We start from the raw sequence: 71,541 nt of genomic DNA, 5'->3' as shown, positions 1-71,541 counted from the left end.
GCCACCCTGCTATCCGCTCCTCTCCGCCAGCCACCCTGCTATCCGCTCCTCTCCGCCAGCCACCCTGCTATCCGCTCCTCTCCGCCAGCCACCCTGCTATCCGCTCCTCTCTGCCAGGCATCCTGCTAGCCGCTCCTCTGTGTCACCCACTCTGCTATCTGCTCCTCTGTGTCACCCACTCTGCTATCCGCTCCTCTCCAACAGGCATTGTGCTATCCGCTCCTCTGTGTCATCCACTCTGCTATCCGCTCCTCTGTGTCACCCACTCTGCTATCCGCTCCTGTGAGTCACCCACTCTGCTATCCGCTCCTCTCCGCCAGCCACTCTGCTATCCGCTCCTCTCCGCCAGCCACCCTGCTATCCGCTCCTCTCCGCCAGCCACCCTGCTATCCGCTCCTCTCCGCCAGCCACCCTGCTATCCGCTCCTCTCCGCCAGCCACCCTGCTATCCGCTCCTCTCCGCCAGCCACCCTGCTATCCGCTCCTCTCCGCCAACCACTCTGCTATCCTCTCCCCTCCGCCAGCCACTCTTCTATCCGCTCCCCTCCGCCAGCCACCCTGCTCTCCGCTCCTCTCCGCCAGCCACTCTGCTATCCGCTCCTCTCCGCCAGCCACCCTGCTATCCGCTCCTCTCCGGCAGCCACCCTGCTATCCGCTATCCTCCGCCAGCCACCCTGCTATCCGCTCCTCTCCGCCAGCCACTCTGCTATCCGCTCCTCTCCGCCAGCCACCCTGCTATCCGCTCCTCTCCGGCAGCCACCCTGCTATCCGCTCCTCTCCGCCAGCCACCCTGCTATCCGCTCCTCTCCGTCACCCACTCTGCTATCCGCTCCTCTCCGCCAGCCACCCTGCTATCCGCTCCTCTCCGTCAGCCACTCTGCTATCCGCTCCTCTCCGTCAGCCACCCTGCTATCCGCTCCTCTCCGCCAGCCACCCTGCTATCCGCTCCTCTCCGCCAGCCACCCTGCTATCCGCTCCTCTCCGCCAGCCACCCTGCTATCCGCTCCTCTCCGCCAGCCACCCTGCTATCCGCTCCTCTCCGCCAGCCACCCTGCTATCCGCTCCTCTCCGCCAGCCACCCTGCTATCCGCTCCTCTCCGCCAGCCACCCTGCTATCCGCTCCTCTCCGCCAGCCACTCTGCTATCCGCTCCTCTCCGCCAGCCACCCTGCTATCCGCTCCTCTCCGCCAGCCACCCTGCTATCCGCTCCTCTCCGCCAGCCACCCTGCTATCCGCTCCTCTCCGCCAGCCACCCTGCTATCCGCTCCTCTCCGCCAGCCACTCTGCTATCCGCTCCTCTCCGCCAGCCACCCTGCTATCCGCTCCTCTCCGCCAGCCACTCTGCTATCCGCTCCTCTCCGCCAGCCACCCTGCTATCCGCTCCTCTCCGCCAGCCACCCTGCTATCCGCTCCTCTCTGCCAGCCACCCTGCTATCCGCTCCTCTGTGTCACCCACTCTGCTATCCGCTCCTCTGTGTCACCCACCCTGCTATCCGCTCCTCTGTGTCACCCACCCTGCTATCCGCTCCTCTGTGTCACCCACTCTGCTATCCGCTCCTCTGTGTCACCCACTCTGCTATCCGCTCCTCTGTGTCACCCACTCTGCTATCCGCTCCTCTGCGTCACCCACTCTGCTATCCGCTCCTCTCCGCCAGCCACTCTGCTATCCGCTCCTCTCCGCCAGCCACCCTGCTATCCGCTCCTCTCCGCCAGCCACCCTGCTATCCGCTCCTCTCCGCCAGCCACCCTGCTATCCGCTCCTCTCTCCCAGCCACCCTGCTATCCGCTCCTCTCCGCCAGCCACCCTGCTATCCGCTCCTCTCCGCCAGCCACCCTGCTATCCGCTCCTCTCCGCCAGCCACTCTGCTATCCGCTCCTCTCCGCCAGCCACTCTGCTATCCGCTCCTCTCTGCCAGCCACTCTTCTATCCGCTCCTCTCCGCCAGCCACCCTGCTATCCGCTCCTCTCCGCCAGCCACTCTGCTATCCGCTCCTCTCCGCCAGCCACCCTGCTATCCGCTCCTCTCCGCCAGCCACCCTGCTATCCGCTCCTCTCCGCCAGCCACCCTGCTATCCGCTCCTCTCCGCCAGCCACCCTGCTATCCGCTCCTCTCCGCCAGCCACTCTGCTATCCGCTCCTCTCCGCCAGCCACCCTGCTATCCGCTCCTCTGTGTCACCCACCCTGCTATCCGCTCCTCTCCGCCAGCCACTCTGCTATCCGCTCCTCTCTGCCAGCCACTCTGCTATCCGCTCCTCTCCGCCAGCCACCCTGCTATCCGCTCCTCTGTGTCACCCACTCTGCTATCCGCTCCTCTCCGCCAGCCACCCTGCTATCCGCTCCTCTCCGCCAGCCACCCTGCTATCCGCTCCTCTCCGCCAGCCACCCTGCTATCCGCACCTATCCGCCAGACACCCTGCTATCCGCTCCTCTCCGCCAGCCACCCTGCTATCCGCTCCTCCGCCAGCCACCCTGCTATCCGCTCCTCTCTGTCAGCCACCCTGCTATCCGCTCCTCTCCGCCAGCCACCCTGCTATCCGCTCCTCTCCGCCAGCCACCCTGCTATCCGCTCCTCTCCGTCAGCCACCCTGCTATCCGCTCCTCTCCGTCAGCCACCCTGCTATCCGCTCCTCTCCGCCAGCCACCCTGCTATCCGCTCCTCCGCCAGCCACCCTGCTATCCGCTCCTCTCCGCCAGCCACCCTGCTATCCGCTCCTCTCCGCCAGCCACCCTGCTATCCGCTTCTCTCCGCCAGCCACTCTGCTATCCGCTCCTCTCCGCCAGCCACCCTGCTATCCGCTCCTCTCCGCCAGCCACCCTGCTATCCGCTCCTCTCCGCCAGCCACCCTGCTATCCGCTCCTCTCCGCCAGCCACTCTGCTATCCGCTCCCCTCCGCCAGCCACCCTGCTATCCGCTCCCCTCCGCCAGCCACTCTGCTATCCGCTCCTCTCCGCCAGCCACCCTGCTATCCGCTCCTCTCCGCCAGCCACCCTGCTATCCGCTCCTCTATGCCACCCACCCTGCTATCCGCTCCTCTCTCCAGCCACCTGCTATCGCTCCTCTCCGCCAGCCACTCTGCTATCCGCCCCTCCGCTAGCCACCCTACTATCCACTCCTGTGCGTCAGCCACCCTGCTATCCTCTCCGTGTCAGCCACCCTGCTATCCGCTCCTCTCTGCCAGCCACCCTGCTATCCGCTCCTCTCCGCCAGCCACCCTGCTATCCGCTCCTCTCCGCCAGCCACCCTGCTATCCGCTCCTCTCCGACACCCACCCTGCTATCCGCTCCTCTCAGCCAGCCACCCTGCTATCCGCTCCTCTCCGCCAGCCACCCTGCTATCCGCTCCTCTCCGCCAGCCACCCTGCTATCCGCTCCTAACCGACAGCCACTCTGCTATCCGCTCCTCTCCGCATGCCACCCTGCTATCCGCTCCTCTCCGCCAGCCACCCTGCTATCCGCTCCTCTCCGCCAGCCACTCTGCTATCCGCTCTCCGCCAGCCACTCTGCTATCCGCTCCTCTCCGCCAGCCACTCTGCTATCCGCTCCTCTCCGCCAGCCACCCTGCTATCCGCTCCTCTCCGCCAGCCACCCTGCTATCCGCTCCTCTCCGCCAGCCACCCTGCTATCCGCTCCTCTCCGCCAGCCACCCTGCTATCCGCTCCTCTCCGCCAGCCACCCTGCTATCCGCTCCTCTGTGTCACCCACTCTGCTATCCTCTCCTCTCCGCCAGCCACTCTGCTATCCGCTCCTCTCCGCCAGCCACCCTGCTATCCGCTCCTCTCCGCCAGCCACCCTGCTATCCGCTCCTCTGTGTCACCCACTCTGCTATCCGCTCCTCTGTGTCACCCACTCTGCTATCCGCTCCTCTCCGCCAGCCACCCTGCTATCCGCTCCTCTCCACCAGCCACCCTGCTATCCGCTCCTCTCCGCCAGCCACCCTGCTATCCGCTCCTCTCCGTCAGCCACCCTGCTATCCGCTCCTCTCTGCCAGCCATTCTTCTATCCGCTCCTCTGTGTCAGCCACCCTGCTATCCGCTCCTCTGCCAGCCCACCCTGCTATCCGCTCCTCTCTGCCAGGCATCCTGCTATCCGCTCCTCTGTGTCACCCACTCTGCTATCCGCTCCTCTCCGCCAGCCACTCTGTTATCCGCTCGTCTCTGCCAGCTACTCTCCTATCCGCTCCTCTCCGTCACCCACGCTGCTATCCTGTCCTCTCCTTCACCCACTCTGCTATCCGCTCCTCTCCGCCAGCCACTCTGCTATCCGCTCCTCTCCGCCAGCCACCCTGCTATCCGCTCCTCTCCCCCAGCCACCCTGCTATCTGCTGCTCTCCGTCACCCACTCTGCTATCCGCTCCTCTCCGTCAGCCACCCTGTTATCAGCTCGTCTCCGCCAGCCACCCTGCTATCCGCTCCTCTCCGCCAGCCACTGTTCTATCCGCTCCTCTCCGCCAGCCACCCTGCTATCCGCTCCTCTCCTCCAGCCACCCTGCTATCCGCTCCTCTCCGCCAGCCACTCTGGTGTCCGCTCCTCTCCGCCAGCCACCCTGCAATCAGGTCCTCTCCGCCAGCCACCCTGCTATCCGCTCCTCTCCGCCAGCCACCCTGCTGTCCGCTCCTCTCCGCCAGCCACCCTGCTGTCCGCTCCTCTCTGCCAGCCACCCTGCTATCCGCTCCTCTCCGCCAGCCACCCTGCTATCCGCTCCTCTGTGTCACCCACTCTGCTATCCGCTCCTCTGTGTCACCCACCCTGCTATCCGCTCCTCTCCGCCAGCCACCCTGCTATCCGCTCCTCTCCGCCAGCCACTCTGCTATCCGCTCCTCTCCGCCAGCCACCCTGCTATCCGCTCCTCTCCGCCAGCCACCCTGCTATCCGCTCCTCTCCGCCAGCCACCCTGCTATCCGCTCCTCTCCGCCAGCCACTCTGCTATCAGCTCCTCTCCGCCAGCCACTCTGCTATCCGCTCCTCTCCGCCAGCCACCCTGCTATCCGCTCTTCTCCGCCAGCCACCCTGCTATCCGCTCCTCTCCGCCAGCCACCCTCTATCCTCTCCTCTCCGCCAGCCACTCTGCTCTCTCCTCCTCTCCTCCAGCCACTCTGCTATCCGCTCCACTCCACCACCCACCCTGCTATCCGCTCCTCTCCGCCAGCCACCCTGCTATCCGCTCCTCTCTGCCAGCCACCCTGCTATTTTTTCCTCTCCGTCAGCCACCCTGCTATCCCCTCCTCTCCGCCAGCCACTCTGCTATCCGCTCCTCTCCGCCAGCCACCCTGCTATCCGCTCCTCTCCGCCAGCCACCCTGCTATCCGCTCCTCGCTGCCAGCCGCCCTGCTATCCGCTCCTCCGCCAGCCACCCTGCTATCCGCTCCTCCGCCAGCCATTCGATCCTCCGCCAGCCACCTGCTGTCCGCTCCTCTCCGCCAGCCACCTGCTGTCCGCTCTCCGCCAGCCACCCTGCTGTCCGCTCCTCTCCGCCAGCCACCCTGCTGTCCGCTCCTCTCCGCCAGCCACCCTGCTATCCGCTCCTCTCCGCCAGCCACCTTGCTGTCCGCTCCTCTCTGCAAGCCGCTCTGCAGTCAGGTCCTCTCCGCCACCCACCCTGCTATCCGCTCCTCTCCGCCAGCCACCCTGCTATCCGCTCCTCTCCGCCAGCCACCCTGCTATCCGCTCCTCTCTGCCAGCCACCCTGCTATCCGCTCCTCTCCGCCAGCCACCCTGCTATCCGCTCCTGTCTGTCAGCCACCCTGCTATCCGCTCCAATCCGCTAGGCACCCTGCTATCCGCTCCTCTGAGTCAGCCACCCTGCTATCCGCTCCTCTCCGCCAGCCACCCTGCTATCCGCTCCTCTCCGCCAGCCACCCTGCTATCCGCTCCTCTCCGCCAGCCACCCTGCTATCCGCTCTGTTGTTGATGTCATGACTTCCTTTCCCAGTGGGGAGCAGCCTCAGGGTCCCGGCGCCCCTATCTCCCTCCCAGCCTCCGTGTAGCGGAATGGGAGTTGAGTATCTGTTCTCTAGGGATGCTGCCACCCTGTACTCATTGGCCGGCTTGAAATTCACAAGGAAAACAAGCAAACCTGGGGATTTTTACCAGGTCTTCAGTCTCCCTGCTCTACAGTCCAGTGGACATTTCGGGTGGCTCTCAGTAGCCTGACCACGAATCAGCCTCTGGTTGCTGGTCTCTGTGGCTGACACACATGGCCCAGTGGCCACCAATACGGTTCAAAGTCTCCCTTTGTATAAGCATGGGAAGGTCAATGGGCACCTCCAAGGCTGTGATGTGTCTCCCTCCACTCCACCAACAGCCAACAACTGAATGTAAACCAACCCCTTTGTCTCTGAGCTCTGCCTTCTGATTGGTTCTGGTGGTAGCCAAACATCTAACCACACCAGCGTGTTCCACCTCCGCCCTCCATTCCAGGCATTCTGGGAAGCGGGATCCTGAGCCTCTGCAGTCATCGCTGCTGTAGCCCAGGGGTAAGTCCCCTCCAGGCTTAATGCAATGTCTAGGGAACCACCAGCGGCAGAGACGGTTCTAGGCCAGACTCCTAGTCTAGCCAATAGAGGATAAATACCACCAAAGACAGGGCTAGATCCCAGGGCCCCTGACTCCCCGCACCCTGCTGTAATCACTGCACCCCCCGGCTTCACAAGTTGCACAAAATCCTCCATCTTCCCACCAGATCATCCTTCCTAGGCTGGAATCATAGAATATCAGGGTTGGAATGGACCTCAGGAGGTCATCTAGTCCAACCCCCTGCTCAAACCAGGACCAAACCCAACTAAATCATCCCAGCCAGGGCTTTGTCAAGCCTGACCTTAAAAACCTCTAAGGAAGGAGATTCCACTACCTCCCTAGGTAACCCATTCCAGTGCTTCACCACCCTACTAGTGAAAAAGTTTTTCCTAATGTCCAACCTAAACCTCCCCCTCTGCAACTTGAGACCATTACTCCTTGTTCTGTCATCTTCTACCACTGAAAACATTCTAGATCCATCCTCTTTGGAACCCCCTTTCAGGTAGTTGAAAGCAGCTATCAAATCCCCCCTCATTCTTCTCTTCTGCAGACTAAACAATCCCAGTTCCCTCAGCCTCTCCTCATAAGTCATGTGCTCCAGCCCCCTAATCATTTTTGTTGCCCTCCCCTGGACTCTCTCCAATTTATCCACATCCTTCTTGTAGTGTGGGGCCCAAAACTGGACACAGTACTCCAGATGAGGCCTCACCAGTGCTGAGTAGAGGGGAATGATCACATCCCTTAATCTGCTGGAAATGCCCCTACTTATACAACCCAAAATGCCATTAGCCTTCTTGGCAACAAGGGCACACTGTTGACTCATATTCGGCTTTTTGTCCACCGTAACCCCTAGGTCCTTTTCTGCAGAACTACTGCCCAGCCATTCGGTCTCTAGTCTGTAGCAGTGCATGGGATTCTTCCGTCCTAAGTGCAGGACTCTGCACTTGTCCTTGTTGAACCTCATCATATTTCTTTTGACCCAATCCTCTAATTTGTCTAGGTCCCTCTGTATCCTATCCCTACCCTCCAGCGTATCAACCACTCCTCCCAGTTTAGTGTCATCTGCACTAAAGGCATCATTTACTGCTGTTCTTTGCAGAGTGAGTTCCAAAGGCTGCACAGACACTTGAATGGATCCTCACAGCTGCCCCACCCAGTGAGAGAGGTAGGGGAAGACTAATGTCCCCCATTTCTTGATGGAGAAACTATGGCAGAGGAAGGTGAAGCGACTTCTCTAATGTCAAATGGGCAGGCAGTGGCAGAGTCCTGCCTTTCCTTGGGAGACTTTCCCCAGGCTCTAGGAGGAATGGGACCCAGGAGTCCTGACTTCCAAACTTACTGACTGCTCAAATTTCAAACACCAAATGCTCACAATAAAGTGCTCTCAATGAGCTACACGAATTGTACATTGAAAATATGCAGCAAGTAATTTGGAAGAACTAACATACTCAAGACAATCAGACTCCTCCCAGACATTACTGGAGTGAAGGTGGTAAAACATCAACAAACATCTTTGTTATGAATTGTTGCTCAGTTTTCAAAGTGAAGAACTAGAGGGTGGAACACTTGGTTGCTACCAGAGGCTGAGCTGGCAGGGAGTGGAAGGGACAGGAACACAGTCTTTACCCCTGAGCCTGTAGCAATTCTTGTCTGAGTGAAGTGAGGCTACCATGCAACTCAGTGGCAGTGAGAGAGATGGTAATTTCCTGCGATATCCTTTTTCTTCTTCTTTTTCTTATGGCTGATGTAACAGTAGAGCAACAACTATAATTTTACATGGTCTGTTCTGAGGGAGCAGTCGCATGATGGAGTCTTTAATTTGGATTTGTTCAGTAAGTATCCACATCTACCATGGTTTGTGTGGACACGGCTTAGGATTGCCCATGAGCTTCGTGGGAGATCAAAGCCAGGGATCTGCTGCATCAGGTCTTTCATGAGGTGTTTGTTTGTGACTTCTTGTGAACGCCACGTGGCTCTCCAAGCTTCATCAGGGTTGAAGTTCCATTGTTGAAGGTTCAATGCGTGAGTTCAAAAGGGCTTACGCGACTTCAAGCGGTATATCAATGCAATAGCCTGAGTGATCCCTGCTGAATGATGTTAAACCTGATTGAACTAAGGTTCAGTGTTTTAGGAGATCATTGTATTGAAAAGGCAAACGTTTCTGTATTATGGTGGGTAAAAGAGAGACTCACAGATTCCTGGGTGTACTTGTTCTGGGCCATGGTGGTTATGGTGAACTAGTAACCACAGAAACCCACCTGGGAGGGGTTTGAAGGCCTGGTCACAGGCCAGAGCCTTTGCTGGAGTGGGGTGATCTCTGGGAGGCTTAGCAGTGCGTGTGTAGGTTCCTCATACAAAGGAAGCTGTTTTGGGGTACCCGCTCCAGGATAATGTACATGTGGCAGCTTCCACATTCAGTCATCTTCGTTGTCTCACTCCCACTGCAGCCTCTGTATCTGTCATAGCCCTTCCAAAAAAACAACCTAACCAACCAAACACCGTCCACTCCCTCCCCCCAGCTCCCCTTACCAACTCCCACACAACCCCCGCTGTATTCAGCTGCTTGCTAGCTCCTCTACTGAGACTTTTATACTTAATCATGTAACGCAGACGAGAGTACAATCATACAAAACAATGAATACTAACCCAGGTCCCTGCCTCAGTTTCCTCATCACTCCAGGGAATTATCTGTGCTGGGTCCAAGACCCTGGGTTAGTCAGAGTCCTGGTCTGGGCTCAGGACAGTAGGCAGCTCCTCCCCTCCACACTCCTCATGAGGCTTCTACATGTTAGGTGACCTCTCTCCTGGACCCTTCATCCAGCTTCTGTGACCTTGTTCTCTCTCCCACTCCCCACCCTCACTTCCTCTTCCTGTCTGGCCCCTGGTCCTGTGTGTGTCTTTATTTTAAACCCCTCATTCTCACCTGGTCCCTTTTGTTCTTCTCCTTATAAGGTTCCACTTTTCCTGCTTTCCCTCCTCCCTTCAGGAGCCTTCTATACTTGTTTTCTAAGGATGCAGCTTACCCATTGTCCCAGATGTTTGCACCTCAATAGGGTCATTCTGTCCTAAGCACCTTGTAGCTGTTTGGTGCATGGTGCTACAGGGCTTGTCAGCACTGGGGGCTCCACAGACTTACAGGCTCTCCTGAAATAGCAGATTTTCATAGCACAACTCCAGAAAAAGAACCACAGTCCATCACTTGTATTGCCATAGCCCCAAACCATACAGATGTGGTGGGAAAACGGCAGCAAAAAGAGAAATAGAACCACTCGTGGCCTGACACTGATTAACTGACTTCAGTTCTGGGCGATGGAGGGAATGAACTGAACTGACTGAAACACAAATACACACCCAGCGCTATAACGGTACAATAGTATCACCTACCAGCAGTGCAGACAAATCACTGAGGCCGAACAGGCAGTGTCAGTGCCTCAAATGGCTTCCTGCTTCTCCTCTCTTTGTATTTCTCCTTCTTCCCCTCCACCAGAGAGGCCTGAGACACAGGACTCTGGGGAGTCAATACAGCCAAGCAAAAAGTAGGTTTAGCCTGAACTGGGAAGTTCCTTGTTCACCGGGAGATAGGAAGCTGGGGCATTGGAGCAGGGGGAAGGGGAAAGCAATGGACATTACTCATCAGCTCCTAAGCACATTGAAACTCTGGAGGGGGCACAGCTAGGGCGTGTTACTAGACGTAATTCAGAGCAATGGGAGAAGTTAATTATAAAGCAAAGGTGAGTGTGTGTAGAACACAGTTTGTTCTCAGGGGCCTGGGAGGGGAAGGAAATCTGCTAATTTCTTCCTGTTCATTCCGTTTGCTTTGCTTGTTCTCCTCTCTTATCCTAAAGACTCTCAGGGTGGAAGTGGTGAGACTTCTCCCCTGAGAGAATGGCTTTGAGTCACTTTCCTTTGCTTCTTCCCACCTTTACCAGGGCAGCTGGCAGGAAGATGATCCTGACTGATGGCTATTTTCATTATTTTCTTTCTAAGTGTTTTGCTCTGTAACTGGCCTTCCTAGATGGTTAATATCTAGTGAAAGCAGCAAAGAATCCTGTGGCACCTTATAGACTAACAGAAGTTTTGCAGCATGAGCTTTCATGGGTGAATGCCCACTTCGTCGGCATCCGACGCTCATGCTGCAAAACTTCTGTTAGTCTATAAGGTGCCACAGGATTCTTTGCTGCTTTTACAGAACCAGACTAACACGGCTACCTCTCTGATAATATCTAGTGGGCAGTCAGGGGAAAAAACTTCTTCAATGCAGAGTTAAGGTTGCCTGGTGAGATGTCGTCATCTTGCAGAACCTTAACTTCACCAGAACTCAAACCTCTGAACACCAGGAAATGCCCACACACCCTTAACTCTGCCCTCTTTCGGCAATGTGCCAATATGCTGCTTTAACACACATACATTTTGCTCTGCCAACACCATAGTGGCTGAAATGTGCGTGTTTTTCACCTCCATTTACAGCCCTTCCAAACAAACCCACACACTCAGTTGGGCCTGACACAGCACAACCCCTGGGCAAGCCAGATGGGGGTGCAGGCTGGACCTGACCATGAGAGTGACTGCAGAGCCAGCCACCCCCCACTCAGAGGAATACCCCCACCTCACTGACCCCTGCTCACTCACCCACAGTGCCCCCCGCCAGTCGGCCAGCCTGGGGGGGGAAGCGTATTTTCTCTTGTGAGGCGCTGAGCCCCTGGGATGCAGCTGGATCTGAGAATGATGCCCCTCAGCTGTTCCCCTGGGGAAACCAAAGGGTTAATTTTGAGATTAACTGATTAGGCTCCAGGCTGGACCAGATGATCTCCACCTACGCTCTCTATGGTCCTGGCCTATGTTGCTTATTGAAAGAACCATGATCCCTTTTATACAGTTTATTAAAATGAACCTTTGGTTTGACCCAGTATGGCCGTTCTTATGAACAAATCAAGACCACATATCACTAAGGCTAAATTACTGTAAACACTATACAACTAAGGGTTAAACAATACATTTATACAGTAGCGGCCAAATCAGTGAATTAACAATGATACTGCATTGGAATAAAGTGTCATCAATTTGGTGAAATCATCATCATAACACAGCAGAACATCAGCCCTTATAAACCCTAAAACAGGAATCCAAGGAAGTGGTTATGTATTGAGTTATAAACCCCACTCAGAGACCTTCACCCAGGCAGGGCAATCCAGAGCTAGCCAGATAGTTCAACACTGAAACCAAATTATTCCTTTATTTAAGGCTCAATCTCAAAGCCAGTTAAAGCTTCCTCTTTACCTTTCACCATTGTATAGCTAATCCTTCTCCTTGCCCTCCCTTCCCCACACCAGCACAGACACAGACCTTACTGAGACTTTCGTAAGGAGGAGTTTAAATAGCTCTCATTGAATAATTTATATCCAACAGCATAGTTTGTTTGAACACTAGCACAGATGAGCAACATGCATTCAGTGACTTCATAGGCTAGAGTTTAGGGCTATTTAGATGTGATGAACTATTGTGTCTAGCATCTTCCCTGGGTGGATTTCAGAGATGCCTCAAACAGGCACACACACTGAGCCACACGGTCAAACCCTAACATAACAGAAAGGCGGAGATGTGCCCCATTGAGTAAAGACAAATGAGAAAAGAAGGACCAATAAGTTACTAACAGGGCAAGGGGTTGAACCTCTGCAGCTCTCATGCTTTGGATTCATATGGAGGAGGAGCTGAAGCTGCAGTTGAAGAACAAGGCGATGATGTAGCTGGTCCAGCCCTTCAGGCTAGTGAGGCTCTTCAGATACAGGGAGACTAGTCAAGGCGGGTGTAGTCTGTTGTTGATGTCATGACTTCCTTTCCCAGTGGGGAGCAGTCTCAGGGTCCCGGCGCATCACTCTCTCTTAGACGGCCTGATGACCTGAAAGGCAAGGGGCTTCCACCTTTACCTAGATCTTTGTGGTTGTCAAGTCCAGCTTACCTCACCACACTGCTCCTCCACCAAGCTCACCAGGCAAATCGGGTGTGAAGTACTCCTCAGATACAGACATCGTGTCCCACCTCCCGATTCAGCTGAAGTGATGCTGGCTTTGGGCCAATGTCCGTTTGGAAAATGCTCACTTAACCCAGCAGTCTTCTCAAAGTTTCCATTGTTGCACACCACATGCAGTGTGAATGTGTGAACCCAAAGACATCAACAAAGTCAAGAAAGAAAGACAAGGCCATATTTTAGGAGGTTTCTATACTTGGCCTGGAGAGTTAACAGCTGTGTTCTAACATCTGGCCTCCTCAAAAGCAAAAGGAGACTCTGCACCCATAAAAATAAACTGGTTAAAAAAAATTAACAGAGAAGCTACCATCATACATCCATCATCACCTTAAATTTAGACATCCGACAGATGTGAGATCTTGCTTTGCAAACAAGAGAACTCGGCAACTCAAGATATGTCTACACTGCAAAATAAGCCTGAACTTAGACTCAGGTTCAAGCCCAATTCCTCTTTCCATTCACACTCCAACCTGTGTGACTCGGGCTAGTAAGCCTTCATGACCTCCTGGTCCAGTTGTGGCATGTGCACTTTCGGGCTGAGTGTAGCAGTTCAAGAACCCATTACTGTCATGGGTCTGCTCCAGTGCAAATGGCTCCCCTTTGGATTCACAAAGATTGTGAGGAGCACAGCAAGACACAATAACGTGGACAGCACGGACTATAGAGCCATTCAAAGGGTTCTGTGAAGACTGCCAGCAGAATTGCAATCTGCCGAATGCATATTGAACCACCACTCTACACCTACTGAGAGTGTAATGAAACCATCTTCTGCCAGGGCCTCTGAGACAAGGCTTCATAAGGGGTACGTGAATAACAGTTACTCCATTTACAACAAAGTCATTAGGTGGGCATAGTGCACCAGCCTGTCTATGAAGGTCAACTCCCCCGGCATCATCAACTTTTCCAGTGCAGCCCATGAATCAGCCTCTGTGGTCCACAAACATTTGCATAACAATGGAACAGTACCCTGTGTGGTTTATGTAGTCTTGTGCTTTTTGAGGAGGGAAAACTAGGGCCACGTCAGTCCTGTCAATGGCCCTGGTGCAGTTTGGAAACCCCATTCTCTCAAAACTAGCAATTATTCAAAGGACATCAGAAGCCGGAAGCCTGACAAACAATCAGTGGGACTACTGGATAATTGAGTTGCTATAGGAGCACTCAAGGAAGACATGGTCACCGCGGAGAAGCTAAATAAATTCTTTGCATCTGTCTTCACTGCAGACGATGTGAGGGAGAGTCCCACACCTGACCCATTCTTTTTAGGTGACGAATCTGAGGAACTGTCCCAGACTAAGGTGTCAATAGAACAAATTGATAAATTAAACAGTAATAAGTCACCAGGACCAGATTCACCCACCTGGGAGAGGCTCATTTCACTGGGTCTGCGCAGTGCACTGTGGGCACGTGAGCACTGGGTGAGACTCAGGTCTTGAAATTCTAAACCCAGGGTCACTATCCAGTGTTAGGCTTAGACACACTGAGCCTGCAGACTCAAGTCCCACACACCCGGGCTCACATTGCAGTGACTGTTACAGTCTGATGGGGGAGACGCTTACACAACTTGTCTCCTTCCATAATTTTCCTCTTCCCAGAAAGTTTATTTTAAAGCTGATCAATATAAATTCCATTTGAAACAGAAATAATTAAAGTCTATATTGGGTGCCCATTCTCATATATGCTACTTCTCTCAACCTCTTTGGAGCGAGGTTTTACTTCAGCACTGCTTAATCCAAAGGGGCTGAATTATATCAAACAAACTTGTCAGAATTAGCCACCATTTTCTAAAATACGGATGCAACAAAAACAAAATCAAACAAACAAAACAAAACAAAAGAAATAAAAGAAATAAAAAACAATATAATTTGCAGTCTTACAATAAAATTCCGGTTATCACATAATCAGTCTCTTATTCTGTAATAATTAACTTCATGTTTAATTCCATTATCATGGTAACAACAACAACATATTCAAAGATTACAAAATCATACTGGTTAGTTTTCTCTCAATCCTCATGTCCACCAATGAGCCCTGTGTAATGCTTTGTTCCCCACTCACACAGGTGCCTTCCATTTCTGAGAGTTCATTTGTCTCTGGGGTACGTCTACACTGCAACATAGGACTGTGCATGAGCCCAGGCTCAAGCCTAAGCCCTTTTGCATCTACACTGCAATTGTGCTAACCCAGGGCTCAGACCCAGGGTCCCAGGACCCTGCAGGGCTGGAGGGCCCAAGCTCAAGTTAAGCTGGGCCCCAAGGCTGAGCCCCATTGCTTTGCAGTGCAGATGCAGCCCCGCTTGACTGGGGTCCCAGGAGTCAGCTGGAAGTATCCCACAATTCCATGGGACAAATTCCTTAGTCCTCTCTCCCCCAACAATCTGCAATCCACTCTACTGAAAACAGAAGCCTTCCCCCCTTTGCAAATGGCAGCAGCTCAGGTCAGCATTAACCCATTCGCTTCTGACTACTGAGCTGTAAGCACGTTATCAGAGAGTCTCCTGAGTGTGCAAAGGAGATTGAATCCATCAAGCCTTTGGCAAAGCGAGCTGCTTCCTGGTAACATTTTCCCAAAGTGCACCACAGTCCTGGAACATTTGGGGGGTCAGGGGAACACAAGGGAGTATGGGAGGTGGGTACTTTGACTCGGGTCTGCGCACTGCTGTGTGGACGCCAGAGCCCTAGGTTCCAGCACAGGTTAGAAAAGTCTAACACACTCAAGCCCAAGATGTCTTCACAAAGGTCAGACTCAAGTCCCACTAAACCTGGGATTACATTACAGTGTAGATATACCCACTGTCTTCTGCTGTAAATCTGAGGTATATTCTGTCAAACAAAAGTAATATCCATTTATGAGACCAATCTGCCTTAAGAAAAGAAAGGAAAAACCCACAACACAGAGGAGTAGAAGACACTTTCAGCTTCATATAAAATGAAATTCCAGAGCAGGATATAGCTGATAACTCAAAATCAAAACAGATTCTCCCATCTCCCCTGATCCATTCAAACTCTTTTCACTTTGTGACACCTCATTATTATTGAATCATGTTATGTACAAAGGATTTAGCTTCATCACAAGGGGGAAAAACAGTCACACTTCCCATCTGCAAACAATCCCAGCTCAGCAGGAAAAAGGCCAGAAGCAGCTTTGCCAGCAGATGGAAGCAGAATGATTACTTGGTGTTTGGGATCCATTCAAATTCCCCTTCCAGGTCTGTGACACTTTCACATCTAGCTGCAGTGAGTCGAAATTAGGATCAAAGTGTGATACCTAAGCACAGGGAGCACACAGAACACAGCATCACGTGACACACTGGGAGGTGCAGGGGTAGAACGTGGGGAGGATAAACGCTATTGTGCCTTACACAGAAGCTAATGCTGCTGGGGCGAGGGGGGATTGTGACACTGATGGGGAAGGAGGGAATCCCTTTGACTCACCCCATCTCCTTCTGGTGTCACAGAGGCTGAAATGACACATTTTTCCTGCCCTGCTCCTGTTCTTTGTTCCATTTCAATCTATTTTAATTGAGGAAAATGGTAGAAAAAATACTTCTGTCCAGTACAACCCTGAGCAAGGTGAGAACAAGTGGGATTGAGACAATCTGTCCCCCAAGGGGAACTCGGTGACTAACAATCACTTTCTAATGGGGGAATGGTATCAATGTGATGCCCGGGGTTTGTCTAGACTAGGGAAAATGAGGGAGGTGAGCTCAGGCCAAGGAGAACGCTAACCCCAGCCACTGTGCCCGGGTTATGTCTGCACTGCAAATGTAGTTGTGTTGTTACAACACGATCGCTAAAATGAGCCACACGTCCATGCAAAATCCCAGTGAAGACAAAGCACAGGCCATTTTTAGCTCAGTGTAGCTAGTCAAGGTCAACCCCATCTCCCCCACCTGGTGCTGATGGATGTTTCTGGCAGGAGAAGGGCACACTCCCAGGACTTATAAGACAAAGGAGCTGATAAAGGATAAAGACAAGGCTGTGAGTCTTTCACAGAGCTCACGGAAGTCACGGATTACATCACTTTCTGTGACCTCCCCTGACGTCTGCAGCAGCTGGTGCGGCTGACCCTGGGGCTGCCTAAGCTGCACCATCTGCGGCTTGGTCGGCCTCAGGCAGCTGGCCACTCCCTCCCCCAGGCAGCAGCAGTGACAGGACCCTGGGCTGGAGTCCCCCACCAGCACCTGCAGTGCCCCAGAGGCCCCCCCACCAGCACCTGCAGTGCCCCGGAGGCCCCCCGCCACCAGCACCTGCAGTGCCCCAGAGGCCCCCCCACCAGCACCTGCAGTGCCCCGGAGGCCCCCCGCCACCAGCACCTGCAGTGCCCCGGAGGCCCCCCGCCACCAGCACCTGCAGTGCCCCAGAGGACCCTTCCCCAGCACCTGCAGCGCCTCGGAGCCCTCCCCACCAGCACCTGCAGCGCCTCGGAGCCCTCCCCACCAGCACCTGCAGCGCCCTGGAGACCCCCCCGCACCAGCACCTGCAGCACTCTGAAAGCCTCTCCCCAGCACCTGCAGTGCCCCGGAGACCCCTTCGCCAGCACCTGCACTGTCTCGGAGCCCCCACACCCGCACCCGCAGGACCCTGGAGGCCCCTCCCCACCAGCACCTGCAGCGCCCTGGAGGCCCCTTCCCCAGCACCTGCAGCGCCCCAGAGGGCCCCCCACCAGCAATGCCCTGGAGACCCCCCCGAACCAGCACCTGCAGCACTCTGGAAGCCTCCCCCCCAGCATCAGCAGTGCCCCAGAGGCCCCTTCCCCAGCACCTGCAGTGCCTCGGAGGCCCCACCCTGCCCAGCACCTGCAGTGCCCTGGAGGTCCCCTCACACCAGCCCCTGCAGCACTCTGGAAGCCTCCCCCAGCACCTAAGATTTAGTCAGGGGTATTTATAGTACAAGTCATGGGCAGGTCACAGGCCATGAATTTTTGTTTATTGCTCATGACCTGTCCATAACTTTTAGTAAAAATACCCATGACTAAATCGTAGCCTTAATCATGGGATTCACCACAAAGAAGGGGGAGGTGTGAAAGACAGACATGCAACTCACATGGAGCTGAGAGATCCCACTGAAGAAACTGGTGCAAATAATGTGGGAATTAGCTAATGTATTTTACAAAAAAAATCTTTGGCCAGCCCTAGTCAAGACATTTATGGCATTACTCGCCTGTGTGGGTTCTCTTATGTCTCATAAAGGCTGAGTCCTGTCTAAAACTTTCCCCTCACTCAGGGGCATGTGAAGGATCTCTCTCGCATGTGGATTCTCTGATGTTTGTTGAGGGTTGAGCTCTGGCTGAAGCTTTTCCCACACTCGGAGCACTTGTAGGGTCGCTCTCCTGTGTGGACTCGCTGATGTTTGATCAGGTCTGAGCGCCGACTGAAGCTTTTCCTGCACTCACAGCACGTGTAGGGTCGTTCTCCTGTGTGGATTATCTGATGTGCGATAAGGTGTGTGCTCAATCTGAAGCTTTTCCCGCACTCTAGGCATTTGTAAGGTCTCTCTCCCATGTTCATTCTTTCATGTCTAATAACATCTGAGCTGCTACTGTAGCTTTTCTCTGGCCTTTGCTGACTCTCACAGGCTTTTGCCTCTGCACAGCTCCAAGAAACTTTCTCTTTGGATCTTCCTGCTAATGTCCCATGTCGTTTTACTTGCTCAGCATCTTCCTGGTGGGGACTTTTCTCCTCGTTCTCACTCAGCATCCCATCTCCTGGAAGGATAGAGAGAGAATCCAGACATAGGTCACTCCCTGTGCTGTGGAGAGAGGAAACCTCAATGAGAGGAATGGGAAAAGTTGGGAACAAACCAAAATAAGTGCAGAAGAGACAAAAGAGGATTTGATTTCCACCCTCTCCCCTGCCAAAGCCCTTCCCCAGATGACAGAGAGGTGGGCAGTATATTTTCACACAGTACACCACTGTCCAAGAGCTAGAGCGGCCACATTTGGGGTATGGGGGAACAAGGGACTCCGGGATGTGGTTACTTTGACTCGAGTCTGCACATTGGAGAGTGGATGCCAGAGCGCTAGGTTGCAGCACAGGTTAGAAAAGTCTAACATAGGGTTAAAATAGATTGCAGACACTCAAGCCTAGGGTTTCTTAACATGGGTCATCTGACTCGAGTCCCACTAAACTGGGGTTACACTGCAGTGTAGACATACCCAATGTCTTCTGCTGTAAGCATTGGTGGAAGGGATCTCACACTATGTGAGAAGATTTGCATCTTGAGAAAACCACCTATATTTTATTTTCACATTTTCTAATCTGACAAGGAAGCCGGAGTTGGAGAAGTCATGCAAATGCATAAGACACAAGAGCAAAGCTGAGAGACGAAAGCATAGAATTGGGACTCAACATTCCTGTATCCTGCGGTTTGAACTTGGAGTCTGACACATTCGTTCCTTCACTGACCATCATCATGTGCACAGCACGGAAGTGCTTCTTGTCCAAAAAGCACTGGACAAGTGCTTCCAGATGGGGAAGGAATGTCCTCTGATGGCATCAACTATTTCTCTCTTTGCCCCATGAAGCTTTCAACCCAAATGGCAAGGGACAATTGCTCCCAATTTAACCATGGCATCCTTCGGGACCAGAATAAATGCCACTGAACTAAGGAGTAGTGTTCTGAAAATAAATAGTTTAGCTGGGCCATAGGTCATCATAGTTTCCATCTCTAAGGTGAAAATCAACCACTGGGTACCTACTATTTCTACCTGAGTTCTTGTATAATCCTTGGCCTTGGTTGGGGTAACTTGACACTTCTCTGGATTAACATCCTTACCAAACCGCACCAAATGTGAGTAGTGATAGTGAGGAATAGCTTCCCCAAACATGCCTGGTTTATTTATTTAATCTGGTGCCACAGATCTAAAATAGGGACTAGATCCAGGCCTGGATCAGAATCCCTGTAACCCAGGGATTTTGGGGTGTTTATTAAAAACAGGTATAATTTTGCAGCTGTCTCACATTCAACACTGATTTAATTTTATACACATTTGCAGCATCTACAAGGGATGAGCTTATTAGCGATTATCTTTGAAAAGTCATGGAAGACAGGAGAGATTCCAGAAGACTGGAAAAGGGCACTTATAGTGCCAATCTATAAAAAGGGAAATAAGGACAACCCAGGGAAATACAGACCAGTCAGCTTAACTTCTGTACCTGAAAAGATAATGGAGCAAATAATTAAGCAATCAGTTTGAAAACATATAGAAGATAAAGTGATAAGTAACAGTCAGAACGGATTTGTCAAGAACAAATCATGTCAAACCAACCTGATAGCTTTCTTTGACAGAGTAACAAGCCTTGTGGATACAGGGGAAGCAGAAGATGTGGTATATCTTGAATTTAATAAGGCTTTTGATACTATCTCACATGATCTTCTCACAAATGAACTATGGAAATCCAACCTAGATGGAGCTACTATAAGGTGGGTGCATACCTGGTTGGAAAACCGTTCCCAGAGAGTAGTTATCAATGGTTCACAGTCATGCTGGAAGGGCATATTGAGTGGGGTCCCACAGGGATCAGTTCTGGGTCCAGTTCTGTTCAATATCTTCATCAGTTATTTAAATAATGGCATAGAGAGTACACTTATAAAGTCTGTGTAGGATACCAAGCTGGGAGGGGTTGCCTTGGAGGATAGGATTAAAATTCAAAATGATCTGGATAAACCGGAGAAATGGTCTGAAGTAAATAGAATGGAATTCAATATGGACAAATGCAAAGTACTCCACTTAGGAAGGAACAATCAGTTGCACACATACAAAATGGGAAATGACTGCCTAGGAAGGAGTACTGCGGAAAGGGATCTGGGAGTCATAGTGGACCACAGGCTAAATATGAGTCAACAGTGTCACACTGCTGCAAAAAAAAAAAAGCAAACATAATTCTGGGATGTATTAGCAGGAGTATTATAAGCAAGACACGAGAAGTAATTCTTCTGCTCTACTTGGCGCTGATTAGGCCTCAACTGGAGTACAGTATCTCCTCACTTAAAGTCGTCCCGGTTAACGTTGTTTCGTTGCTGAACAGTTAGGGAACATGATCATTTAAAGTTGTGCAATGCTCCCTTCTAACGTAGTTTGGCAGCTGCCTGCTTTGTCCACTGCTTGCAGGAAGAGCAGCCCCTTGCAGCTAGCTGGTGGGGGCTTGGAACCAGGGTGGACTGGCAGCCCCCCATCGGCTCCCCGCTCCCCTAAGTTCCCTGTGCAGCAGCTGCCTGAAGTTCAGCTGTGTCCCTCCCTCCACTGCCACGTGTTGCTCCTGCCCTCTGCCTTGGAGCTGCTCCCTAAGACTCCTGCTTGCTGTGCCGGGGGTGGGGAAGGAAGAGGGGGGCTAATGTCAAGGTGTCCCCCTCCTCCCTGCTTCTGCACCCCGCTTACCCCATCTTCCATAGAGCAGGGGGGACACACCAGGGATGCGGTCCCAGCAAGCTGATCTAATTAACAAGGCAGTGTATTTAAGGGAAATGCACATATCTCCCTCCATTCCTGCTGCCTTGCAGAGTGAGAGAATTATCCCTTGAGGGCTCAGCCAATTGCTAGTTCATCATTCAGCAGTAAGGGAAATATCCCACCCTCTGACTCCTCCACCTCAACCAAGCTTCACAATCATCATCACTGTGTACCAGTATTAAATTGTTTGTTTAAAACTTAGAGAGAGAGAGAGAGAGAGTGTGTGTGTGTGTGTGTAGTCTTTTGTCTGGTGAAAAAAATTTCCCTGGAACCTAACCCCCTCATTTAGCTTAATTCATATGGGGAAATTGGATTTGCTTAACATTGTTTCGCTTAAAGTCACATTTTTCAGGAGCATAACTACAATGTTAAATGAGGAGTTACTGTATTGTGTCCAGTTCTGGGCGCTACATTTCAGGAAAGATGTGGACAAATTGGAGAAGGTCCAGAGAAGAGCAACAAAAATGATTAAAGGTCTAGAAAACCTGACCTGTGAGGGAAGATTGAAAAAACTGGGTTTGTTTACTGTGGAAAAGAGAAGACTGAGAGGGGACATGATAACAGTTTTCAAGTACATAAAAGGTTGTTAGAAGGAGGAGGGAGAAAAATGTTCTTCTTAACGTCTGAGGATAGGACAAGAAGCAATGGGCTTAAATTGCAGCAAGGGAGGTTTAGGTTGGACATTAGGAAAAACTTCCTAACATTCAGGGTGGTTAGGCACTGGAATAAATTGCCTAGGGAAGTTGTGGAATCTCCATCATTGGAGATTGTTAAGAGCAGGTTAGACAAACACCTGTCAGGGATGGTCTGGATAATACTTAGTCCTGCCATGAATGCAGGAGACTGGACTAGATGACCTCTCGAGGTCCCTTCCAGTCCTATGATTTTATGATTCTAAAATGCCACTTCCATTTTCTACATCACTACAGAGATAGGGATTGGGTTTCCCAAATAATAGGCAGCATGCACCTTATTCAGAAAGAAATATTTTCAACAGTAATTTTCTGTAGGGCCTGGACCACAATTGCTTTGGGATCCAAATCCATGGGCCTTTGCCAAGTTCCAAGCCACTGATTGGGGCATACACTTCCCAGATCATCTGAAACACCGGGTTTCCCAGACTAAATTAAAACCCAAAATGCTTCATAACACTAGCTGACAGAACTGGACACAATACAGTAACTCCTCACTTAACGTTGTAGTTATGTTCCTGAAAAATGCCATCTAACTATTGAGCAAATTGAATTAGCTAAACTAAACACAAGTGGAACAATGCAGGTTGTGAAATCCTGGCAGTGCTGTTGCAATGACAGCTACCATGTAAGAATGGAATTTTACTGAAACCTGAGTTCTAACACGGAACTATTATTCTGGAATGTAACTTGCTTACCTAAACTCTTGCAATCAGAACTATTTTTCAGGGATGTAAATTGTTTGATTACAAACTACCAGTTTGTCTAGATAAGATATACTGAGAAATCAGTTCTTGTAAATACAAGGGTAAAAGTGAGATAACTGATAAAAATATAAATGTATTATCATTAGCAACTATAAGTGAAATAGTGGTGTTACATAATCAAAATAAGAAAGTAGTCAACAATGCATATGTAAATCATATTATATTTGAAGTCCTTTATATTCATGTTAAATTCCCTGAAACTGTATGGTAGGTAGATGCTGTAATCTTTGTATGAACTTCTCGTTTGTATCTGTGCTGGAGAATGCAAGCTTTGCAAAAACTAAGGGTATGTCTACACTACGAAATTAGGTCGAATTTATAGAAGTCGATTTTTAGTATGCAATTTTATATAGTCGATTGTGTGTGTCCCCACTAAGTGCATTAAGTTGGTGGAGTGCGTCCACAGTACCGGGGCTAGCATCAACTTTTGGAGTGTTGCACTGTGGGTAGCTATACCACAGTTCCCGCAGTCTCCGCCACCCATTGGAATTCTGGGTTGAGCTCCCACAAACTGATGGGGCAAAAACATTGTCGCGGGTGGTTTTGGGTACATGTCGTCAGTCACGCCTCCCTCCGTGAAAGCAACGGCAGACAATTGTTTCATGCCTTTTTTCTGTGCAGACTCCATACCACGGCAAGCGCGCAGCCTGCTCAGCTCAGCCGCCACTGTTGTGTCCTGGGTGCTGCTGGCAGCAGACGGTGCAGTAGGGCTGCAAACAATCATCACGCTTCTGCTGCCACTCTGCTCTCCTGCTGACGCCATATCACAGCAAGCATGGAGCCCGGTCAGATCACCGTAGCAGTTATGAGCACTGTTAAACACCTCGCGCATTATCCTGCAGTATATGCAGAACCAGAACCTGCAAAAGCAGGTGAGGAGACGACGGCAGCACGGTGACGAGAGTGGTGAGAACGTGGACACAGACTTCTCTCAAAGCACGGGCCCTGGCAATGTGAACATCATGGTGCTAAGGGCACAGGTTCATGCCATGGAACGCCGATTCTGGGCCCGGGAAACAAGCACAGACTGGTGGGACCACACAGTGTTGCAGGTCTGTGATGATTCCTAGTGGCTGCTAAACTTTCGCAAGCATGGAATGTTGTGACTTGCTTTCCCCTGCCCTGAAGCTCAAGAATACCAAGATGAGAGCAGCCCTCACAGTTCACAAGTGAGTGGCAATAGCCCTCTGGAAGCTTGCAATGCCAGACAGCAACCGGTCAGTTGGGAATCAATTTGGAGTGGGCAGATATACTGTGGGGGCTGCTGTGATCCAAGTAGCCAACGCAATAACTGAGCTGCTGTATCAAAGGTAGTGACTCTGGGAAATGTGCAGGTCATAGTAGATGGCTTTGCTGCTATGGGATTGCCTAACCGTGGTGGGGCGATAGACGGAACGCACATCCCTATCTTGGCACCGGAGGACAAGAGAGCCAATACATAAACTGAAAGGGGTACATTTCAAGGGACGTTTCACCAACATCAGCATGGGATGGCTGGAAAAGGTACATGACACTCACATCTTCAGGAACTCTGGTCTGTCTGAACGACTGCAGCAAGGGACTTACTTTCCAGACCAGAAAATAAACATTGGGGATATTGAAATGCCTATAGTTATCCTTGGTGACCGAGCCTACCCCTTAAAGCCATGGCTCATGAAGCCATACACAGGCACTCTGGACGGTAGTCAGGAGCTGTTCAACTATAGGCTGAGCAAGTGCAGAATGGTGGTAGATTGGGCATTTGGACATGTAAAAGTGCGCTGACGCAGTTTACTGACCCGGTTAGACCTCAGCGAAACCAATATTCCCATCATTATTACTGCTTGCTGTGTGCTCCACAATATCTGTGAGAGTAAGGGGGAGACGTTTATGGCAGGGTGGGAGGCTGAGGCAAATTGCCTGGCCACTGATTATGTGCAGCCAGACACCAGGGTGGTTAGAAGAGCACACCAGGGTGCGCTGCACATCAGAGAAGCTTTGAAAACCAGTTTCATGACTGGCCAGGCAACGGTGTGAAAGTTCCGTTTGTTTCTTCTTGATGAAAACCCGTCCCCTTGGTTCACTCTACTTCCCTGTAAATCAACCGCCCTCCCCTCCCCCCTTCGACCACCGCTTGCAGAGGCAATAAAGTCATTGTTGTTTCAAATTCATGCATTCTTTATTACTTCATCACATAAATAGGGGAATAACTGCCAAGCCAGCCTGGGAGGGGTGGGGGAGGAGGGAAGCACCAGGTGGGGTGGTGGAGCAGGGAAGGACAAGGCCACACTTCACTTCAAATCTTACTGAATGCCAGCCTTCTGTTGCTTGGGCAGTCCTCTGGGGTGGAATGGTTGGGTGCCTAGAGCCCCCCTCCCCGTGTTCTTGGGTGTCTGGGTGAGGAGGCTTTGGAACTTGGGGAGGAGGGCGGTTGGTTACACGGGGGCTGAAGCGGCAGTCTCTGCTTCTGCTGCCTTTTCTGCAGCTCAACCATACACCGGAGCATATCAGTTTGATCCTCCAGTAGCCTCACCACTGCATCCTGCCTCCTCTCATCACGCTGCTGCCACTGCTCCTCTTGCTCCAGCCATCTGTCCTTGCATTCATTTTGTGCTTTCCTCGACTCTGACATTGTCTGCCTCCACGCATTCTGCTGGGCTCTTTCAGTGCGGGAGGACTGCATAAGCTCAGAGAACATTTCATCGTGAGTGTGGTTTTTTTGCCTTCTTATCTGCACTAGCCTCTGGGACGGAGATGATAGGGGGAGCATTGAAACATTTGCAGCTGTGGGAGGAAAAAAAGGGAGAGTTGGGTTGACCATTTAAAATTGGTTGCCCATTTAAAAGGAGAGGGGGCGGTTTTGGGGTTAACTCCCCTCACACCCAATTCTCTGGGATGATCACTTCACCCCTCCCCCCACCGCGTGGCTAACAGCGGGGATGATTTCTTTTCAGCCACAGGCACACAGCCCAGCAGGAACAGACACCTCTGAATGTCCCCTTAATAAAATTCCCCTATTTCAACCAGGTGACCATGAATGATATCATTCTGCTGAGGATAACACAAAGAGATAAAGAATGGATGTTGCTTGACTGCATTCCAGTAGCTTTACTGGCCGCAAATACATCCCACGTCTTCAGGGAAAACAAATCATTAAACATGCTTGCTTTTAAACCATGTATTATATTGACAAAGGTACACTCACCAGAGGTGCCTTCTCCACCTTCAAGGTCTGGGAGCCTGGGTTGGGAGGGTAATGTCTCCAGGGTGATAAACAGTCCCTGGCTGTTGGGAAGAACGGTTTCTCCACTTGCCTGCTGTGCCTCCTCCTCATCATCTTCCTTGTCCCCAAAATCCTCATCCCTGTTGCACGAGACTTCCTTGCAGGAGTCCATGTACAGGGACGGGGTAGTTGTAGGGACACTCCCTAGAACTGCATGCAGCTCATCATAGAAGTGGCATGTCTGGGAGGTCTGACCCAGAGCAGCCGTTTGCCTCTTTGGTTTTTTGGTAGGCTTGCCTGAGCTCCTTAAGTTTCACGTGGCACTGTTTGTGGGTCCCTGTTATAGCCTCTGTCCTTCATGCTGTTGGAGATTTTTTTCAAATATTTTGGCATTTCAACTTTTGGAACAGAATTCTGATAGCATGGATTCATCTCCCCATACAGCGATCAGATCCAGTACCTCCCATTTGGTCCATGCAGGAGTTCTTTTGTGATTCTGGGACTCCATGGTCACCTGTGCTGATGAGCTCCGCATGGTCACCTGTGCTGATCAGCTTGCCACACTGGCCAAACAGGAAATGAAATTCAAAAGCTCGCGGGGCTTTTCCTGTCTACTTGGCCAGTGCATCGGAGTTGACAGTGCTGTCCAGAGCGGTCACAATGGAGCACTCTGGGATAGCTCCCGGAGGCCAATACCATTGAATTGCATCCACACTACCCCCAAATTTGACCCGGTGATGTCAATTTCAGAGCTAATCCCCTCGTCGGGGAGTACAGAAATTGATTTTAAAACCCCTTTAAGTCAACAAAAATGGCTTTGTCGTGTGGATGGGTGCAGGATTAAATCGATCTAATGCTACTAAATTAGACCTAAACTCATAGTGTAGACCAGGGCTAAGATACAAGAAGCTTATAAAATACACTTAAGTACAACAGCTTCTAGGTGTTGTGCTATACCAGGCTACTAAAATATAGATGAAGTTAGGTGAGAGAAAGACTGTAACGTCAATACTGTTAGCCAATATTAATAGTATATACAACATTAACATTTACTGTATATGATATCACTGTTTCTTGAATTGTCCTCATTTTAAGACCTTCCAAAATGCTTTTTTATTTACATTACAAAAAGAGATAGCTGAAGTATTGTAATTTCAGGGCTAGGCACAAACAGCAGAAAAATAGGTAATGCTATGCCTGCGCTATTTAAAACAAAGTCTTGCTTTTGTTTAATATCTGCATGACCGTCAAAATATAAAATCAGCAAGGGGTCCTGTGGCACCTTATAGACTAACAGACATATTGGAGCATGAGCTTTCGTGGGTGAATGCCCACTTCACCCACGAAAGCTCATGCTCCAATACGTCTGTTAGTCTATAAGGTGCCACAGAACTCTTTGCTGCTTTTACAGATCCAGACTAACATGGCTACCCCTCTGAAAATATAAAATATATGTCATGTTCAAACTTACAACGTATCCCCTACATGGAAGGTGTAGCAATTACTGTCTATGAAAAACATGTCATAGAAAATAGAGAAGAAAGATATATTAGATAAAGTGATGTAGGGAAAATTGTGAAACTCCCCCCGTTAGGTATAAAGCACAGAATCTCTCAGACATTGTGAGCACTGTAATCGTGTCTTCCACAGGGACTGGTAATGTAGGTATTCTTCCTTTCTGTATTAAACTGTATTAGTCTTTGACTAATAATCATTGATTAATCAATTGATTAAGCCTAGTTATTGACTCTCTCTTGTTTTTTATTCATAATGTACCCACAACAAGTGTGAACATGTCCAGTTACTTCAGTTCATTGCACAATTTGCAGTATGCCTTTCTTCACTGTTTCAGAGTACAAATTTTAAAATGGTTTGTTTCCTTGGGAGCATGCCCAATAGTTTGCAGTATTCTTTCCCAGTTACTGAACTGCACTTGAATTTCCTCCAGTCACCATACAGGGGTGGGGAAAAGACACAGATAAAATAAAATATTGTCATTTTAGCAAACGGTCATTTGTCTCAAAGTCCCCAATAAATCTGAGGTACATTCTGTCAAACAAAGGTAATATCAATTTATGAGACCAAACCACCTTCAGGACAGAGAGAAAAACACACAACACAGAGGGGTGGAAGACACTTTCATTTTCATATAAAAATAAATTCCAGAGCAGCTTATATCTGATAAATCAAAACAGATTCTCCCATTGCGTTCGCCTCTGATCCATTCAATTTTCCTTTGCTCTGTGCCACCTCATTATTATTGAGTCATGTTATTTACAAAAGATTTAGTTTCATCACAAGGGGGAAAAGCAGCCAAACTTCTCATCTGCAAACAATCCCAGTTCAGCAGGAAAAAGGCCAGAAGCAGCTTTGCCAAGAGATGGAAGCAGAGATGAAAGCACAGAATTACTATTCTGTGTTTGGGATCCATTCAAATTCCCCTTCCGGGTCTGTGAAACTTTCATCTTTAGCCCCAAGGAGTCTGATTTAGGTTCAGAGTGTGACGTCTAAGCACAGGGAGCACACAGAACACAGCATCATGTGACACTTCGGGAGGTGCAGGGGTAGAACACGGGGGGGATAAACGCTATTGTGCCTTACACAGAAGCTAATGCTGCTGGGGCGAGGGGGGATTGTGACACTGATGGGGAAGGAGGGAATCCCTTTGACTCATTCCATCTCCTTCGGGTGTCACAGAGGCTGAAATGACACATTTTTCCTGCCCTGCTCCTGCTCTTGTTCTATTTCAATCTATTTTAAATAAGGAAAATGGTAGAAAAAATACTTAATAATAATTGGAGATATACCAATCTCCTAGAACTGGAAGGGACCTTGAAAGGTCATTGAGTCCAGCCCCCTGCCTTCACTAGCAGGACCAATTTTTGCCCCAGACCCCTAAGTGGCCCCCTCAAGGATTGAACTCACAACCCTGGGTTTAGCAGGCCAATGCTCAAACCACTGAGCTATCTCTCCCCCCTTCTGTCCAGCACAAGCCTGAGCAAGGTGAGAACAAGTGGGATTGAGACAATCTGTCCCCCAAGGGGAACTCGGTGACTAACAATCACTTTCTAATGGGGGAATGGTATCAATGTGATGCCCGGGGTTTGTCTAGACTAGAGGAAATGAGGGAGGTGAGCTCAGGCCCAAGGGGAAAGCTAATCCCAGTCACTGTACCCAGGTTATATCTGTACTGCTAACGTAGTTGTGTTGTTACAACAAGATTGCTAAAATGAGCCATGCACAATCCCAGTTGACACAAGACACGGGTCGTTTTTACCTCAGTGTAGCTAGTTAAGTTCACCCCATCTCCCCAACCTGGCGCTGATGGATATTTCTGGCAGGAAGGGGACACTCACAGGAGATACAGGTCTGTCGCATCTTACGCTGGGGTTACATTCTGCTGTCAGCGCGTAAAGCGAAAACTGCGTAGAGTCAAAATGACCCTTGAAAATCTCTTAAATCACCCATAAAGTACAATTTTGTCTATACAATCCTGTACAGTACTATGTATTGTATACAGCGATGTACAGTACAGTATATAATAGACTACATATGCAAAATATAATTTTACAGTATTTTTAATAACATAAGAGAGACAGACGAATAAAAAATGAAAACAGTACAGTACAGTACTGTAAACCTGAACAGTCACCAGTCATCCTGATATTCTTGCTAGTCTTGTACTGTACACACTCCAATGATTAGTCTTCCTCTTACAACACTATTATTGAGTCGTCAGGGCTTGATGTCGATCCAGGAGACAATGGGCCAGGCTTCGGTGATGGAGAGCGAGTCGTAGATGAAGTGGTTGGCTCTGGTTCAGCTCGAGAAGTTGATTGTGTAGGCTCTGCTGCTGCTGGTTGTTTTTTCTTTAAAAACATAGTAATTGGCAACTGTCGCTATTGTCTTTTGAGCTCCTCAAACATTTCTTGGTACAGCCTAAATCATCCGTAATACTACGTGTGATTTTGAGGTTTTGTTCCATAGAGGGATCATATTCAGAAATTAAATCATTCAAGTGTTTCGCTGCTTGGAACACTTCAGAAAATTTATGAAGATTCCAAGTTGCTTACTCTTCCTGTTCGACATCATCTTCGTCTTCTGTAGACAATTTTATCAGTTCCTCTAACACTTCGTTAGTCAATGTTTCTCTATGGCCCTCAATTAATTCCTCAATTTCTTCCTCGAGGATGTCGATGAAGCCATCACTACCCACTTGCCTGGCCACCTGAACAATGAGTTGCACTTCTTTATCAATGGTCGGGAAACCCTTAAAATCACTCACACAGTCTTCCCATAGGTTTCGCCAACATGCATTGACTGTTTCAGGCTTGATTGCATCCATTGTTTATTTAATATAAGAGATGCAATCAGCAATGTTGAAGGACTTCCAACACTCCATCACATTAACATTGGGATCAGTATCCATAGCGGTAAGGATCTGTGAGAATGTAAGCCTCGTGTACGTGGCCTTGAAACAGCTAATGACGCCTTGGTCGAGAGGTTGGAGGATGGAGGTGGTATTGCGGGGGAGAAAGACGACTTCAACGTCGTTATGCGCAAGCCGGAGTGCCGCAGGGTGGCTAGGAGCATTATCTACAATCAGCAACACTTTAAAGTCAAGTCCTTTTTCTTCAAGGTACTGCTTGACCTCCAGAATGAAACACTTATGGAACCAATCCAGAAATAATGCTGCCATCACCCAAGCCTTTTTATCTGATTGCAGAACACAGGCAGGAGATTTTTGTTCTTGCCTTTTAGGGCACGGGGATTTGCAGCCCTGTAGAGCAAGCCCGGCTTTATTAAATGTCCAGCTGCATTCCCACAAAGCAACACAGTCACACGGTCTTTAGCTGCTTTGAAGCCAGGGGCTTGTCTTTCTGATTTCAAAATGTAAGTGCGGGTGGGCATTTTTTTTCCAGAAGAGCCCAGTCTCGTCAGCATTAAAAACTTGTTCTGGAAGATAGCCTCTTTCCTCTATGATCTTCTTTAATTGTTCGGGATAGGCTTTTGCTGAGTCCTCATTGGCAGATGCAGCTTCACCAGTAGTTTTTGAGGTTGAAGCAGTTCCTAAAACCGTTAAGCCAACCTTGGCTGGCTTTGAATTCCTTCTCATCGGAAGGTTGTCCCTCTTCAGCGGGAGGTTTGAACAGCGCATGGATGCTAAGAGCCTTTTCTCGCAACATGTTGCCATTGATAGGCACACGTTTACAGTTCATGTCTTCCAGCCATAAGTTTAATGCCTTTTCAGTCTTCACTAAAGTCTTATCACGCACCTGGCTCATTATCTTAACAGTTACTTGATGGGAAGGATCGCTCAGTGGTTTGAGCATTGACCTACTAAACCCAGGATTGTGAGTTCTAATCCTTGAGGGGGCCATTTAGGGATCTGGTCCTGCTAGTGAAGGCAGAGGGCTGGACTTGATGACTTTTCAGGGTCCCTTCCAGTTCTCTGAGATAGGTATATCTCCATATATTTAGGGAGGGATAGCTCAGTGGTTTGGGCATTGGCCTGCTAAACCCAGGGTTGTGAGGCCATTTAGGGAACTGGGGTAAAATTCTGCTTGGGGATTGGTCCTGCTTTGAGCAGGGGTTTGGACTAGATGACCTCCTGAGGTCCCTTCCAACCCTAAGATTCTATGACTCTATGCCACGGCTTGACAAATTTCCGTCTCTCGAATCTTGATGGCACGGATGCTAGATTCGTTGCGGCCGTATTTACACGCCACATTGGCGGTGGACATACCATCTCTCAATAAGTCCAACACAGCCAATTTTTCCTCCAGCATTGGAACACATCGCTGTTTCTTTGGTTGAGCATCAGATGAAGTAGGTGCCTTGTGTTTAGGAGCCATGTTGTACAGTTTGAAAAATACATACTGTCTCTTTAAACAGTAAAGGCACAGTAGAGTCTCACTCAGCGCGGCGAGATGCACACAGTATGAGAGGTACAGGGGGACTGAGTACTGTAGTGGGAACAGCAGATTCGCTTCTCCCATCTCACACTCACTCCGGGGCAGACACATTATTTAAACTTTTTTTTTTTTTGCCAACCCTCCACAGTTATTATAGGGGAGAACATTATCACAGGCCTAAAGACATGCTATTGCTGTCAAGTCCTCCCAAAAAAATATTTTAGTGGGAACAGCAGATTCCTGTCTCACGCTGGTGGAATTGCCCATTTTTTTGTTTTTTTTTCTCCCGACTGTGCAAAGCTGAAATCACGCATGTTAAATGTGCATACGATGCGACAGACCTGTATAAGAGAAAAGAGTTGATGAAGGATGATGAGATTCACCCCAAATCAGGGGGAGGTGGGGAGATGGAAAAGACAGAGGCCGGCAACTTACATGGAGCTGAAAAACCACTGTGGCAAAGTACCTGCTTCTCCTCAGCAAGCTCAGTCCTTTTAAGCCTTGGAGACACCAGCTTGGGCAAAGCAAATCCTTCCAGGTAGCGCAGGGTCTGGCTGATCCTTACCTTAGTCAGTCCCTTGTGCTGGTTTTCTCCCCTTCTGGGGACAGGGCGCAGTCTTCCTTGCTGGAAGGGTTCGGAACCTTGCTGCACCTAATTTGCTGGCAGCTTCTCTGCTTCTCTCACTCTCCCCCCTGCTTCCACGCCAGGGAGGGTTTAAATATGTCTCCAGCAATTGGGGCCAGCTGAACCTAATTAGTTACCTGGTAACTCCTTTTCCAGCTGAACCTTATTTCCTCATGGCTATCTCTCCTCAGTGGATAGGGAGAGGCCTTTTAACTCCCTGGGACTAATTACTACCCCTCCTTTTGTAGCCATTTGTCCTGGGTTTGCCACACCACACTGAAGAAAATGGTACAAACTGTGGGAATTAGCTAATGTATTTTACAAAAAATCTTTGGTGAGCCCTAGACAAGACATTTGTGGCATTACTCACCTGTGTGGATCTTCTTATGTTTTATAAAAGCTGAGCTCCAACAAAAGCTTTTCCCACACTCAGAGCACGAGTAGGGTCTCTCGCCTGTGTGGATTCTCTGATGTATGCTGAATGTTGAGCTCCCACTAAACCTTTTCCCACACTCAGAGCATGTGTAGGGTGTCTCCCCAGTGTGGATTCTTTGATGTGCCAACATGTGTGACTTGTGTTTGAAGCTTTTCCCACACTCAGAGCATGTGTACGGTCGCTCTCCCGTGTGGATTCTCTGATGTGTGGTGAGCTGTGACCTCTGGCAGAAGCTTTTCCCGCACTGAAGGCATGTATAGGGTCGCTCTCCTGTGTGCACTCTCAGATGTGTGATGAGGTGAGAGCGGAGTTGAAGCTGTTCCCGCACTCAGAGCACATATAGGGTCGCTCTCCTGTGTGGATTCTCTGATGTGTGATGAGGTTTGAGCTTTGACTAAAACTTTTTCCACACTCAAGGCATGTGTAGGGTCTCTCTCCCATGTTCATTCTTTCACGTCTAATAACGTCTGAGCCGCTACAGAAGCTTTTCTCTGGCCTATGCTGACTCTCACAGGCTTCTGCCTCTGCACAACTCCAAGAAACTTTCCCTTTGGATCTTCCTGCAAATGTCCCATGTCGTTCTACTTGCTCAGCATCTTCCTGGTGGGGACTCTTCTCCTCGTTCTCACTCAGCATCCCATCTCCTGGAAGGATAGAGAGAGAATCCAGACATAGGTCACTCCCTGTGCTGTGGAGAGAGGAAACCTCAGTGAGAGGAATGGGAAAAGCTGGGAACAAACCAAAATAAGTGCTGGAGAGATCAAACAAACAGGATTTGATTTGTACCCTCTCCCCGCCCTTCCCAAAGCCCTTCCCTGGAGGACAGAGAATAGAGGATCATTTGTGAGTCTACATCCCACTCAGGGGGAAGGAAGATTGGGGTGGGAGCTACAGCCAGATGTCAGTCAGGAGAGGTGGTAAATCATGAGTGACATCTGCCATGAGGATGCCACACCTGCTGGGAACAATTCTGAATTAGGAGAGCTCATAAGATCTTTGTAGAGAATCCCAAACATTTCCTTCATTCGTGGACAGTTTCTCAGTTGGTTTAACAGATGTCTCACCTATCTGGGCACCTTTCTGGAGCTCTCTTTCTTCAGAGCCCTGGACATCTTGGATCCACAGCTCTTCCCCTCGTTCCAGCTGGGAGATCACATCAGGTTTGGAAACTGGAAACCCTGCATAAGAGAATAAAAATGAAGAAGATCAGCTGAATTTGAAGGATACTTGTCATAAAGAGAATTCCATGATTTTACCCTCAGCTCATTTTTAAGCATCCCGAGGCCAACTTCCTGGGGTCCAAGCAGCAGGACAGTTATTATTATTAATCATGTTCATTACATTAATGCCTAAGGGTCAATAAAAATGGGCCCTCGTTGTTCTAGGCATTGTATAAATACAGAGTAATAAATTCTCCATGCCCTGAGGAATTTACAATCCATATTGTAAACAGGACACACACCGGGTGATGGAAGGAATTAGAATACACGAGCAGAGTGAACAATGTAATGGCAGACAGATATGATAAACACAGGTATATCTTGATACTATTGTATTTAACTGCGATGGCGTACACAATCCGCACACTGGGCCTGAGGGGGTTAAAGGACACGACTGGGTACAGGCAGCCCTGCCCCCTGGCCTGTGGAGCATGCTTCGGCTGGAGGAGCAGGTTAGAAGATGCTCAGAAGTCCAGAGAAATGGGGGAGAGGGAACAAGTTAAGGGAAAACAGGTCCTTCTCCTGAAGAGCCACATGGAAGGTTGAACCTGGGATGGAACCACTCTGGTAAGGCCCCCAGGCCATGCCTTCTCCCAACCAGAAGACTCCACAGGGTCTGGTCTTTTGAACTCTGGGGGGAAGCTTGAGTGGGTGATGAGACACTCACCAGAGACCTCGGCAGAGGCCATTGCCATGGTGGAGAACTACCTGATGTCCCTTTGGTCCAAAGCTGAAATGCCAAAAGTCAGACTGGTGCACCTCTGGGGCCTCAAGTACCCCTGAGCCCAAAGCTCACTGACGCTATCCAGGGGGATTTGGGTACTGAATCCTAGTAGAGGGGGATACAAAGGCCAATAGAGGAGACTGGAAGCCCACCCTCAGCTAGCCAGGAGACATTTGGGTCAAGCAGAAGGGGCCATGCTACTCAGGAGAATTAATGCAAAACCTCTTTATCTCATGGGGGCTGTTTTGCATATGAGCAGCCAGGCCATTTCAGGTGGGACTGCCCATTCATGGACTATAATTATGGGCAGGCCTGGATAGTGGATCACTGGACTCAAAAAAGGGGCACGGCAAAAACATTAGTCCCCTTGCTAGTGAATGGAGTAAACATAAAAGGATTGAAAGACTCTGTCTGCAGCCAGACCTTAGTCAGGGAGTGGTTGGTGGAGTCAGGAGGAGAATCTAGGTGCATGGTCCTCCTCCAGTGCAGGGGTCGGCAACCTTTCAGAAGTGCTGTGCCGAGTCTTCATTTATTCACTCTAATTTAAGGTTTCACATGCCAGTCATATGTATTAACATTTTTAAAAGGTCTCTTTCTATAATATATAACTAAACTATTGTTGTATGTAAAGTAAATAAGGTTTTTAAAATGTTTAAGAAGCTTTATTTAAAATTAAATTAAAATGCAGAGTCCCCCGGACCGTTGGCCAGGAACCGGGCAGTGTGAGTGCCACTGAAAATCAGCTCGCGTGCCGCCTTCGGCACCCGTGCCATAGGTTGCCTACCCCTGCTCCAGAGTATCCACGGGGACATGCAACCCTGTCCAATTAGACAAGTGCAACTGACTCTGCAAGACCACACTGAGACAGTGCAGGCCAGAGTGGCCAAAGACCTGGCCTCTCTGGTCATACTTCGGCATGACTGGAAGTTTTTCAGGGAGGATGTCCAGGGATGGCCTGGAGCATCTGTAGAGGGGCTAGAGCTGGACTAGAAGAACCAGGAGGACAGGAGATGGCCATGGTGGTCAAGAGGGAGTGCCATGAGGAGATGGATCCATTGGAGGCCAAAGATCCAGGAGAAGGACCACCCTCATGGGCAAATGACTTTTCACCTGAACTTAACTGGAGCAGTAGGGGGCATGGGAAGGGCAGAACTCCAGAACAACCAATGTAGTGCGGTATGTTATACAGTCTAGAAAGAAACTGAAGACCCAGGGGGCACTTGCAAGGGAAAAGCTGCAAACGGCACAACACAGCCAGGAGCAGATCTACAACAAGGCCCATCTCTGAAAGTTCCAACCTGGAGACTGAGCGATACGTCTGCTGCTGACACTGAAATCCCTTTCTTTATCAAAGTCCTTACAGACCCATAAAAGGTGATTGATTGTTTCTTCCACCTTACAGAGCTCACGTAATCCATCTTTGTGTCTATTTACTCTAAAAAGACTTTTGTTTATGCCACAGTGGCCAGTTAGTACTCTAAACAAAATCGTTTCATTTTTCCTAACCAGGCCCTGATGTACGTCCTTATGATCAACTCTAGGGCACAATTCAAAAATTCTTCTCTCTCTTCTTTTCTTAATCCAAAATTTTTGACATTCCTCTTTGTTGTATTTTTCTGTACTAGGCTTTCATTTCTAATTTATCTGCCATTTCATTTCCTGTTATCCCGATATGCTGCAGCATCCAAGCTAACGCTACATGTATCCCCATCTCTACTTTGTTCTTAGAAATATAATTTCATTGATTAAATCACTTCTACATACTGAGACATCCTTTTTTATCACCATAAGGCCTGAGACTGAGTAAAAAAAAATTACTACCGTTGTTGGGCATCTATCCCAGATCCAATTTAATGCTCGTATTATTGCTACTACTTTGACTGTCATGACAGCTGCAAAATCAGATATTCTTCTAGATATACTAATTCCAATTTTTAGTGTACAATATTTTACCTCTACTACTTCTGTTTTTTCTTGTTTGGACCCATCTGTATATATTTGACAAAACTGACTCCACTTTTTGTCTATGTATTGGTACATTTAATCTTTAATAGCTACTGTGACACTGTATGGAATATGTGGGACACTTTATGATATTGTTGATACCAATGTTACAAAACTGCAAGGAATCTGACCAGATATGCCGTATGAGGTATCTGCAAAAATGTTATAATTTGCCGGGTATGATAATCTTGTTTATGTCACCTTTGTATTATGAGTTATAGGTATGTGGAGTATATCTGTATTTCCAAGCATGTGCTGTATTTCTGGGTGACACCCCCAGATAGATTGGCCTCAGCACTGCCCAGCCCTTGAAAGGAGCCGGTGTACACCTTACGACTCAGCAGGACTTGTAGGGGCATGCCTATAGACAGAGAACTCTAAGGCTTTTCCATGCCATGTGCTATGAAGCTTGTGTTTAGGGACAAAGGAAGTACAAGCCACATGGCAAAATTATATAAAAGGCAACTACATCTTCTTCCTTTTGTCTTCCTACCTCTAGAGTGACTTTTCTACAATGAAGCTCTGAATTTAGGGCTGAATGACCCATCCAAGCTGTGGATGTATTCCGGAGGGATTCTCAAGCCAGAAAACTCGTCACTCCTGCTAAGAACCTGATATATGGACTTTCAAGTCTTTATATGTACGTAACTGCTTTACCATTTAACATCTCTCTTCTTGTTCTTTGTCTTTATAGTAAACCTGTAGTTTTAAACACTAAAGGACTGGCTGGAAGCGTGGTATTTTGGGTAAGAGCCAAACTTATACTGACCTGGTAACATGGTTGACCCCTTGGGTCAGAAGAACATTTTGTATATGTGAGCAGAGTTTTTTAAATAAGGGTACGTCCAGACTGCGATCGATTTTTCGGGGATCGATATATCGCGTCTCATCTAGACACGATGTATCGATCCCCGAACGCTCTCCCGTCAACTCTGGAACTCCACCGGAGCGAGCGGCGGTAGCGGAGTCGACATGGGGAGCCGCGGACGTCAATCCCATGCCATGAGGACCTGAGGTAAATCGATCTAAGATACTTCGACTTCAGCTACGCTATTCACGTAGCTGAAGTTGCGTACCTTAGATCGATACCCCCCCAGTGTAGACCAGCCCTAACTTCTCACTGTCCTGGACCTAGGTGCTGATTGGGAGCCAGAGATCTAGAATGCAATAAAGGAAGCCATGTGATTTCTTTTTTCAGCTTTTCGATAACCTGTGTGAAGGATCAGAAGCACAGTTGTAGTCCAGTGGGCCAGCTTACCTCTATTATATTCACTGCTTTGCATTATATTCTGCTTTATTATATTCAGCAGTAATGCAAGGACCTACAGGCTTGTATCCTGTAAGACACTGGCTTCAGCAGTTAGCATGAGGCTTGAGGCCTATGAACTTCGGTATAGATAAACTTACGTAACTCGTAAGTTTTGGGGAACTGGAAGAAGAGTGTAGGGGGTGGAATTTTGTCCATAATGACATCAGCCAACCACAGAATGTGAACTGACACCAGCTTCTGGAAGGTTTTGGACGGAACATCTGACTGCAAAAGTGTCATGGCAATGAATTGACATATATGATACTGGGGTGAAATCATTAATACACTAACCTATAGAAGAAAGACACTTGAACATTGGTAAGAGGAGAAACTACAAATAAGGAAGAGGGGAGAAACCCCTATTGAATATGCATTAGACATAGTAACATCAGAATAACGTATTATAAAAGTGACATCCCAGGACAGTAGGGGAGAGAGATGTAGCCCTTGCGAGGGGGCCAGGATGATGGCCACTGGTGAAGATAAGGAAGGTGACGGTGATGAGGAAGATAAGGGCTAACATTTCAGGTTGTTCTGCAAGGGATGGTGTGAGTATGGATGTTCAAATATACTTTCTGTATTATCTCTATCTACCTTACTGAGTTAGAGTGTGTGACTTTGCTAAATGTATTAATGTATTATTTATTTGTAAATATAAAAAAGTTCCTATAGTGTGAGTGTTGCACATCGGGGTTCCCAACTATATAATCATTTTAATAATACAGGACCGGATCTTGGGACAAGAACCTGTCAATCCCCAAAGTGATAACTGGGGGAATTTTTATTCATAATCTATAGATCAGGCTACACAATTTGTGGTTGGGAGATTTAGCTTCAGTGTTACCCATGAGTCTTGGGAGTATCTACTCTCCATTTTGCAACCTGCCCTGATCTTGGTGTTTTCAGTAAGGGCTACTCCAGGCACATAGGTCACACCTACCATCTCTTTTCTCCCCTTGAATTTATAAAATAAATCTAAATCCACCTTTGGACATGTGACTTTTTATCCATAACTAATTTTCCCAGGACTAAACGTTTTGACTGCATTTAACTTTTCCTTTCAACTTCTACACCCACATTTTAACTCAAATAGCATGTGGAGTTCTCAAGAGGTTGTGCTATACTTCATCTATTGAATTCCCAGCAATCCTCACTTTCATCATTGCAACCAAGGCTGATAGAAGCCAGAGAGGGCTGTGAGGCTGTAGACAGGCTGCTGGGGTCAGAACTGCTGAACCAGGGCTGTCTAGTGCACACACACAGACTCAGGGTGTGACCTGCATGCTGGTAGGCTGGCTATCAGCAGCCCAGGTTGGGAGCTACAGCAGCAAAGCATTAGGAGGCACCCGCGGTTGCAGGATTAGCGGTGACATAACACCCCACTAGTGTGAACTGCCCCGAACGTGATGACAGGCGTTGACTTCCTAACACTCTGTCCTCTCACACGCTTTTCCTTCTCTCATCACTGCTCAGTTCCAATGGTACCCTATACATCACCCCCCTTCGCTCCAGGTACCTACTTTCGTAACTGGCAACTTATTTTAAACTTTCCCTAGCATTGCAGTTTTTAGCAGTTTATTGACCTGCTCTTTGTTTTTACATTCAGCTACAAGATCCACATCTTGTAACCCAGTCAGCTACTTTCACAGGGTTAACGTCACCTGCTCTCATTGCTTTGGTGAGGGATCTTAGTTATAACAGTTCAGGTTAGTTACTTCCTCAGTTTGCTTCTTACTGGTATCATCATCTGATTCTGCTTCTACTTTAGTTTTCTTTTCTATCTTGGATCCATTTTCTCTCCCTACTAGGCTTTCCTTCACTTTCCAAAGTGAATTAATTTTAGGGTCAGAAAATATTCCATCTCCAGCCCTACCTGCTTCTCTCCTCTCCGCCAAGAAATGCCTCCCACCCTGGTCCCCCTCCTCTGGCCAGCGGGCAATCAGTTAATCACCTCTCAGGTGCAGCACATAAATTAGGTTCTCTCCTTTGCCTTACAAGGGATGGGGAGGAAGCCCCAGTACATAGGCCATCCCCTTCCAAAACCTTGCTCCAACCCCCAGTGAGGTCTACAAGCTGTGCCTCCACCAGATTACGTGCTTCATTGCTTCCACATCCCCCTTTAGCTGGTGCACCTTCTGGAGCAACTGATCCTTCTCCTGGAGCGCCCCTATCAAGTCTCCTCTGTTTCTCTCAGCTGCAAATCACACTCTTTGCATGGTTTTATCTGTTTCTTGGGTCTCAGCTACATGTGTTACCCATACTGCAGAGACAGCTTTCTCCAGGGCCTGTGTATTCACCTGTCTTCAAGCTGCTTCCTCTCTGTGGTAACAATCCTGTCCCTAGAGCCCTGCACGGATACAAAAATGTGGATCCGTATCCGATCCGCATCTGCCAGGATCAACCCGCAACCCGCTAGCTGTCTTTTACCTCTATCTGCATCCGCACCAGCAAGCTGTCGGGGGAGGAGGGGAGAGGAAGGGAGAGGAGATGAGTGAGTGGGAGGCGGGATCTTGCAGGGAAGAGGCAGCATGAAGGCAGAGACTGGGGGTAAGGAGTGGTGTGGGGTCTCGAGGAGGTAAATGCAGAAAAGTGTCTTTAAATAAATAAGTGAAGGACTTTCTAAATGTGAAATGTAGCTCGGTGGAGGGCAGGCTTGGGTTCATTTCCTCTGTCCACACTAAAGAAAGAGTTAAATGTCAGAAACGGAGCTCCCAAGCCAGACAATAACAGACAGGAGGATTTCAAAGAGTTGGGAGTGAGGATGTTGCATATTTGGGTAATACCACCCTCCTCCACCACATACATAGACACCATACCCCTCAAGTTCTGCATCCCCAAGAGGGAGCAACTTTAAAAACTAAAGGCAAATACAGGTCTGCAGGAGGCTGATGTCTACAGGAGGCTAACTGCTTGGCGGGTGTGCACCATCGCAGGACTACAGACGAGTCAGGCTCAAGGAGGTCCTTCTGGGAGTCCTGTCTGCTGCTGCCGTGTGCCACCCAGGGGAGCCCCGGCTGACTGGCTGCAGGGTCCAGAGCCTGCAGGCAGCCGTGGCAGCGCTTGTGCTGAGAGGGTGGGAGGAAGGAGGCTCCACACTCTGGGGCAGCCCCAAGAACACGTGCAGAGGGGGTGCACCCACCCAGGAGAAAGGCAGAGCTGCTGCTGCCTGTACGCTGAGCTTCTCTTGCCCCCATCCCTCAGCACAAGGGGCAGATTTGGGGGGCGCAAGCCTGAGCAAGAGCTGGAGAAAGGAGACAGTCAGAGGCTGCGCACAGCGGCAGGAGGACTAGACGGGCAGAAGAGTAGACCAGAGTCAAGAGGTGTTGCTTTCACACTCCCCACGGGATTTCCCTCAGAGGTAATAAAGAAATAACCCACCCCCTTATTTAGAGCCATGCACGGTTGTATCCGCAGCTGCTCCACTATCCACAAAAACAGTCCACAGATATCCGCATCCGTGGATTTGCGGGGCTCTACCTGTCCCCCCGTTTCTCCCCATCTCCTACCAAGTAGGTCTTCTGGGTGGATGTGTGCTCTCCCGCCGTTTGCCTGTAACGACTGCGTTTGCACTGCGGGTTACCCACACACTTTCCTGCTCCCCCATTCCACCCCCGCAGTGCTCATCTAGGATCCCTTTGTAGGGCCCATCCATTCTCCACCCACAAACATCATATTTCGGTAACTTCCTTCTTGCTCCCTGACCAGAAGTCCCCACCCCACAACAGAATTCTGTAAACCCACACTCCTAGGGTGACCAGATGGCCCAGTATTTCTTTGTCCTGCGTCCCGACTGATGTACTATCAGGACACTATTTGTCCCAATATTGTAGGGTTGCTTGCCAGGCGTCCCATTGACACAGGCTCCCTACCTGGCTCTGCACAGCTCCCTGGAAGTGGGGACAGCTCCCTCTGGGTCCTAGGTGCAGGGATGGCCAGGGGGGCTCTGTGTGCTGCCCAGGCCATAAGCGTGCGGGGGCAGCACCTGCAGGCAAGGCAGCACGCACAGCCGCCTGGCTGCGCCTTCACCTAGGACTCAGAGGGAGATGTCACCTCTTCCAGGGAGCTGCCTGAGGTAAGCCCTGCCCAGAGCCCGCACCCTCTCCCATACCCCAACCCCCAGCCGAGTCCCCTCCCACACCTAAACTCCCTCCTGGAGTCAGCACTCCGAACACTCTCCCGTGCCCCAACCCCTTGCCCCAGCCCTGAGACCCTCTCCCTGTAGCAGGGGCTGGAGCCGGGGCCATGTGCCCCCGACTGATCCGCAGCTTGCGAGGGGGCCGGAGCCCAGGCCGTGCGCCCCCAACCAACCCACAGCTTGTGACAGCTTGCGGCGGGACTGGAGCTGGGAGCTGCAGACAGGGCCATGCGTCCCCAACTGACCCACAGCTTGAAGCAGTGGCTGGAGCTAGGGCACCACCAACCAATCCACGTGTGAAAGGGCTGAGATCCCCCACAGCTCCAGAACCCCAAAACCTCTTCCTACTGACCCACCCTGCCCCCTTCCTGAGTGCCCTTCCTCCCACTGCTCTCAGCCCTCCCCACCTGCTGGCACCCCAGCAATCTCTACTCCTCTTCCCCTCCCCTCCCACTGCTCCGTTTCCCTTTCACCCATGGACTCCTGAGAGGCACCTCCTATGCTCGCCTATCAAAAGATGGGCTCATCTGACTGTCACGCTGTCCATGCACCAAGTAGTTCCCCTCTTTACTGGACTGTATCTAGAATTGTACCAGCTGCACAGATTCCCCTCCAAATGAGAAAGAGGTGAAAGCTCTACTTATTCATTAGTTTTAATGCATCCAAGTATAAATTAAACTAAATTTAATAAATCATGTATTTTTCAAAATGGCCAACAAATACACACATGTCCAGAAATGACACCGAGGAACGACATGAAGCAAAAAGCGGGGCATGGAAACCTGTCAAAAATTACAGGCTGAATAAAGGCCTAGAGTTATTACTACTTGGGTTCTGTAGGGACCCCACAGCTTTTAATAACCAGGGGACAGGAATCCTTACCCAGTGAGGCCACAGTGGCATAGTTCTCCTGCATGACCTCCCTGTAGAGGGCTCTCTGAGCAGGGTTTAGCAGAGCCCATTCCCCCTCCGTGAAGTACACAGCCAGCTCCTCAAAGGTCACCAGCCCCTGAAAAAACAAGAGTCGCACACTCAGTGACAACACCATTATTCACAGGACAGTAGGACCAGTAAAATGAATGCTCTGGAAGAGACACGGTAGCAGAGTCCCTCCCTTTCCCACTCAGAGCAGCCAAAAGGGTGAGGGGAGTAAGAGAGAGCCCTTTGTCCCTGCCAGCACACACAGGAAGCAAGGGTCTTAGAATCATAGAATTACAGAATCTCAGGGTTGGAAGGGACCTCAGGAGGTCATCTAGTCCAACCCCCTGCTCAAAGCAAGACCAATCCCCAACTAATTCATCCCAGCCAGGGCTTTGTCAAGCCTGATCTTAAAAACCTCTAAGGAAGGAGATTCCACCACCTCCCTAGGTAACCCATTCCAGTGCTTCACCACCCTCCTAGTGAAAAAGTTTTTCCTAATATCTAACCTAAACCTCCCCCACTGCAATTTGAGACCATTACTCCTTGTTCTGTCATCTGGTACCAATGAGAACAGTCTAGAACGGGGTCGGCAACCTTTCAGAAGTGGTGTGCCGAGTCTTCATTTATTCACTCTAATTTAAGGTTTCGCGTGCCAGTAATACATTTTAATGAAGGTCTCTCTCTAAAAGCCTATAATATAGAACTAAACTATCGTTGTAAGGAAAGTAAATAAAGTTTTCAAAATGTTTAAGAAGCTTCATTTAAAATTAAATTAAAATGCAGAGCTCCCTGGACCGGTGGCCAGGACCCGGGCAGTGTGAGTGCCACTGAAAATCAGCTCGTGTGCCGCCTTCAGCATGTGTGCCATAGGTTGCCTACCCCTGGCCTAGATCCATCCTCTTTGGAACCCCCTTTCAGGTAGTTGAAAGCAGCTATCAAATCCCCCCTCATTCTTCTCTTCTACAGTTCCCTCAACCTCTTCTCATAAGTCATATGCTCCAGCCCCCTAATCATTTTCGTTGCCCTCCACTGGACTCTTTCCAATTTTTCCACATCCTTCTTGTAGTGTGGGGCCCAAAACTGGACACAGTACTCCAGATGAGGCCTCACCAGTGCTGAATAGAGGGGAATGATCACGTCCCTCGATCTGCTGGCAATGTTCCTACTTATAAAGCCTAAAATGCCATTAGCCTTCTTGGCAACAAGGGCACACTGTTGACTCATATCCAGCTTCCCGTCCATTGTAATCCCTAGGTCCTTTTCTACAGAACTGCTGCCTAGCCACTCAGTCCCTAGTCTGTAGCAGTGCATGGGATTCTTCCGTCCTAAGTGCAGGACTATGCACTTGTCCTCATTGAACCTCATCAGATTTCTTTTGGCCCAATCCTCTTATTTGTCTAGGTCCCTCTGTATCCTATCTCTAGCCTCCGGCATATCTACCATTCCTCCCAGTTTAGTGTTATCTGCAAACTTGCTGACGGTGCAGTCCACACCATCCTCCAGATCGTTAATGAAGATATTGAACAAAACCGGCCCCAGAACCGACCCTTGGGGAACTCTGCTTGATACCGTCTGCCAACTAGACATAGAGCCATTGATCACTACCTATTGAGCCAACAATCTAGCCAGCTTTCTATCCACCTTATAGTCCATTCATCCAGCCCATACTTCTTTAACTTGCTGGCAAGAATACTGTGGGAGACCGTATCAAAAGCTTTGCTAAAATCAAGGAATAACACATCCACTGCTTTCCCCTCATCCACAGAGACAGTTATCTCATCTTAGAAGGCAATTAGGTTAGTCAGGCATCACTTGCCCTTGGTGAATCCATGCTGACTGTTCCTGAGCACTTTCCTCTCCTCTAAGTGCTTCAAAATTGATTCCTTGAGGACCTGCTCCATGATTTTTCCAGGGATTAAGGTGAGGCTGACTGGCCTGTAATTCCGCGGATCCTCCTATTTCCCTTTTTTAAAGATGGGCACTACATTAGCTTTTTTCCAGTCATTCGGGACCTCCCCCAATCGCCATGAGTTTTCAAAGATAATGGCCAGTGGCTCTGCAATCACATCCGCCAACTCCTTTAGCACCCTCGGATGCAGTGAATCTGGCCCCATGGACTTGTGCTCATCCAGCTTTTCTAAATAGTCCCGAACCACTTCTTTCTCCACAGAGGGCTGGTCACCTCCTCCCCATACTGCATTGCCCCGTGCAGTAGTCTGGGAGCTGACCTTGTTCGTAAAGACAGAGGCAAAAAAAGCATTAAGTACATTAGCTTTTTCCACATTCTCTGTCACTAGGTTGCTTCCCCCATTCAGTAAGGAGCCCACACTTTCCCTGACCTTCTTGTTGCTAACATACCTGTAGAAACCCTTCTTGTTACTCTTAACATCCCTTGCTATCTGCAACTCCAAGTGTGATTTGGCCTTCCTGATTTCACTCCTGCATGTCTGAGCAATACTTTTATACTCCTCCCAAGACATTTGTCCAATCTTCCACTTCTTGTAAGCTTCTTTTTTGTGTTTAAGATCAGTAAGGATTTCACTGTTAAACCAAGCTGGTCGCCTGCCATATTTACTATTCTTTCTACATATCGGCATTGTTTGTTCTTGCAACCTCAATAAGGATTCTTTAAAATACAGCCAGCTCTTCACATTTATCACACACCAGAGGCTGATACAGGACATGGAACCCCAGCAGGAATCCCAAACCCACACCATAAAAAAGAAATAGATACCAAAGGGAGGAAAGGGAAGTGGACAGGAAAGAATATAAGTCAGCAGCTGGGAATGGTAGAAAATTCATAAGAGAAGCAAAGGGACAGAAGGGGAAATCTATGCCCAGCAGAGTTAAGGAAAATAGAAGGGTTTTCTTGTAAATATATTAACATAAAGAATCCTAACAATGGTATTGCTCAAATACTAGGATAGAATTATCAGTGATAATACAGAAAAGGCAAAAGTGTTCAGTGAATACTTCTGTTCTGTACCTGGGGAAGAGGCAAGATGATAGTAATATCATGATGATGATACTGACACTCTCTACATTCCACTAAAAACTCATGAGGATGTTAAACAGTAGCTACTAAAGTTAGACATATTTAAAATCAGCAGGTCCAGATAACTTGCATTCAGGAGTTTTAAAAGAATTGGCTGAGGAGCTGCTGGACCATTACAGTTGATTCTCAATGGGTCTTGGAACACTGGGAAAACTCCAGAAGAATGGAAGAAAAATAGTCCTGTGTCAATACTTAGAAGGTTTAAAAAGAGATGAAAAGTAATTATAGGACTGTCCATCTGACATTGATACCAGACAAGATAATGGAGCATCTCATAATTGTATTAATAAAAAATTTAATTATATTACCCTCCTTTATCACCAGCAACCACACACCACAGAACAAAAACACTAACCCAGGAACCTATTCTTGCAACAAAGCCCAATGCCAATTCTGTCCACATATCTATTCAAGTGACATCATCACAGGACCTAATCACATCAGCCACGCCATCAGGGGCTCGTTCACCTGCACATCTACCAATGTGATATATGCCATCATGTGCCAGCAATGCCCCTCTGCCATGTACATTGGCCAAACTGGACAGTCTCTAAGCAAAAGAATAAATGGACACAAATCAGACATCAGGAATCATAACATTCAAAAACCAGTAGGAGAACACTTCAACCTCTCTAGTCACTCAGTAACAGACTTAAAGGTGACAATCTTGCAACAGAAAAGCTTCAAAAACAGACTCCAACAAGAAACTGCTGACCTTGAATATGCAAACTAGATACCATCAATTTAGGCTTGTTTGGAGACACTGAGAATGGCTGAGCCGTTACACACATTGAATCTATTTCCCCATGTTAAGTATCCTCATACCTTCTTGTCAAACTGTCTGAAATGGGCCCTCTGGGTGCTGGCAGGTGAGTCTTGCCCACATGCTCAGGGTTTAACTGATCGCCATATTTGGAGTCGGGAAGGAATTTTCCTCCAGGGCAGATTGGAAGAGGCCCTGGAGGTTTTTCGCCTTCCTCTGCAGCGTGGGGCATTGGTCACTTGCTGGAGGATTCTCTGCAGCTTGAGGTCTTCAAACCACAATTTGAAGACTTCAGTAACTCAGACATAGGTTAGGGGTTTGTTATAGAAGTGGATGGATAAGATTCTGTGGCCTGCATTGTGCAGGAGGTCAGTCCAGATGATCATAATGGTCCCTTCTGACCTTAAAGTCTATGAGTCTATCTTGATTATCACTACGAATGTTTTTTTTTCTCCTGCTGATAATTGCTCATCTTAATTAATTAGCCTCTTAGAGTTGGTAGGGCAACTCCCACCTTTTCATGTTCTCTGTATGTGTATATATATCTCCTTACTATATGTTCCATTCTATGCATCCGATTAAGTGGGCTGTAGCCCATGAAAGCTTATGCTCAAATAAATTTGTTAGTCTCTAAGGTGCCACAAATATTCCTGTTCTTTTTGCGGATACAGACTAACACTGCTGCTACTCTGAAACCTATAATTAATCCCAATCAACATAGGTTTAGATCCTGGCAAACTAACTGCATGTATTTTTGGATGAGATTAGATGTTTGGCTGATTAAGATAATAACGCTGATATAATATACGTAGACTTCTTTAAGGCATTTGACTTGGTACAGAACAATCTTTTGATTAAACAACCAGAAAAATTCAAAATTAACATTGCACACATGAAATAAATTAAAATGTGGCTGACAGGTTTCAAAAAGTAACTGTAAGTGAGGAACCATGGTTGAGTAGGTGTGTTTCTAGTGGGATCTCACAAGGATCAGTTCTTGACCCTGTGCTATTTATCAATGAGCTGGAAGAGAACATAAAGTCGTCATTGATAAAGTTTGCAGATGACAGAAAGATTGGGGGAACGGCAAATAACAAAGTATATCGGCTCCAGCACTGGGAGTCTGGGAAGTTTTCCCAGGAGGGTTATTTCCTGTTTCACAAACGGGAGAAGTCCTACTCCCAACCCCCATGTGTCTGTTCCTCAAAAGCAAGCCCCAGATTCAACTAGTTCCAGCAGGATGGTCACACCCTGTCCCCTCCCTTTCTCTACCTGGTCTATTTCCTGCCCCTCTCCCTCCCACCAGAACCCACCACCAGCTCCCAGACAATCCCTTACCTGAACCAGCTCCACTGACACCATTTCCTTTCCCCTGGGAGGACGGGATGATCCGGAGCAAAATGTGGATGTTATTCTGCAGACAAGAAGGGCAGTTGGAGCGATTTCAGAAGGGGTTTTGTCCATTTCACATTCTCCATTCATTCAGGTTCTGTTGCACTGAGAAACACTCTGGGTATGTCTACACCATACCAATACAGCTTTCGATTTCCTACTTTTGAGAGGTTTGAATGTTGCTGAACTCGACATGCTGGAAGGGCTCAGGACAGCACTGGGCAATTTGAAGAGTGCAAAGGAAGGGGGATGGAGCTGGGAGGTTCCCTGGAAGAGGGAGGGGGTAGCAGCAGGGGATTACTGACAGTGGGGATGGGGGGAGCAGGGTTGGGTCATGGTGTTGGGGAGCAGCTGGGACTGGGTAACCTGGAGCTGGGCAGTCCCCATGTGGGAGATGTGACGGTGCTGCCCGTGGGAGCCAGCTGAGGTCACTCAATCAGGGTGAACTGCAAACCAAACGGGGCAGACAAACCCCAAATGCTGGTGGTTATTCCAATACTTAGATTTACCAACCAGCACAAAACAGCTTCTACAGTACCTTACTGGTCACTTAGAAGTCCAAACCACGCAGTTCCCTTAAAGTGCCCAGCCTCAGGCCTCCGTCCAGACACACCTGTCAGATATGATGATGATTCCTGAGAATCTTACTTCATCATATAAAAGAAAAGGTTCTTCCAATCCCAAAGGATCAGCCACATACCCAGGTCCAATTATAACTTAGATCTTATCCAAAATACACGCTATAGCCAATTCTTATTAACTAAGCTAAAATTTATTAAAAAAGAAAAGATAGAGAGTGTTGGTTAAAAGATTAATCTACAGACAGACTTGAATTCAATTCTTGAGGTTCAGATACATAGCAGAGATGAGCTTGTAGTTGCCAAAAGTCCTTTTAGAAATAGTCCATAGGTTATAGTCCAATGTCCATATTCAGGGTGGCTCCAGTCAATGACTGGGGATCTCAATCCTTATGGCTTAAGGTTTCCCCCTCTTGAAACCCAAAGCAGATCTGAGATGAAGAAGGATCGTGTCCCAGGCTTCTTATACATTTCCAGCAGCCTTTCGGCCTGAGGAAACAATAGGCTTAACTCCTTCTCCCAAACATCCTGGCAATTAGCACAGAGTAATTTATCCATTAAACAGTTTAGATACAGGTTAGCACAACCTTCAAAGAGACACATAGACAATAATACTATTTCACTCAAGTATCATCATAAATGTTAATATTCCTTTTTTGATCTTTGAATTAAAACTATAGCAATAGACAAGACTTGTTTGCTGCCATCACAAGACCTGAGCAAACATCTCCCCTTCTACCTCTAACAATGCAGACTTGCATTTCAAAGCTCTAGTCATTTACATATCTTCCTAACCTGTCCTCAAGGTTCACCCATGGGTCAGGTCAGTCTGTGAGTTAATTAACTCTTTCTGGCCCTGTCATCTTTCAATGAGATATTGTATCACAGTCATAACGTCACAGGAGATTTGCTTCTCCCCTTTCCTCATGTGCTCCTTCAACGCCAACCTGGGGAATGGCTCAGGGCAACAATTCCCTACCAACAAGGACAAAGCACTGCAGATACAAGGGGTAGGAAACACACCAAATGGAGGAGCCAGACGATTCAATAAACTTCCATGCCCTGTCACGGGCTAATAATGGCTGCGATGGACCCACCCCAGAAGTGGCTGGGTCTCAGCACTGCAGGAAGAGACCCCTCATGGTGACTGTTCACCACAGGCTCTGGGGACCCTTCTGGTGAAAGCAGCTATCGAAATGTGAGGAGTTAGTACAAGAGGATGGAGCGTCTCAGCTGCTCTGGGCAATGCCTGCGGGGATAACAGGGACCCATCCACACACAGAGCAGCCCCCTGAGGGAAGTGAACCCCTTGTCTCGCATCGTGAGGGGAAAGGAAATTCAGTCAGGGTCCGGACATCTCTCCTGTTCGCAGCTGGGAGACACCATTTTCCAGATGGTGAGAGGCCCTGCCTGGGATGTGTATCTGAAACAGGGCAAGTCACTCTGATCAGCAACCAAGAGGATTTTAATGGAGACAAAGGGGGAAACAAATGATTCTCAAATGAGAGGGGGGCAGCTGATCATTGGGGAATTTAACCCCTCTGCAAGCTCCACTATGGAGAATGGCATCAGGTTCCCTTGAACAAAGGAGAAGGGACTGCACATGAAAAACAAGGGGGAACTCCTACAAGCTGGAAAGGATTTTTTAAAATTAATAATTCATAATGATCTGGAAATGGCAAATTCTGAAATGTGACATCAGTTTTCAGTAATTAAAAAGAAAACGGGCAAATATGAGAAATTTATCGCATAACAGAGGAAGCGGAAAAGTTTGAGAGATTTTATATCAATAGTTGATACAAGGTACAGAGGTAAAATCTGAGTGGATTTCATATCAATATTTGATAATTAGGGAGAGAAAGGGACAATCAATATTCAAAGATTTAAGAGAAGGACATCTGAGGAGATTTGATGTTAATATCAGATGATTAGATGGGGAAAATCTCAGGGGATAATAAATCATAGATAACGAGAGAGAAAATGGGGCAAAATGTTCAGGAATTTTCTGTGAATATTTTAGAACTGAGGAGAAAATGGGGCAAAAACTAAACATTTCCTAATATAAGCGAAAAACACCAACATCTGGGGGGACTTTATGTCAATATTGAAGAACTGGAGGGAAAAGTGGGAACGTTTAAGGGGATTTGTGATGGGATGCAGCTGGCCTTCGCAGCTCCCTACAGGAGACCCCAGGATCTTACTACATCCTGCCCCAGGAAGCAGCAAAGGATCCTCTGGGCCTGCCTAGTGCCTACACAGGCCTCACAGAAGCAGCCACTCAGAGCCCAGCAGGCTCAGATAAAAGGAGCTGCAGGGGAACAGCAGATCAGTCAGTCCGTGGCTGGGACCAGAAGAGTTAAGCAAGGGGGCTCTTCCCTGGCCTGGTGAGTGAGAAGAACCTGAGGATGGTAGCCCTGCGATAGGGCTGCAGATACAAGGGCCCCATAGGAAGAGGCCCAGGGAAATAGCAGTGATGGATTGGAGTGAGCAGCACATGGCTGCTGTGTATAGGGTCCCTGGGTTTGAACTTGGGGTAATGGCCAGGCCTGGGTTCCCCTGGCAACAGGTAAAATGGTGTGAGCTCCCAAAAGGAGACAGGCTACCTTTGGGAGCCTGAACAAAGGGCTGAATTAAAAGGACTCGGGGCCGGGGCTGGAGCTGAAGGCCCTAGTGAAGAGAAGTAGACTGCTTCTTTCCTGGACTCTAATGCCCTGGCAAGGACTCATTGAGATTTTGGGACTCGGCCAGAGGGCCGACCACGGAATTCCCACCAAGCTGGCCGGCGGCCTGCAGGGAACAGCAGGAGGAGAAAAGGTCTGGGATGCTGCACCCTGCTGCTTGGAGATCCTCCAGAGGTGACTGCCCCATTAGGAGATTATACTGCAGTGTACAACAAACAGCACAAAGAGCGGGTCCCCCTTGCCTGACATTCAGTGGGGCAGCAGGGAGCCCTGGGCAATGCTGCTTTAATAGGAGCAGGGAGGGTGAAGAAGCCAGAAGGCCATGGGGATGGGCAGTGGGGTCTGGCAGCTAGTGGCTGAAGGGGCCTGGGGTGGGGGAGAAAGGGAATCAATGGGGCTGGGCAGCCTCCCTTCCATGCCCTGCTGCTGGCTCCCACCCCAGATGCAGCCGTGCCCCACGGCTCTGCCAAACTGCACCCATCACCCCGTTCCTACTTGGCAAATGACTCGCGGCAACAATTTCCCCCCTGAACAAGGACAAATTGCTGCAGATAAAATGGGCAGGAAACCCCCTAATCTGAGGATTGTAAATTCTGCACTGGGGAGCGAACGGGGCAAACGCTGTGGCCGAGAACAGAGACACTCAGGCATGGGAGAGAGCAGACGGGAAAGCGACCGGGGTTTTACATCCCTGTTTGCTAATTCCGGAGCGACGGGGGCAGAGCCGGGAGGATCTGATCAGTCTGGGAGAGGGAAGAGGTGAAATCAGAGGGGATTTCACTTCACCCCCCCCCCCCGTGTGGGCACCCGCTCTTCTCCCCCCCCCCCCCCTGCGATGTCCCGGCTGCACAGAGATGGGTAAATCTACCCCGCCTCACATGGGCTCTCTGCCCCCCACCCTCCTTTCCCCTCCGCCCCCGCCATATTGTCACCCCCCCCCCCCGCCTGCCGAGCCCCCGCGCCCCGCCGCGTCTTTTCCCAGCTCAGCCCCCGGCCTTGTCCCGGGGCCGCCCGCGGGCGGCGCGGTCCCAGCGCGGGAGCAGATCCCGGGGCGGGGGGCACGCGGCGCAGAGTCACGGTCCGGGCCGGCCCTGTTACCTGGGTCTCCGGGCCGGAGCTGGTGCCGGCAGAGCCGGGCCCGGGGCTAGTCCCAGCTGCAGCGAAGGTCTCCCCGGCCCCGCCCGTGGAGCAGCAGCGGCTCAGCCCGGGCTCGCAGCGGGGGGAGGGAGGCGGCAGCGCCCTGCAATGGCCCAGCCCCGGCCCCGCTCGGCCCTTTGTTCTCCCCAGCGCCGCCCCCCGCCCGCTCCCTGCTCCAGCCCCGTCCTGTGTCCCGCAGCAGCAGCGCCCCCGGCTGCCTGCAGCGCTCCCCGCCCCGCCCCGGGGCTCGCTCCGCCCGCAGCAGCTCCCGGGCCGGGCACGGCAGGGGGAGACCTCGGGGCAGGAAAGTGCTTCTGCCCCCTCGGCCCAGCTCCGCTCCCGGGCCGGGGCGGCCGGTCCCCGCGCCGCTGCAGGCGCCCGACGGGCCGGGCCGGGCTCCTCCAGCTGCTCGGGCACATCTGCCCCTGCCCGGGGCTGGGCCCGGGTCTTGCTGGCCTGGGGCCACAGGGGGCAAACCGGAGGGGGGATGGGCACAGTCTGTGCAGGGGCAAACTGGATGCCGGAGAGGGTCAACCAGCTGGGGGCAGGAGCGGGGCGGGGGGAAGCAGGGGCAGGGGGTAGGAGCTAGGGTAATAATGGGGCACAAGCACTGCCTGAGACTGGGCAGGGGAAAGCCCGGGGGGCAAGAGAGGATAAAAGTGACCCCAAAGGAGGGGAACCATCTGCACCGGCTGACCACATGGGTGGGTAGAGGGTTATGCCTGTAGTGTAGGAAACTACTCCCTGTAGGAATGTGCTACCTGGAGCAGTTACTGAAATGTAATGGCTTGTAGAAGAGGCTGTTGTGAAAAACTGCTATCTGATGTAACAGATGCCTACAGATAGCAGTTTGTCCCCTGCACTCCTGGCAGGACTACGTATTATCTAGAAGATCATCCCTGATGTGTTTGTCCAACCTGCTTTTAAAAATCCCCAGTGATGGAGATTCCACAACCTTCTAGGCAATTTATTCTAGTGCTTAACCACCCTGACAGTTAGGAAGTTTTTCCTAATGCCCAACCTAAACCGCCCTTGCTGCAATGCTTCTTGTCCTATCCTTAGAGGTTAAGAAGAACAATTTTTCTCCCTCCTCCTTTTAACAACCTTTTATGTACTTGAAAACTGTTATCATGTTTCAGTCTTCCCTCACAGGTCATGTTTTCTAGACCTTTAATCATCATTTTTGTTGCTCTTCTCTGAACCTTCTCCAGTTTGTCCACATCTTTACTGAAATGTGGTGCCCTGAACTGGACACAATACTCCACTTTAGGCCTAATCAGCATGGCGCAGAGCAGAAGAATGACTTCTTGTGTCTTACTTAAAACACTCCTGCTAGTATATCCCAGTATTATGTTCATTTTTCGCAACCGTGTTACCCTGTTGACTCATGTGGAAGCCAGTAAATAATTAACAAGGTTTTGAAGAGATCTTAATGAATGTTAGTTAGCATGAGTTAGGTTAACTGTGACCCTGGTGACGTGAGGAAGCAAGATAATGTAAGACAGAGTGAATTGTGTGAAAGTTATTACGACCTTGCAATGTGCAGTCTTGCAGTCTTGTTTTTCTAGTGAGATAGCAGGAAAACTTATGTATAAACAAAATGTATTTGTTGTTTTTTACTGTCTGTATTATTGCTAGAAATTGTCTGTAAAAGGTATAAAGGCTTGCTGTGATTGTTTTACCAGTTGAGAGACCTGTCCAGGACCCTGTGTCCTATGGCACTCTCTCCCTCCATGGTAATTACTGGAGAAATAATAAAGTATTTGATTTTGCTGCATCCAAACAAAAAGTGAGAACTGAGTTTTGGACCCACAGACAACTACTACGGATCATTCAGAGGTATGAGACCTTTGAAATCTCTATTGGGGTATCGGAGGAGGACTTTCCGTGAGATCTGAACTTATTGACTGTGCAGCAGGATCAGATGCAAAGTGGTATTGGGAGAGGCCCCAATAAGGTTAGTTTATTGCAGTACTGGGAACTGCTGAGTTGAAATGCATAAGGTAATGCATAAGGTAATGCATAGGTAAATGCATTAGAATGCACATGGTATTGGTCCAGACCAGGTAAAGATGCATCATGGGTTTAAAAAAAAAAAAAAAAAAAGATAAAAAGGTTGAAAAGGGTTAAAAAAAAGACAGAAAAAGAAAAAGGAAGAAAAAGAGGCCTTGGTGTGTGTGTGTCTAGCCCAGTAACTAATGGATCTCTGACTCAGCCTGGCATAGTCAGGAAGCTGCCTGGGTCGTGAACCCATCTTCCCTTTCCTTGTGAGTCTCTCCTGTGTGAGTGGAAAATGGGTAAGGGACTGTCTAAATATTCCACCTTACCCCCTAAGGGTACCCCAGCATATTACATGTACGTACATTATGGTCCTAAAACCTGCAGGTATTTAAATGATTGGAATTTGTATTGAAAATTCATTTAAACAATGCCCATTAGAAGGTACCTTCAATCTAGATAAGATCATATATCTCAGTGGAGCTTTAATCACAAAGAAAACCTCTGTTACAGTGTGAGCAATTTGTCTAGGGTTAATTTGAAATTCGGCTTAGTCCTGAGATAAAGGAGAAGTTGTTTTGTGTTCAAGGTCATGAATTAGTACGGACTATGCTAAGTGCTAAGTAACTGCTTCAGCCCCAGCTGGTTGTGGAAAATAAAAAAGGCAAAAAGCAGTATAAGTTACAAAACTGAGATTGCATTTGCAAAACTTAACGGTTCAGTGAGATCCAACAGTTTACCTGAACTGGAATCTCTGAAAGAAGGAGATTCCAGGGTGTAAAAGAACAGCCATCCCAAGAGTGGCAGCATGTTGGAAATGTTGGACAAGCTGTATACAGGATAATCTCCGTCCACCTATTTCCTTCTCTGAACATTATACACAGACATGCCAGTCTGGATATGTGTAAGTATTAAAGTGGCTTAAGGCTTGGGGCATTCATATTTTTCCCGAGTGATGTGGGAGCATTCCCAACACTCTCCATTGTTGTTTTATTATTTTTAATGAAGCTTTAAAATTTGATTGTATGCTCTGTCAGTTTGATCACCTGACATGAGGGATAAATTAGTAACAGGAATTTGTCACAGTTTGGTGAGCAATTAAGAATGGGGGGCATTGCAGAATTTACACCATCTATCTGTTTTACCCTTGTTAGTTTATGTTTGCTTTGTTTGGTACTGTTGGTGTTAGGTGTTAAGAATAGCATGATTATAGGTGAGCTTTAATAGAATAAGGAAACACTATTTGGTTTTGGTGCACTATTTAGCTTTGGCTCTGTTTTGTTTAACCGGTTACTGATGTTTTTCTGCTCTGTTCATTTGGGCGTTAGGTGTGTGAGCGGAACTGAACTTCTCGTTCGTAATTCCTCAGGGTGGAAGCCATGTGTGCGATGAAGCTCTGGGGTTGTTAATTATTTACTGGCTTCCACACTCATGTTAGTTTGTGGTCCACTATGACACCCAGATCCCTTTCCACAGTGCTCCTTCCTAGGCAGTCATTTCCCATTTTGTATGTGTGCAACTGATTGCTCCTTCCTAAGTGGAGTATTTTGCATTTGTCCTTATTGAATTTCATCTTGTTTACTTCAGATCATTTCTCCAGTTTGTCCAGATCATTTTGAATTTTAACCCTATCCTCCAAAGCACTTGCAACCCCTCCCAGCTTGGTATCCTACGCAAACTTTATAAGGGTACGTCTTCACTACCCGCTGGATCGGCGGGTATCAATCGATTTCTCGGAGTTCGATATATCACGTCTCATCTAGACACGATATATCGAACCCCGAACACGCTCCCGTAGACTCCGGAACTCCACCGGAGCAAGTGGCGGTAGCGGAGTCGACGGGGGAGCCGCGGACGTCGATCCCGCGCTGTGAGGACAGGTAAGTAATTCGAGCTAAGTTGCGTACCTTAGATCGACCCCCCCCCCCACTTAGACCAGGCCTAAGTGTACTGTCTATGCCATTATCTAAATCAGTGATGAAGATACTGAACAGAACCAGGCCCAAAACTGATCTCTGCAGGACCCCACTTGTTAAGCCCTTCTAGCATAACTGAACCACTGATAACTACTCTCTGGGAATGGTTTTCCAACCAGTTTTGCACCCACCTTGTTGTAGCTCCATCCAGGTTGCATTTCCCTAGATTGTTTATGAGAAGGTCATGCAAGACAGTTTCAAAAGTTTTACTATAGTCAAGATATACCACATCTACCGCTTCCCCTCTACCCACAAAGGTTGTTACCCTGTCAAAGAAAGCTATCAGGTTGGTTTGACACGATTTGTTCTTGACAAATCCATGCAGACTGTTACTTATCACCTTATTTTCTTCTAGATGTTTTCAAACTGATTGCTTAATTATTTGTTCCATTGTCTGTCCAGGTACACAAGTTAAGCTGACTGGTCTGTAATTCCCTGGGTTGTCCTTATTTCTCTTTTTATAGAGTGGCACTCTAATTGCGCTTTTCCAGTCTTCTGGAATCTCTCCCATCTTCCATGACTTTTCAAAGATAATTGCAAATGGTTTAGATATCTTCTCAGTCAGCTCCTTGAGTATTCTGGGATGCATTTCATCAGGCCCTGGTGACTTTAAGACATCTAATTTGTCTAAGTAATTTTTAACTTGTTCTTTTCCTATTTTTGCCTCTGATCCTCCCTCATTTTCACTGGTATTCACTATGTTAGACATCCAATCCAGTGGTGAGCTGCAGCCGGTTCGCACCGGATCGCGCAAACCAGTTGTTAAATTTAGAAGCCCCCTTTAGAACCGGTTGTTCCTGGAGGGACAACTAGTTCCAAAAGGGCTTTTAAATTTAACTAAAACTCTAGCAGCTCCCTGCCCTTCCCCCAGCCCCAGCTCACCTCACTCCTCCTCCTCTTCTGAAGCTCCTCCGGCTTCTCTTCCCCCTCCCCCTCCCCAGCTTCCCGCGAATCAGCCGTTCGTGCGGGAAGCCTGGGAGGGCTGAGAAGAAGCAGCGCTTCCACCAGGTGAGCTGGGGTGGGGGTGCCAGCGGGAGGAGGGCTCCAGACGGCGGTCCCGGCGAGACTCTGGGGTCGGGTGGCGCGGCTCCTGCCCCCAGGGTCCAGCTGCGACCTCGGCCGGGCGGCGGGGTTCCTGCCCGGCCGGCGCCGGGTCCGGACGGGCAGGCGGCGCGGCTCCTGCCACCGGGTCCGGGCAGGCGGCGCGGCTCCTGCCGCCGGTTCCTGCCGCCGGGTCCGGGCGGGCGGGGGGGTGGCGCGGCTCCTGCCGCTGGCTCCAGCCGCCGGGTCCGGGCGGGCGGGGGTGGCGCGGCTCCTGCCGCTGGCTCCTGCCACCGGGTCCTGGCGGGCGGGTGGCGCGGGTCCTGCCGACGGGGCTGGGCGGGCGGCCGCGGCTCCTGCCGTCGGGTCCGGGCACGGCGGCGGGCCGGGCTGCAGCTCGGGCAGCGCGGGTCTGGGCGCGGCAGCAGGTTTTTACACACCTGACTGTAAAGTCAGGTGTGTGTGTTTAAAAAACAAACAAAAAAAACAAAAAAAAAGGGGGGGGGCGTCAAGGAACGTGGGGGGTGGGCCAACCGGTTCCCTCCTCACCCTCCTGGGATGTGGAGGGAACCGGTTGTTATGATTTTGGCAGCTCATCACTGATCCAATCACCACCAATCTTCCTGGTGAAAACTGAAACAAGTCATTAAGCACCTCTACCATATCTACATTTTCTGTTATTGTTTTCTCCCCCTCACTGAATAATGTGCCTACCCTGTCCTTGGTCTTGCTCTTGCTTCTAATGTATTTGTAGAATGTTTTCTTGTTACCCTTTATGTCTCTAGCTAGTTTGATCTCGTTTTGTGCCTTGGCCTTTCTACTTTTATCCCTACATACTTGTGTTATTTGTTTATATTCATTCTTTGTAATTTGACCTAGTTCCCACTTTTTGTAGGACTCTTCTTCGATTTTTAGATAATTGAAGATCTCCTGGTAAAGCCAGGGTGGTCTCTTGCCATACTTCCTATCTTTCCTACGCAGTGGAATAGTTTGCTCTTGCGCCTTTAATAATGTCTCTTCTGAAAAGACGGTGTTCTGTAGCAATAAAGTGTCCTGCTTCTCTTGATACCAAATTCTTAGATTTCGGAAGAAATCTGTATTTTTTCCAGTGAAAAAGTTTTCCGCTAGTTTCTCTCAGCACACTAGTGTACTAAAAAAAGGACCTCGGTTCTCCATAGTTACTTGAAAAATCAAGTTGGAGGTTAAAGGGTCTTATAGTTGGAACACTGTTCTAGCCAAAGATGTTATTATTCAAATATGCTTTTCCATTGAACGCTAATAACGTTGACTTGGTTCTCCTAGGGAAAAACAACTCATTCAGGAAAAAAAATCTCTTTTCTCTGAAAAGACGGTGTCCAGTAGCAATAAAGTTTCCTGCTGCTCTTGATACCAAACGCTTATCATTCGGATGAAATCTGTATTCTTGCCAGTGAATACGTTTTCCCCTAGTTTCTCTCTGCACTAGTTTCTTGTACTAAGAAAATCCATAGATACTTGAAAAGTTTCCTAGGGAAAAACAACTTATTCAGGAAAAATATCTGTTTTCTCTGAAAAGACGGTGTTCTGTAGCAATAAAGTTTGCTGACGTGCTGGATACAAAACGCTTATGTTTCTGAAGAAATCTGTATTTCTTCCAGTGAAAACGTTTTCCTCTATGCTTTTTCTATGCACAGTAGTTTGGTGTGCTAAAAAAAGGACTTCGGTTAGAAATGCTTTTCCATTGAACGCTAATAACGTTGACTTGGTTCTCCTAGGGAAAAACAACTTGTTCAGGAAAAATATCTCTTTTTCTCTGAAAAGTCTCTAGCAATAGAGTTTCCTGCGGCTCTTGATACAAAACGCTTATGTTTAGGCTGGATCTGTATTCCTTCCAGTGAATTCGTTTTCCACCACGCTTTTTCTCTGCACAGTAGTTTCTTGTACTAAAAAAAGGACCTTCGTAATCCATCATTACTTGAAAAATATCAAGTTTGGGGAGAAACTGGGTCTGATTGCTGGAAGATTCATCGAAGCAAAACATAGAGCTATTACTTAGAAACGCTTTTCCAGTTAAAACTAATAGTGTTGACTTGTGTCATAGGTCTCACCCCCACTTAGAGCTGTTGGGTTCCAATATGGGGACCTGCATGAATCCTTCTTCTAAACTAAAATCCTAGTTTAGATCTGGTAAAACTGCCACCACCCAATCAATTACGTGGATTGGGACACAATCCTTCCCCAAAATCCTAGGGGATCCCAAGAGCCCCAAATCCATGGAGTTCTTATACCCAGGAGAAATAAACCATTCTCCCCTGCTTCCTCCCCCCTCCCTTTTCCTAGGAGAGACACCGGGATCTAACTACAGAGGGATACCTCCCCCTCCTCTTTCCCTAAGAATCCACCCAAGGAAAGACCAACCAAGTCCTTAATAGAAAAGAATTTATTAAAGAATAAAAGAAAGTCACTGTCTCTGTAATCAAGATGGAACAATACAGGGTCTAAACTTATCAATCTCTGGAGAGAATTCCCCCTCCTTCTTTCTCAGTAAAAGCAATCACAGTACAGACTTAAAGAAATTCTATAGCAAAACACAGAATTGCAAATACAGAAACAAAAGTATAAGAATACTAGTTCCTTGCTAATACTCACTAGCTTGAATAGAAGAATTTGTTGCAGAAACCTGGGAGGACTTGATTAAGATGCCTGGACTCTCTTAATTCCCAAGAGAGACTCTCCAAGAAAACAAAGAACAGGGATAAAAAACCTCCACAGGGATTTGAAAATATCTTGTCCCCGATTGGTCCTCTGGTCAGGTGTCCACAGGTACTGCTTGTTAACCCTTTACAGGTAGACAAAAACCGTAACCCTTAACTGTTTATGACAACTTGGGTCTCCTAGAAAAAAAAACAACTTTTTCTGGAAAAATGTCTCTTGTCTCTGAAAAGATGGTGTTCTGTAGCAATAAAGTTTCCTGCCGCTCTTATTTTTCGTATGAAATGTGGATGCCTTCCAGTTAATACGTTTTCCTCTGCGCTTTCTCTCGGCACAAGAATTTCTTGTTCTGTTGAAAAAGAAAAAGGAACTTGTTAAACGCTATTTACATGGAAAATCGTTTTTGGGGAGAAAAAGGATCAACTCTGGCAGTTAACAAATCTTTTTTTCTCTGAAAGGAAATTGACTTATCATAAAAAGAAAGTCTTAAAAGAAAAGAAAGCCAGAGGAAAAGAGGTTTCATTCGAAGGAAAACAGATTTCACTGAAATCGACCCTGTTTTTGAGCAAAATAATGACTATTTTAGGGACTGAAAAACAGCTTTTGAAACACAAAGGAACTATTTTCTTCCAAAGTTGGTGCTCTCTTAGTAAAACATTTTCAACTGTATTATTTCTCATTGGAAAAGCCTTTTTAATTGGAAAAATGAATGTTTTATTAATAAGCTTCATGAAAAGAGTGATGGAAGCCTTTTCTCCGAAATACGGATTTGCCAAGAACAATAGAGTTTTTACAAATTCCTTTTTCTTTGAAAACCCCAAAATTATCAATTTTTGCTCCAATCTAGGCAAACTATTGCTTGAGAAACCCTTTTTTTAATGCCAGTTTTCAGCGCAAAGTTTTCTATGCACCTTAAAAATCGCTCTCATTTGGCTTTATGGTTAGGGCTCTTATGATTACGGCTTCCCGCCCTAGACAGGATTGGTGTGGGTATGCCACTTAAAGGGCCGGCTTTAGGAAGTGTGGGCCCAATTGGAACATTTTTCGGCGGGGCCCTGGCAGGGATGACTAAAAAAAAACAAAAAAAAAGAATGTAAAAAGAAAGCCTTTCATTTCTTCCATGTATTATTTACTTTCCATAACTATATAAACAATAAAATTGTATATTATGTACATTGTGTCAGATATGTTGTTAATTGGTTATTAATGACCTCCGTTTCACATTTGTGGGTCCCAGCTGCTCCCTGCCCCCCTCATTGAAGCAGGTGTGCAGGGTTACTGCCCTGGGAACTGCAGGGCACCAGTGGCCATGGGGCTGGTTGGAGGCAGGGCAGGGGCTGGCTGGAGGTAGGGTCTGGCTGCAGGCACGGCAAGGGATGCGGGGTTGTCTGGAGACAGGGGTGCGTGGGGCGGACTGGCTTCAGGCAGGGCTGCAGGGGGGGATGGCAGGGCTGGAGACAGGGCCGGCTCTAGGTTTTTTGCCACTCCAGGCAAAATAAAATTTGGCTGCCCCACCCCAGCCCTGGGCTCCCTCCCACACCCCGCTGCTGCCCCAGCCCTGGGCTCTCCCTGCCCATCTGCACCCCTGCTGCCCCATCTCTGGGCTTCCCCCTTTCCACACCCGCTGCCGCCTCATCCTTGGGCTCTCCCCCCCACCCGCACCTGCTGGCACCCCAGGCCTGAGCTCACACACACCCCGTGCTGCACCAGCTCTGGGCACCCCCCCTTCTCCCCCACCAGTGCTCCCCCAGCCCCTGCTACCCCAGCCCTGGGCTCTTCCCCCCTCCCCCACCTGCACCCTCTTTCTGCCCCAGCCCTTGGTCACCGGTGACTTGCTCCCAGGGCGGGTCATTCAGCAGGAATTTTGGATGTGCACAAAACACAGACAGGATTGGTTCCCATATGGTTACAGAACTGCAGTAAAGAGGAGCAATTTTCAGCTTGTGTGATTGGAGGATATCTAGATGCATATTATAAGACTGTCTTCCACCAATGAGGAAAAGTTGAGGTGCCTTTATTATTCTTTCCTTCCACTCTTTGTTTCTATGGGTAATTTTCCAATGCAATATCACTGTCTTCCTTTTCAACCACCTTAAAAAAAAAAAAAGCACTGGCTGTTGAAAATAGCAATTCCAGTCCTAAAAACCACTGGGAAGCATTTCTTGCTCAATTTTATCTACTTTTTCTACAGCAAGTTACAGTGGATCGGTGTATTTGATTTGGGAGAAATGAAGTAGCCGCTCAAATTGAGCTTGAGCACTCCTGAATTGTGAGGTGTTCAAATCTGGACGGCAGGTGCTAGATTCCCTTTCTGAATATTAGCTACATCTGGAAAGGAAAAGTCAAGTTCTGCTTCCATGGCTCAGAAGTGGAAATCCTCCTACGTGCCTGGGACTGTACCTAAAGCTGCCCAGGTCCAGGAGCGCCTCCCCTCCCTTACTCCCTTGCCAGGCTTCAGATAGAGCGGGGCACTGTCCATTTAGTCCACCCAATTCCTTCTTTGGGGGGCTGCAAAGTGAGGTCACACCAGTATCCCTAAGCCAGGCTGGGGATGTCTTCTGAAGGGGCTATCTGGGCCAAAGCCTTCTCCTCCTTGGGCACACTTGTTCTCCATTCACAGTGCCATCCCCCTCTAGCAGTGAGCTCAAGCTGCAGCCTGAGGTTTCAGCTACCAGACTCCCTCCCTCCTTTCCTGTTGGTCGTGGCCAAGGGTCTGCTGGGAAATGTAGTTCTTTCCCTGCTCCAGGGCTGGTTCTATAGGCAGGGAGCTAACCAAGGAACTGCAGCCAGCTCCCAGGGCGTGTGATCCGGGCACTATGGTGCTCAGCTCCCAGGCTCGATCCCTGCTAATGGGCTGCCCCAAGCAGCTGCTTATTTTGCTGGTGCCTAGAGCCGTCGCTTGCTGGAGACAGAGGAGTGCGGGACTGGCTGGCTAAAGGAAGGGGTGTGCGTCAGGGGTTGGCTGGAGACAGGGCAAGGGGTGCGGGGCTGGCTGCAGGCAGGGTAGGGGGTGCAGAGCTGATGCAGGCAGGGCAGGGGGTGCAGGACTGGTGCGGGTAGGGGTGTGTGGCAGGCGTTGGCTGGAGACAGGGCAGGGGGTGTGGGAGGGGTTGGCTGTGGGCAGGGGGTGCGGGGCTGGTGCGAGCAGGGCAGGGGGTGCAGCAGAGGCAGCTAGAGCCCCGGCCCTTTAAATAGCCCCCAAGCCCCATTCCAGGGCTCTGGGGGCTGTTTAAAGGGTCCGGGGCGCTCCTGCTTCTACCCTGCCCAGGACCATTTAAATAGCCACGGGAGCCCTGGGGAAGCCAGGTTTAATTTTTAAAACAAATTTTACTTAACATTTTGTACTGATGGCCAGGCACACTTCCCTCTATGCAGAGCCCTTGGTGACAATGAATACACGATGTCAAGTAACACAGAGACTGAAACAATGTTAATGTCAGCTTTTGCCTTTTGGTCCCGCTCCCCCAGGCGGAGCCTCGCCACCCCGCGGTCTCGCTCCCCTGGCCGGAGCCTCGCCACCCCGCGGTTCTGCTCCCCAGGCCGGAGGGTGGCAAGTCCCGCGGCCCCGCTACACCGGCCAGAGCCCTGCAACCCCGCTACGCAGGCAAGAGCCCCAAAACCCGCAAGCACCGCTCCCCCGGCTGAGCGTGCAAGTCCCGTGGCCCCGCTACAGCGGCCGGAGCCCTGCAACCCTGGAGTCACGCTCCCCCGGCCGGAGCCCCGGAACCCCGCAATCCCGGAGTCCCGCTCCCCCGGCCGGAGCCCCGCAATCCCGGAGTCCCGCTCCCCCGGCCGGAGCCCCGCAATCCCGGAGTCCCGCTCCCCCGGCCGGAGCCCCGCAACCCCGGAGTCCCGCTCCCCCGGCCGGAGCCCCGCAACCCCGGAGTCCCGCTCCCCCGGCCGGAGCCCCGCAATCCCGGAGTCCCGCTACCCCGGCCGGAGCCCCGCAACCCCGAGGTCGAGGTCCCCCGGCCGAGAGCGGCAACTCCCGTGGCCCCGTTACCCCAGCTAGAGCCCCGCAGCCCCACTCCCCCGGCGGGATCCCCAAGGCCCCTCTACCCCGGCAAGAGCCCCACAACCCCGGAGCTCCGCTCTCCCGGCCGAGCGCGGCAAGTCCCACGAGCCCGCTACCCCGGTTAGAGCCCCGGAAACTCGCGTTCCGGCTCCCCAGGCGAGCGCGGCAAGTGCCGCAACCCTGCTACCCAAGCCAGAGCCCCGCAATCCCGCGGTCCCACTCTCCCGGCTGGAGCCCCGCATCCCCGTGGTCCCGCGCCCCAGGCCGGGGGGCGGCAAGTCCCGTGGCCCCGCTAACCCGGCCAGAGCCCCGCAACCCCGCGGTCCCGCTCTCCTGGCCAAGGCTCCAAGGACCTGCTACCCCGGCCGGAACCCCGCGGTCCCGCTCCCCAGGCTGAGTATGGCAAGTCCCGCGGCCCCGCTAACCCGGCCGGAGCTCCGCACCCCGCAGCCCCGCTCCTTCAGCCGAAGCCCATCAACCCCGCGGCCCCGGACGCCCGCCCTGAGAGTGGCAAGTTCAGCTGCCCCGCTCCTGTGGCCGCAGCCCCGCAACCCCGCGATCCCGCTATCACCGGAAATCCGGAGAGTACATGCCCCACCAATCGGCCCCACACTGGCTAAAGCCGGCCCTGAGTAGAGTTCCCTTTCCTAGCTAAGTAGATTCTAACCACCTACATCACTCACAGACTCCTAGAAATTGCCATTTGGAGGCGACCTCAGGACCTCATTTAGTCCAATCCGCTACTCACAGCAGGACCAGCCCCACCTCTATGGTCCCTGCCAGGGCTTTGTCACGGCGAACCTTAAAAACCTGTCAGGATGGATATTACTGCACTTCCTAGAGAAACACCATCCAGATCAATGTTTTTTGATATCCAACCTTATGAACCCTAATTAGTCCCTTAATCTTCAATCTATAACTTCACCTATCATTTAATTTTCCGTTTTTGAGTAACATCTGCAAAGATCACAAACTGCCCTCGTAAATGATAGGGTTTTTTTTTTTGATGCCCCATTGTTAACTATGTGAAACCTTCACTCAAGTTGTGTTTGTTCCTAGGTAGTTCCCAAACATTTCGGGAGTTCATCTATCCCTGGAGCTGTTGACATATGTGTCGCTCCAAGTTGTCTCTTCTGTGGCTATGTTTGCATAAGGCAGAAAAACACCCCGCTACTATTTTCACACTTTTTCATCTTTCAGAGCAGGAGAAGGTAGAGCCGTGATGTAAATGCAAAAAACGCAAGAGAAAAGCAACATCAGGTCTGCAGCAAAGACATTTATCAGTCTAACTAAATCGCTCAGCGGTGTGAGAAACCTCTAGGCCCTTGTGAAGACAACGCTATGTCGACGGAAGAGCATCTTTTCTGAACGGAGCTACCACCGCTTGCAGCAGTGAACTAATAAAGTAGATGGGAAAGCTCTCGCCCGCTGGCTTACAGTAGCTGCTATCGAAGTGCTACACCGGTGCAACTGCACGAGCATCAGCTTAGCTGTGTTGCGTTAGCGTCAGACAGAAAGCCATCGATCAGGTCTCAACAGTCATGTAGCCCTTCAGTCTGCATTTGGAGCCCGACGCAGTCATTGCCTCACTGCTTCCCATCATTGCTACAGCATGAAAGTCCTTATTCCCCACAAGGCACCAGTTTGTGAGTCACAAGGAAAGGAATGTCCTTTGAAGACTTTTTGCCACTCTCTCTTTACTTCATGGAACTTTGGATCGAAAGATGGAAGAGAATTAGTCGCCATCTATCCCAGGCATTCTTTGGGACTGTAATCGTTTAACTGAACTAGGAAGTGGAGTAGACAAACTACGTTCCTCACGTCATTCGTCACCCTAGCTTCCTCTGTAGCATATCAGAGGTTCCCCAGCACTTGGCAAAGAATTAAAGCTCTCGCTTAACAATTTGGCCCGGAAAACATGCGGCCTTTACATGCGTTCGCAGAGGAAAGAGCACATGTTCCATGATTTCAGCCACATTCTAGGCAGAGATCACTTTCTTTCATACAACTACTCTGGTGCCCATTTCTGCCCTCCAGCTCTGCTCACTCCAGGCCAAACCACACCCTGAGCTCCTCCTGTTTTCCTGACATATGTGGCTGTGCAGTAGTGCTTGTATTGCCCCTGCCTCCCAATCAGCGCGTTCCTCTACTTATCTCTCTAAAGCAGTGGAGAAAGGGCTTCTTCTCTTAGAACCAGCGCTCGGTAATTCCAACACTGTCCTTGCCATAGCTGCTTTTTGTCTGGAAGTGGGGATCAATGTTTGAAAGGCCTTTGTATGAGGAGGTGGGGGCAGAGACCAGATCTCTGGCCATTTACGCTGGTGAACAGCACCCTTTGTTTCTGTGGTCTGTGTAGGGCTCACCATCCAGCACGGGGACAAACACCCGATGCAAGCTGAGACACTGTCCTTGATGTGCCATGCACTCATATGGGTGTTGCACCTTTTTAGATGGAAGGTCAGCAGCAGACACAGCATACATAGTGAAGAATGGCCTAAGTAGCCTTCAGTGATGGGTAAGGGAACCCACGGCCACAGAGACACCCTGGGCACGGGTGAGGATTGAATCTTGGCCCTTCACCATCAACAGCAGAAGCCCCTCACACTCACACATTCAGGAAGCCATGGAAGGCTCTGACTGCAGACACCCCCCTCTCCAGTCCCACTGCCAAACGGTTGCCCGCGGTGACAATGAAGAAGCAGGAGACCTCCTATCAGAGAACCCCAGGGCTGCACAGTTGGGTGTCACTGGGAGCCATTTACAGCAGGTTCTGTAGGGCAGTGTTTCTCAACCAGGTTTACTGCCTTCCCAGTCTCCGGGTTCAAAGCTCCGCAACCTGGCTCCCTTGTTGTATTATTGGGCCTGACTCTGTTGCGACTGCTCCAGGTTCTCTCTAGCAAAGGTTCCCAATCTCTGCAATCTCTCCCTTAACTGTAGAACATGATGGACAACCCCCTGTCCCTGGGTCTCTTGTTCTTCCCGGCCCTCCTCAGAAGGTCGAGGATACCTTGGGGTTGTCTACCATATAAGCGTTCAAATGGAGAGAACGCCGTCGAGGCTTGGGGAACCTCCTGTATAGCAAACAGCAAGGCTGGGAGTAACGTATCCCACTGCTGCAGATCCTCGTCCACCAACTTTCATTGCATACTCTTCAAAGTCTTACTAAAACGCTCGACCAACCCATCCATCTGGGGGTGGTATAGGGATGTCCTCAAGGCTCATATGCCTAAAAGATGGAAAGGGTTGGCCATCAAACAGGAAGTCACGTTAGTTCCCCCGGTCTGTCAAGATCTCACGGGGTATCCCTACCCAGGAAAAGACTTTGATGAGTTCAGCAGCTATCTTAGGGGCAGTGGCTGTCCATAACGGGACTGCTTCAGGGTACCGGGTGGCATAATCTACGATCACAAAGCTGTATTGGTGGTTCGCAGCACTCTTTTCTAAGGGGCACAGCAGGGCGACTGCTATTCATTCAAAGGAAATACCAACTACCGGAAGAGATATGAGGGGTACCTTGGCATTCTGGGCATGATGCACAGTAATTTTTCACCTCTTGGTGAATCCCTGGCCAGAAGAATCACCACACCACCCATTGGAGGGTATTTTCTCTTCCCAGATGCCCTGCTCAGGACACCAAATAGGCAAGGTGCAACAGTCCCTGGCACAGCCTTCGAGGAACCAGCCGCTGACGGAGTATTTCCTGACTTTGAGGCTCCTCCACCAACTAATAGAGGCAATTCTGCCATACCGCAAAGTGTGAGCCTTGGGGTCTTCAGGAAACCTCCTCTCCTTGGTCCCCAACAGTGGCCTATTCTCAGGCATGCTTAAGTGTGGGGTCTTCGTTCTGTTCCTGGATAAAATCGGCATCTCGTTCCAGCTCTCCCTGGACAGAGTAATTTGTCAACATCAGTTGGGGTACTGGGGTCTCGGTGGGTCTAGAGGTCCCTTCCTCAGGATCCTCCTTGTGATCGCACCCAAGTAGCCTGCTCTGTACCTGAATCTCATCTTCTCCCGTGACGGGGTTCAGAGCGGCTTCCTGTAACAGAACCACAGCCAGTCTTGCCCTAGGATCACTGGGTAGGCTAGCCTTGGGGTTGAACCCACCAGGAGTTCGGCTCTTCTGTTGCATATTACCAGCATTATCCAGGACGTGGGATCTGAATGAAGGTCACCATGGACACACTAGACATAAATAGGGTTTCCGTCTGGCTTCAGATCAGGCACAAAGGTCACCCCGGATGGGGGTTAGACTACAACTCGAATCAATCCGTGCTTTCTTCGATGAGCAGCGGGACCCCCAGTTCCCCTGGGCCCCTCTCCTGAGCCCAGGGGCTGGTAACCCAGACTTGCCTGTAATTGCAAAGGATTGTAACACTCAGAGCTGGCTGAACAATATCACCCAACATGCAGACAGGCTGGTGGGACTAGCCTGTGAAGTAGACCCACCCAGCAGGATGTTTTCTGCAGTTTTACTCTCACGCTGGAAGTTTGGAACATCTAATATTGAATCCCTTCTATTCTGAAATGGGGACGTGCTTGGCTTTGGAAAATGATGGGTTTGGAAAAATGGCACCACACGGCACTGTCCCCTGTCCCCCATGGCCCACGTTCCAGCACCCACCAACCAACCAGCGCCACACCACCACACATCAGAGCCCGCCAACCATCCCCCCATGGCACCATTCACCAGCACCCACCAACCGTCCCCCCGGTGCCACCCTCCAATGCCCACCAACCGTATAACTGGGTGACATTTTATGGCCTGTCAATCTAGATGATCTAAAAGCCTTTCTAGTCTTAAAATATGCGCCATCTCACGGAAATCAATCCGATCACTCACCATGCAGAGCTGCTCAGCGCCTACTTGGCTTCAGTCTTCTCACAGAAAACAACGTGTGACTGGACAACTAGCAAAGTTACCATAGACAATAAAGGGGAGGGGGATACAGAGCAGGATAAGGAAAGAACATGTCAGAGATCATCTGACTAATCAGAATGAATTCAAGTCAGCAGGGCCTGATGCTATTCACTCCAGGGTACTGAAGGAATTAGCTGAAGAAATCTCAGAGCCACTGGCAATAATATTTGCAAATTCATGGATGACAAGAGAGATCCAGGAAGACTGGAGAAGGGCTAACGTAGTACCCATCTTTAAAATGGAGGAAAAGGAGGAGTTGGGGAACGATAGACCAGTCAGCCTGACCTCAATCTACAAGCTACTAGAGCAATGTATAAAACATTCAATTTGCGAATACCAGGCGGATGATCACTAGCAGCCAGCATGGATTTATCAAGAACAAATCATGCCAACCCAGCTTGCTTTCCTTCTTTGACAGGGTAACTGGTTTGGTGGATAGGGGGAATGCAATGGACATAATATACCTGGACTTCAGCAAGGCTTTTGACACAGTCCCACATGACATTCTGATAAGCTGGAGAAATGCAGGCTCAACACAACTACCATTAAGTGGATACATAATTGGTTAAACAACCACAAAGAAAGAGTAACTGTGAATGGAATAATGTCAGATTGGAGGGAGGTCTCAAGTGGCGTTACACTGTTCTGGGTCCGGTGTTGTTTAACATCTTTGTTAATAATCTGGATGTTTGAACAGAGAGCAGACTGGTCAAATTTGCAGATGACACAAGGCTGTGGGGTGAGTGGGGGCGAGGGGGGTTGCAAGCACTTTGGAGGATAAAGCTAAAATTCAGAGGGGTCTTGATACTTTGGAGAACTGGGCTGTAGACAACAAAAACAAATGTAAGGTGCTAGTCATAGGGAAGAAAAAACATGCACAAATACAGAATGGGGGATAACTGTCTGGACAGCAGCACTGCTGAGAAGGCGTTGGGAGCTGTGGTGGTCCTGCTAGTGAAGGCAGGCGGCTGGACTCGATGACCTTTCGAGGTCCCTTCCAGTTCTAGGAGATTGGTATATCTCCAATTATTACTATTACTATTAAATTTTTAGCACAACCTCCACATGAGTCAGCAATGTGATGCTGTTGGGGAAAAAAAAAAGAAATGCAATTTTAGCTTGTATTCACAGAGGCCTAGCATACAAGTCACAGGAGGTGTTAGTGTTAGAAAAATAGGCCAATACAAGCCTGTTAGCAAGACTAGGCCCTTAGCATAGGTAGACTCAAGGCCCTTAGCATAAGTAAAATCAAGGCCTTAAAATGCAAGCAGAGAGAAAAGCCTGTGTCAGCTATTATCAGCTTAATGCTTGGTTTGTACTAGTTCATGCTTATCAGCAAGGCCCACGCTTGGCGTAACATATGTGCAGCTGTCTTTTTCTGCTTATGGCCAAAAGCAGTTAGCCTAATGGGTCATCTTCTCATGCATGAAGCCAAGAGTAGTTAGTATGATAGTATAAGGGGTTAAAGGGGATATCTTATGTCTTCCTTACAATGATAAATGTATCCGTGCAGCTGCACTGTTATCATGATGGATGTATCCGTGACAGTTATGCATATCTTGTTCCTTTTTGATTGATATATGTATTCTATGTACTTCAATATTCCCTATAGATACATTTACAGGACCTATAGGGTCAGCCAAGTAACGCAAATAAGACGTCAACAAAGTTGTTTGTTTCGGGGTATAAAGGTAAGCCCATCCGGCCATGTAAGGTGTGTCTCTCTCGGGCATTAGCCGGGACGAGAACACCCGCTCAGCTGATCGATCAATAAAGCTAATGGTACTCGTCTTCCTGTTTCCGTGCTTCCTTGGCGTAATTGGGTAAGCTCCAGGGAGAATCGGGCCCTTTTGGCTAACAAATTGGCGACCACGAAGGGACTTCTCTCCCTGTTGGGGGCGTTGACCGGCGGCCGAGGACGGCTCAGGAGAGTGGCCACCTCGAGCTATTGGTTTGCTCGAGCTCCGGGTCGCCACAATCGACCGGGACGGCTACGCCCCCTCTATAGAGAACTCCAGCCGACACGGAAGCAAGACAGTACCAGAAGAGGGGAGTCCACCTGCCGGACGCGGCCACTCCGGGCGCGGTAAGTGCGTTTACCTCTTGGGTTTGAGGATTAACGCCCCCGAAGAGTGAGGGTTGGGACATTGGGCCCCTAATGGTAAAGGAACCCACAGATAGGAAGGTGTGTGGGTAAAAATTTTCTGACTAAGGTACCTAGGTTCAGGCACGGCAAATGTATAACTTTACTAACTCCACTGATTCGTGGACCGTGCTGAATGAATATTGGAATGTAAATACTACCCTCTTGTGTTTGTTTGCGATAGTAATACTTGTGTTTTACATTGTACTGACAACTT

The 71,541-nt window shown here is 49.3% G+C and overlaps 1 protein-coding gene across 9 annotated transcripts; it reads right to left on the bottom strand.

Annotated features, from left to right (window-relative positions):
- Nucleotides 1–17,623: 17,623 nt before the first annotated feature.
- LOC120374870 (zinc finger protein 256-like) lies at nucleotides 17,624–52,682 on the bottom strand. 9 transcript variants are annotated; one of them, XM_039495251.1, is made up of 4 exons: nucleotides 52,504–52,682; nucleotides 33,688–33,801; nucleotides 32,558–33,311; nucleotides 17,624–18,241 (listed from the first exon to the last, which is right to left on the bottom strand). In XM_039495251.1, exons 3-4 carry the CDS (start codon nucleotides 32,751–32,753, stop codon nucleotides 17,757–17,759), a joined length of 681 nt encoding a protein of 226 aa, XP_039351185.1. In that variant the 5' UTR covers nucleotides 32,754–33,311; nucleotides 33,688–33,801; nucleotides 52,504–52,682; the 3' UTR covers nucleotides 17,624–17,756. The 9 variants fall into 9 exon arrangements, with proteins under 9 accessions (XP_039351185.1, XP_039351183.1, XP_039351188.1 ...); XM_039495249.1 differs by lacking the exon at nucleotides 52,504–52,682 and adding an exon at nucleotides 42,898–43,179; XM_039495254.1 differs by lacking the exon at nucleotides 52,504–52,682 and adding an exon at nucleotides 42,898–43,179 and having other exon boundaries at nucleotides 32,558–33,306.
- Nucleotides 52,683–71,541: the final 18,859 nt, after the last annotated feature.

The sequence above is a fragment of the Mauremys reevesii genome, linkage group 11, assembly GCF_016161935.1.
Source record: "Mauremys reevesii isolate NIE-2019 linkage group 11, ASM1616193v1, whole genome shotgun sequence".
Classification (NCBI taxonomy): Eukaryota; Metazoa; Chordata; order Testudines; family Geoemydidae; genus Mauremys; species Mauremys reevesii.
This window is presented reverse-complemented; position numbering and strand designations above follow the sequence as displayed.

What these genes read in the sequence shown, in the direction of transcription:
- LOC120374870 (XM_039495251.1), bottom strand. Translation starts at nt 32,753, where the DNA reads ATGTTGGCACATCAAAGAATCCACACTGGGGAGACACCCTACACATGC. An exon ending in ACATAAGAAGATCCACACAG is followed by an intron (nt 18,242 to 32,557) that starts GTGAGTAATGCC and finishes CTATCCTTCCAG; the next exon opens with GAGATGGGATGCTGAGTGAG.